The sequence below is a fragment of the Dermacentor variabilis genome, chromosome 4, assembly GCF_050947875.1.
Source record: "Dermacentor variabilis isolate Ectoservices chromosome 4, ASM5094787v1, whole genome shotgun sequence".
Taxonomy (NCBI): domain Eukaryota; kingdom Metazoa; phylum Arthropoda; class Arachnida; order Ixodida; family Ixodidae; genus Dermacentor; species Dermacentor variabilis.
The window spans coordinates 138,299,285-138,361,462 of NC_134571.1; the positions used below are offsets into that span (position 1 = coordinate 138,299,285).

At 47.1% G+C, this 62,178-nt stretch overlaps 1 protein-coding gene and 2 long non-coding RNA genes across 4 annotated transcripts; all 3 read left to right on the forward strand.

The window, feature by feature from the left end:
- Positions 1–4,778: 4,778 nt before the first annotated feature.
- LOC142577980 (uncharacterized) lies at positions 4,779–23,194 on the forward strand. The gene is made up of 3 exons (XR_012827123.1): positions 4,779–4,854; positions 14,033–14,186; positions 23,079–23,194. It is a non-coding gene; the product is annotated as an uncharacterized LOC142577980 (long non-coding RNA).
- Positions 23,195–25,131: 1,937 nt separating this feature from the next.
- On the forward strand, positions 25,132–49,301 carry LOC142577981 (uncharacterized). Its single transcript, XM_075687406.1, has 4 exons — positions 25,132–25,273; positions 45,396–45,566; positions 46,839–46,955; positions 48,797–49,301. Exons 1-4 carry the CDS (start codon positions 25,211–25,213, stop codon positions 48,944–48,946), a joined length of 501 nt encoding a protein of 166 aa, XP_075543521.1. The 5' UTR covers positions 25,132–25,210; the 3' UTR covers positions 48,947–49,301.
- On the forward strand, positions 32,438–37,801 carry LOC142579837 (uncharacterized). Of its 2 annotated transcripts, none has more exons than XR_012827474.1 (3): positions 32,438–32,837; positions 33,596–33,722; positions 36,085–37,801. It is a non-coding gene; the product is annotated as an uncharacterized LOC142579837 (long non-coding RNA). The 2 variants fall into 2 exon arrangements; XR_012827473.1 differs by having other exon boundaries at positions 32,439–32,837; positions 33,596–33,709.
- Positions 49,302–62,178: the final 12,877 nt, after the last annotated feature.

A 62,178-nucleotide genomic window follows, 5' to 3' on the forward strand; every position in this document is an offset into this window, starting at 1 on the left:
CAGTTTACCTAATGGGATCCCTTCTAACATGTAACTCTTTACCGACGATTTCGTTATTTTTCCAGACACTCCTGGTACACTGTAAACGGAAATAACTTGAAGGTGGGAGTATAATGCTTGTCCTCTAGCGAGTCCCCGGTTGGGAGTTCATTACACTCCGTATGATCGGAGTAAAATTTTTAATTCGTGCGAGCGGAATTGTCGCGTGGTACCATGGGAGCATATTTTTGTCATTTTTTTTTTACTGTGTACTGGACGGAGTTTTTTCGAGGTGCAATGGTAGCGCAAAAGAAATATCGCGTCAGTTTGCGTTAATGTCTTTTACATGCAGAGGCTACTGGTCCAATTTTGAACTGCTCATGCAAACCGCGCGAAAATCAACGAAACAAGTGAATGAAAGCACATAAATCATAAACTTAATCACAAATACAGCGACTGATAAGGTGTATTTGTTGGTTCTGCTCCGTGCCGTCGTCATTCCCCTGTCGTTACACAGTTGGAGGTGCTGGGTTTAAACGGCATCGAAATTGCATTGGTTGGACGGCGAACAGCCTCCACATAAGTAAGGCGCCGCGGCACCTTACCGCAGTCTAGCGATGAAAAAGCTTGCCGGACTTCTACTCGGACAACATCAGCTACAATAGATGACGCTGGTACCCGTTCCGTAGGCGCAATAACGAATCCGAGCTGTCGAAGCTCTTCTCACACAACTTCTCGGATAACTTCACGCAGAGGCCTGTCCTTACTCGCAGCCAGTACGGGAGTGTTCGCTGCCGAGTTGCTCACGTCATGCTGGCGGTATTATAGTTGCTGTAGGGCCCGTTCAATGGCTGTAGCCTCTTTTGTGAACTCCACCGTTATTGTCGGTGAATTTCTCACAAAGCCGGCAAACAGTTGCTCTTTCACTGCCGGCAAGAGATACCGCAGCTTTCTTTCCTCTGGCATATCGGCACAACTATATTTTCACGGGTATGTGCTAGTGGTCACGAGGTCTAAGTAGCACGAGTTTTTAGGTTAAGGGCAGAGACGAAGACGTTGTTGGTTTGCATTGAAGACTGATAAGGTGTATTTGACGGGGCTGCTCCGCATCCTCGTCGATCCCACGTTGTTGCAATATGTGCACTTGATTATGCCAATCGCCAAAATGTTGTGTTTCAGGAAGGCAGGAGCTAGTCAAATTCTTCGTACCGCCTTCTCTTCCAGCCCCCCTTATCTTTGTGATGAAAAATAAAAGAACTATTTTGAATATTATATATTGTGTTGCACGGAATTTTATTTTTAAAAAGGTGAATTTTGTAAGGATATTTCCCAATATCCTATGAAGTTATGTGTTTTTGTGATTACTAGGAACAAGGTAGCGTGAAAAATATGGTACAAAAGTAATAACTATATCCTAAATATTCTCTTAATTAGAACTTACAAAGGAAGCACTTCCATTCAAGAATTGAGGACTCAAAGTCATATTATTAACTCAACAAAAACTTCCTAAACAAAATCGTTTTGGGTGCTACAGCCTATAGTACTTTGGCACTGCGGGCGGCGCCCAGTATGGCAGCAGCGAAAGAAACATGAAATAGTGGACCAGTGACGTTGATCCCTCAATCCTCTCCATAGCGAGGGCAGTCCAACAGTAGTGCAAGCATTCGCTGGCACGGGCTTCATCGTGGCCTCCTTTTTTTTATGGTGACGCCAAGAATAGACGCGAAGCGTGCTCTATTCTGTTATGTATACAGCATGCTCTATTCTGTACTACAGCTCGGATAATCATGTTTGTCCGCATAGCAGCAAATAAAAACAAGGCTTTATTGATCAGAATGAAGAGAACCTAGCTACGCCACTGGGTTACCCTCAGTATACAGTAAACGATGAAAGCGAGTTCACGTTATATATATAACGAATGCAGCTGCGCATAGGCCTCTTGGCAGTCCGTCGTTCCGATCGGCACTTCGGAGAGCGGTTCGTTGCCTCTCAAGTCTCAGACCACACTGCACGCTCAGCGGCGCAAATTCCCACCCCCAGCCTCGGGACCAAGGGCCCGGGCTCCATGAGTCGCATCGGCAGTGGGCGCCACTCGAACCACCCGAGCCGCCTCGCTCCCGACCCAAACACTCTCCAAACTGTCCCTTTTCCAGATGCCACTAGCAGCGTGCTGCACGAAAGAGGATGCCCCAACGTGCATCCCTAATGTATCGCCAGTATAAGTTTAGGAAGGAAGGACTGCGCATTCCGCCACCGAGCGCAAGGGGAACTGATGATCGGGGCTGAATCTCGCGCGCCATGTATGAAGAAAGGCGGGGAGGCAGAGCGGGAGGGAGGGCGGCTTCGACTCCGCCAAGAAGCGCATGCTTTGCACGGCCGCGCGCTGTAGCATGCGCCGTTTCTTGAAAGGGATCTGCGGACGGCTCATACCTTTGTGCGCGCTGTGTTCTCCCCGCTCTGGCCTCGAAGCGGTAGCCCGCGCGGTCACTTCGCTCGCTGCTGCTGCCGCGCTTGCTCACACCGACGTTTTGAGAGCGAGTGTCCGCGCTCATCGAGTGTAATCTGTTCATGTTTGCTTGCGCGTGCTGACACAATGCTTGTTAATCCAGTTAGTAAGCGAATGTTTCCAAGTTTATACGGCCGATAAAACTTTTTTGCAAGTTATTGATGCGAAAGCGTCAAATGGCTCTTTGAGCGAAAAAGCCGGCATCTGTCGTGTGTACATTCTTCAGGCTCAGGGTCGAGGAAGAGAGGCGAACTCTTGGAGCAGACCAAAAGGGGGCAGAAATCTTTATACATTATGTAGAGATAGAGCAGGTAATAGCGTACAGGTAGCGGTGCCGAAGAGCGCACCAGACCGACAGCGCGGCTGATGGTGACTCTCTCTAACGATGCGCCGGTTCTGTTTTAAATCCCTTTAACGCCTTCCTCTTTCGTTGCGGTAGAGGTCAAAGCTGCATACCACCGGACTCAACGGCAAGGGGTCAGCAGTTCTGTGGAATTTTGAAGGCTGTCAGTGGATTCGTCGTGGTGCTCTGGGCTTCCGTAATCCTCAGCTTGACCCACGGAAAGGATTCGGCAGTTTCGTGGAACTTTTTAGGTCGTCAGTGGATGTTTGAAGCACAAGCACTTTATAGGAACGAGGGGGGAGGCGGGAGCACCCGTTGCCTCTATGATAAGCATGCAGCGAAAAACGGCACCTAAATTTTCACTGGCTGCGACGCCAGGTTACCAGCGCGCTTCGACGGAGCAGATCGGGTGAAAAGGCAGACCTTGTGTTGCGCTAGCGCGCCAGCTGTTGCGTGAGGGCAGATAGCATCACAGCGGCCACATGTCACCCTTGCTCTCATAAGTCTGTATTATTCACCCGTTCCTTGTCAGCGCAAGCTCTCGCCTGCGTTGTGCGCCTCATTTAGGCCAAATCAAAATGCAACAACGCGGTCAAGCGTCTCAACGCGTTCGCTTGCCGTTTGAACTTTACACTGAGTTTACACTTACCTTGCTGTTTGCGGAAGACAACGATGGTCACAATTTAATGGACGCGCATGGTTGGCAAGAGGGCCACGACCATATTTGAAGTGGTGAGTGCGCAGTTCTTAATGCTCTCTCCAGCAACAGGATCTCCAGAGCGCACACCGCAAGAACCAGCAAGGTCCTCATGCAAGGAACAGATGCGTGCGTGTGCACGTAGCAGCAGACTTTGCGGTTACGTTGCACGCGTTTGCAGTGCTGCTATGTCGAGTGCCTTGCGGACGCAGGCCTGATGCGTGCGTCAAACCAAAACAGTCTGAACTATGCCACTACCAAATCATTTCTGCTCCGAACCACTCGGGGAAACTTGCATATTTATTTTGTTTAATTACTGGTGCAGTTCACCCTGTCTGACTAGTAAATCTCATACAACATTCCTTTCAATTTGGGATGCTTGTGCACCGCTATCAGGACGACGACAAAGGGAGCATAAGAACACGGACACTGTGCTTCACCTACATTTGTTGTTGTTCTTGCTGTTGTCGTTGTTGTTCCTCGGTGTCCTGACGCAACCCACTGTGGTGGATCGGCCGCGAATCGTGCAGTGCAAGGGTACGAAATGATACTAACTTTGTGTCTGCGTTTATGTTCTCATCTGTGTCCTCGTTTTACTTGGGCTACACTAGTATCCCAAATTGGCATACTAAGAAGATCGCATTTTGGCACTACATAGTTCTAAGTATTGAAATTGTAGTGTTTGTTTTTCATTTATGCTCTTTTGTAGTTATGTGGATATTAAGGTTATTTATGTCGTCCACTCTTGGCACATTCTACGTAGTGGGTACGCAACACATTTCTTCTCCCCGTACCGCCCCCCCCCCGCCCCATATATACAGGAACAACGCTTGTTATTTATTCAAGGCTAACTACACCGTAACATAGGTCACTTTGTTTCATTTATCATCGGTCTATTTCATATTTTTACTTATATTTTTTTCTTGTCATAATACCACCCTGTTCTTGGCCTATCTCCCGCAGTGGGTTCGTTCCGTTCTTGAATGAGTCATTATCCTCATCAACGCGACCCGCGGTTACAGATCGAGCAGCTCGTGCACTTGAGTCTTGCTGTGGCGAGCAGCAAGCCCGAGCTTAGTCCCGAGGCCGTGCTTCGAGCCCCTCCCTTTCGCTGCCGGTCTTGTGTGACTCGTCCGTGCAGGTAGGGGGCTAGTGAACCTTCGTTGTCGTTCTCGTGAGAAATCTGCTGCTGTTCCGGTTCATAACTGCGCATTTCGGGCTCCGTCCGACTCCTTTTTTTTTTTTATGTACTTCCAGGACGTCCCTTCTCCACGGTCGAGCACCGAGACTGCGCTTGACTTCGATTCACGTCGGCGATTTCGGCACCAGGTACGCACAACTTCAAACGCTACGCACTTCATGTATGCTCCAGCGATGTGCACGCGGAGACGCGTGGAAGTTCCCCAAACGAGTGAAACGTCATTGTTTTCTGCGGTCTAACATTGCGACGCTCTTCCGTCACCGTTATGGCCTATTCCGTCACCGTTATGGCCGTTCACGTTAGGGCCTATTCACGTTATATAGTGTTGCCTTTGGCAATGGTCTAAATACGCGACTTCAGTTGCGAGACGCGTGTGGTTAAGGGGGGGGGGGCGCGGACAGCGGCACCGCCCTGGCTCTAATATGCGCACCACAAAGACGCTCATAGCATTCTTGCGGTATACACACCTCAATAACACATCGTAAGGAACTTTCGTGCTGGTTTTTGGGGCGCGTATGCTTTAGTGCTTGTCTGCATGCAGTTCTCAGTCCATTAATTTCATCTTTCGTTCCGTAGCCTATAAGGTAACATGGAAGCCTGTCGCGAGGATAACTTCTCTGGGTGCCATTGAACGATATGTCTAGGCCTACTCTGCGGCTCTCCGTCCAAGTTGGGAGTAGAAAGGTCACGCCGCTGCCTTGTGGACACGTTTGGGAAGTAGCAGTATGGCGACGTGCAAACACTTTGTTGAAGTTTCTTGAGAATCTAGGCTGCTCTATGCGCGGCTTCGGTCCCGAATTAACGTTATCAGTATTCTGCGAATTGTACAGCTATCATTAGCGCGTGCTACTATGGCGTCAGCAAGCTCATTCAATTTGGCACACGTACAAAAGTTCACTTTCGTTACTCTTGTCTCGTCGTATGCGCGGTCGCTCGCATTTTATATTCGCGCCTTTCGCCATCGGTCGCTTCGTTTGCTGCCATCGGAACACTGAGTTGAGTTTTGTTTTTCGCATGGTGCGGTGCACTCAATGGCGGCGTTCTTTCCTAGCTTCACCGATGAAATCCTAAGGTTTGACAGCCATCCTTCTATAACCACTCCCATCGATTTTCCATGATAGCTAGAGGCTCTACGCTTAGCACGAGAGTGACCAAAAGCGATCGTAGCATCTTTCTTTGGGCATGAAATCCTGCCAGCTAACGTGGCATTATTGATATCCGCATTACGCATGTTGTAAGGAATGTGTTCTACATTGCGTGTATATTATATGCTCGTTACAGTTGGGCACTCGTATTTTCATATGCTTTAATTGTACGTCAGTACCTTTTTTCTTCGTGTCCTGTGCCTCAAGAATGTAATGCCTAGCTAGGCCTTTGTGAAAAAAAAAATGAAATGAAATGATATAACGTGTAAGTGGTATTCAGGCTGGAATATTCTTGCCCCGTACATTCTATTCTCGCCCTAGATGGTTGTTCGCTTACCTACCAATCGTCAAGCCTAATCCAACATTCTCCACATTGGCCGTTCATGGGCTGCTTCTTAAATCCCGATGTCTGCTCGCGATATCGAAAGCTAAGCTAATTGTTTAAGAAAGCATGGCGCGACCTCTCAGAAAGTACCGAGGAAAGAACACTGCGACATAGGATTGTCACGTTCCTCTTTGTCCAGTGTCTCCTTCGCCGTCGCATCGTGCTTTTCATTTGCCTTTTTTTGGCTCCGAAAGGGGTTGAAATTTATCCAAGAACATGCAAGCATTGAACGTAGCCACGTCAATTGAAAGCAGGTCACGTTGCGGTCGCGTTGCGTGGTCCAAGTGCGGTGGATTGACGGAGTTCGAGGTGTCAATACAATGATGGGCCATGAGAGGCCCTGTAGTTGGGGGGAGCTCCGGATTAGTTTGGATCCGCTGGAGTTCTTTAACGTCCACCTGCGTCTAAGTAAGCGGGCGCTTCTCTTTTTTGCCAGAACCGGGACGCGGCTTCCGTGCCCCCATAGAAGAACGTAGTCATTGTCGCGGCGACACCGCTGTGATTGATGTGGCATGCGTAAATAGTCACCAGTCACATCAATTATCTGGCGGTGACCCTCTGTCGCGCTTACTACTTCTGCAGACACGTGCAAATCGCGCGCCACCTGACAAAACAAATAATAATAATAATAATAATAATAATAATAATAATAATAATAATAATAATAATAATAATAATAATAATCGGCTGCCACGCTGTAGCTCCTCGCAGCGAGTTGATCTGCACGGTGGGCACCTTCTCGCTCTTCGACAACGTGTACGCGCCGGACGACCTCTGCCAGTACGTGTTCTACACCGACGTCGTGGTGCTCAACTACTCGCTGTACGGCATCGAGGTGGACGCCAGCTGGAAGCAGTTCAAGAAGCACATGAAGTACTACACCGTGACGCAAGGCGGGATTAGCTTCGACGCCCGGTCAGTGAACATTGTACGGCGTGTTCCGTGCTGTACTTCCGGTTCATCTAGGCTTATCGGTGATTGAGTCTCCATGTACAAAGGGGGCACGCGCCGACGTCATAGCGGCTGCCATATATACTTGCAATACAGCGAGAACGTTGAAAAGTTGCCCTATACTTACCTATGTGTTACCTATACTTGCGGACAACTTTCTGTGGCTATGAAGGGAAAGCTACGGAGGCAAAGCGCGCACAAGTGAGAACTCTTCTGGAAAGAGTCCCGCGCTTTACTCAACGTTAGTTTAGTGTGGGAAAGGTAAAACATAAGCACCTTATTATCATCAGTTGAATAACGGGAACACACCAGCGATTGTGAAGGTTTGCTTATTTTGCGGCTTTTCCCTTCGGCGTCTGAGGAAACGCGAAACCGTGGCATGTGGAAGCTGCGTCGATTCAGCGTCTGCTTCGAGCAATCAAAAGCACTGTCAAACTCTGGAGGACTACTCCCTCTTACCTGCAACGTTCCGCATTCACTGTTGTAGTTAGCCCTGCTTTGGTCCTTTAGAAAAGTTTTACAGATGAAAGCGCGGAACACACCTCACCTGACTCAACGTCACTGATCCGCGCGTAGCCAAGGTGACGTAGGTCACGCACAAACTGCACTTATATATATTAAAAAAACTGGATAGCACATATCCATTCGTGAATGAAATGATTAGGGCATTCAATATTCGATTCGTATTGTTTGGAAAGCACATAACGTCAAAGCATAATGTGTTGATTGCAATTTGTACAGTGGGAGGAGCATCGAGTGAAACTATTTGTTGCGCACCACTTGCGGTTCACCTTCTGAGACGACCGGGCAGGAAATGCAAAATAAATCAGAAATATAATCGAAAATAGATAGTGCAGTACAACACTCATGGGTTTGATTATAGATATGATATCGGAGCATAAGTTTCCTTACAAGTTGAGTTACTGAATGTACGCAATAACTAGAATTAATTGGAAATCGCTGACTACCGCACACCAAAGCACAGAATCGTAGACTTCAGAGACTCAGCACGTGAGCGCACAACTGGCCAAATTCCTGGAAACCCGGAAGTAGAAAGCGGTAGTAATGGCGTCACTAGTGACGTCACGCACAAGAAGGTGGCATCATAATTAACCGGCTAAATAATGGAAGGCAGTTGCCTGGCATAGACTGAACATCATCCCAGCAGAGCCGATGTGGAGCCACTTGCTCCCCTCTCGCTTCTCCTTTTACGGCACGCACTTGCGCGCTCGTTACATGCTCTGACGTCAGAGGTGCGGAGAGGGTAAGGTGCGCTTTGTGCGCCGCTCGCTAGGGGGCTACGCCCCGCCAGGTGGCACGCGCTGCACTTCTTCCTCCCGCTTTCCCGCTTTCCGCATTCCCGCCTTTTAGATTTTGTGGCGAATGAACGTGCTTTTCGGGGCTTCGTAGCGTTGACGAAATCATAAGTTTCATGCATGCTTTGAGCTTGCTTCTGTTTTTGATTTGCTGATATATTGCCTTTATATAGTAAGTGTGCGGGTTTTCTTTTTTCTTTCTTTTTTGTCTCTCGTATTTCGGGTGCGCGGGTGTGTTTCGTGCACATTTGGTTTTGCAGGACTGTTAGAGCGTCCTTTCGCGCAACGTGCTTCAACACGTGCAGCCGGTTTGGACGTTGAGTGTTTGTAGTCTTTAAATGGTAGCCTGGAGGTGGGAATATTAATAGCTATTAGGTGTTTTACTGTGCGTGTTTTTGGTAAGGAAGTGAGAGCGTGGCCGCGTGGTAGGGCGCGTGCGAGAGCGTGTCCTACCTTCGGTCCCCGCGGCACTGATTGCTTTTGAAACAGTGATGAGAGTTGCTTTGCGACATTTTGAGGATTTGGATCATGTGCGTATCGGTTTTTGCTAAAATGCACGTGCTCAGCATTGATATAGTGCTATAGTATTCTATTATTTGCATCAGTAGTAGCATTATTATAGTATTTGCAAAAAGACGTGCAATACATGGCGAGAAAGCCGGGAAAGCAGGCAATGCGCGGGAGGACCCTTAAGGCAGATGAGGATAAGGATGAGAATGAAGAGGGCATCGAACCAACCGGCACACAATGTGATGTCGATACTAGGCTGCAGAAAATGGACGCTTTCCTGGAAGAGCTTGTCAAACAGGTGCAAGAGCTCAAAAATGAGCTAAACAGGGAGCGTGATGCACGGAAGGTAGTTGAAAAGAAATTTGAAGCAGCCGAAGAAAAGCTGAACAGGGTCGCCATTGTGAACGAGAATGTGCGTGACAATGGAACGCAGACCTCCGACGCGACAGTCGAGGGAGTGTCACCAGGATACGTGGAATTCGTGCAGCGTGATGAAGGGTTAGTTGGAAAGAGCGGCAGCTACCTCGAGGCCGCCGCGCGGAAAAAGCAGGAGCCCAGGGGACAAGGCCCCTTGTCGAGTTTGAATCACGCGGAAAAGGACAAAGGGAAGCAGGGAGAGGTAGGAGAGAGTAAAAGGGCGATTATCGCCGGCGACTCAAACATGCCTAGTTGCTCAAAAGCAATTGTGGAGAGGGTGAAAGGCGATAAAAGAGTGGCGGTAAGCACATTTCCAGGGCGGACACTGGGTTCTGTCATGGAGCGAGCAAAAGAAAAGCTCGCGGAAAATTTCCACGTGCACAACCTTGTCATTGTAGCAGGTGGGCTAGATGACGTCCTGAACAGAAAAGGGACAGAACTAGCCCAGCGCTTGGCGAAGGGGGTGGACGACTTGCGCGAGCTATCCCCTCAGGTGCAGATCGTGGTGTACACGGTGCCGGAGGTGCCTGTATGTGACAATCACGTACAAAGAGTCGTAATGGCTTCTAATGAGGCAATATGGAAAATGAGCCAAGGGAAAGGCTTCGAGGTGGTCTAAGTAAACAGGGAAGTGAGTAGGTGTGGTGGTTTAAAACGAGACGGGATCCACTTCAATTACAGGCCGGCACAAGGAGTGGGCTGGCGAATTGGTGGTCGCGCTGTTGCTTTTTTAGGGGGCCCGCGGGCGCTCAGGAGGCCAGAGTAGATAGTGATGAAGAAGGTCCCCTAGGGGAACTTCAGAAGAGCATCGCCGTCGATAGCAAGAAAAGGAGGAAAGCAAGAAAGAGAGCTCGCCATGCAATAGGCTACATAAACATGCAGGGTGGCAAAAGAAAGGAAAAGTGGGCAGAGATTGAGGAGCAGTTAAATAGAGAACAAATAGGGGTGTGTGCGGTTACGGAAACGCACCTTAGAGACTCAGAAGAGCCGCCAGTTATTGAGAATTATGTTTGGGAAGGGTGCAACAGAACTAAGTCGGAAAGAAAGGGAGGGGGAGTCGGAATGCTCATCCATCAGGGAGCCAAATGGAAAAGAGTACATTCAAAATGTCAAGAGCATCTTTGGTTATCAGGTACAATGAGGGAGAAAAAAACTTGGCTGGGCGTTACGTATTTGTGGACAGGAAATAATTGCACAGAGAAGAATAAAGAGGTAGTGGAATACATAGGCGCTGATATTAAGGGTTTCGGGAATGGTGCTGAAATTGTCCTATTAGGTGACATGAATGCCCACATACAGGATTTAGATGGCTCTACTGACAACAACGGGAAGTCAATGCTAGACCTTAGTGAGCAACATAACCTTGTTACCGAGAATACAGGGCCTAAGTGTGAAGGGGACACCCGGTGGGAAGTGCGAAACGGCCAATCGACTACTCATTACTGTCTGATGACAGAAGGAATTCATGATAAGTTGAGAGAAATGGTCATTGATGAGGAAAGCTATAGCAGCACAGGGAGTGACCATAAACGCATCATATTAAAAATGGAATATGTAGTTGGGAAAGAGAGCAAGGAGCGCAAAATGGCCAGTTCAAATTTGAAGGCTGAACAAATAGCAAATATACTCACTAGAGTCGAGGAAGAAATTGGCAAGTGGCCAAGTAAAGAGTGGGAATATGGTGAGCTTCTGAGTGCAATAACGACCGAAATACGGAATGAGAAACAACATGTTCGCTGGAAAGGAACAGAGAAACCGAAAAGCTGGTGGAACAGAGAGATACGAGAAGCGATCGCAGAACGACAGAAAGCATCTCGAGAGCACAGGCAGGCAAAGAAGGCGCAGTTGCCGCAGGATGAAGTAACCAGTAAATGAGAAATATACTGGGAGAAAAAGTCTACGGTTCAAATACTGGTGCAAGCAAAATTAAAAGGTGAAATTGAAAGTTGGTTGTCAGAAATACGTGAGAAAAAGAAGGCCACACCTAGAATATTTTGGAACCACAGAAATTTATTAGGCAGGAAGTCAACAACAATACAACATCATATCCTAGACGAAGATGAAAACAGACTGGAAGGAGAAGCGGCAATAAATTGCATCCGAAAAATAACAGCCGAATCTTTCCAAGGCAATGACGAGGTTGTATTTGAAGAAAAAGAAAGCGTGGGAGAGACCCAAGGGGAAAAGAAGCTCGTGCTGAAAATTTTCAACTGGAAGAAAGCGGAATAGAAAATTCCTAAGCGCACAGCCACAGGGCTAGACGAGGTTCCCGTTAGGTTGTAATGAACTAGGACCAAAAAGTAAGGAAGCTCTGGTGAAAGCAGTGGAACAAACTTTAAAAGATAGACGAATACTAGACAGCTGGCGACAAAGTAGAATGAATTTAATTTATAAAGGCAAGGGGGGCAAGGGGGAGAGAGATAGAATTCACTCGTATAGACCGTTAAACATTGCATCGGTAATATACAGGCTAGCAATGCAGACAATCAAATTAAAGCTTCAAGCTTGTGCAGAGAATAATGGCATTTTGGGAGAACTTCAGAATGGCTTCAGAATAGGTAGGCGTTTAGATGATAACTTATGTGTTCTTACTCAGTGTATCGAAATATAAAAAGCAGAAAGCAGACCGTTATGTGTGGCTTTTTTAGACATTACTGGAGCCTATGACAATGTAGACCGCAACGTTTTGTGGGATATTCTGAAAGAGGAAGGCTTAGGTGACGATTGTCTACAGGTTTTGAGAGAGATTTACCTAGAAAATACCGTTTGCGTTCAATGGGAAGGCATGAGAAGCGAGGAGAACGTTCATATCAACAAGGGTCTGAGACAGGGGTGCCCTTTATCCCCGCTGCTGGTTATTATGTACATGGGGAGGATGGAGAGGGCGCTAGAAGGAAGTAATATCGGGTTTAATCTCTCATACAAACAGGCGGATACAGTAGTAGAGCAGCAGCTCCCAGGTTGATTTTATGCGAATGACATTGTGTTGGTAGCTAACAAGCAAAGTGATTTGCAACGTCTGGCTAATATCTGTGGACAGGAAGGCAACAATTTAGGTTTTAAATTTAGTGTTAGAAAATCAGGTGTTATGTTATTCAATGAAAACATCGAACAGACAGTGCAGATACAGGGCCACGAAATACCTCGGGTAGCCGAATATAAATACCTTGACATATCGATAAACGAGGGCAATATATATATGGAAACACAGGAAAAAACAATAACAGTGAAGGGGAAGAGAAATGCAGCCATAATGAAGCACAGATACAGTGAAGGGGATACAATAGGTACGAGGTCCTCTGAGGTATGTGGAAAGGTGTAATGGTTCCAGGACTTACTTTTGGAAATGCGGCTGTTTGGTTTAACTCAGGGGTACAATCTGAACTCGATGGGAACCAAAGGTCAGTGGGTCGCCTCGCATTGGGCGCTCACGGGAAGACTACAAATGAAGCTGTGCAGGGTGGTATGGGCTGGACTAGTTTTGAAGTGAGGGAAGTTCGCAGTAAAATTGAGTATGAAGAACGCCTGAGGAATATGGAAGAAAGTAAATGGGCTGGGAGAGTGTTCAGGTATCCGTACAGGAAAAACATTGATTCACAGTGGAGGAAAAGAACTAGAAAGCTTACCAGCAAGTATGTGACCTGTAGGGTGGCAACACAACAACAAAGACGGTCAAGCTGAAAGGCAGAGAGGCTGAAATAATCTTATGGGTGGCGGCAATGGAAAGGAAACCTGCCATGAGTAATTACTGAAGAAGAAAAAACGAAATCAGGAAAGAAACAATTTGTGGTAACTCAAAGGGAACCTCATTACTTTTCGAAGCGAGATCGGGATGCCTTAGAACACGCACCTATAAAGCGAGATTTAGGAAGGAACACAAAGCATGTGCTTGCTGCGGTAAAGCTAGGGAAACTATGGAGCATGTTTTATTAGAATGTGAATACGTCTACCCAGCGGTCGACTTAGGCACCACTGGCCTCCTTGAAGCTTTTGAAGCAGTGGAAAAGTAAACATATCCGCAACAGGCATTAGTAAGAGGCCATCGGAGGATTGGTGGACGAAAAGTAGGGAAATGACAAAAAACGGAGACGTACAAAAGCACAGTTAGGAATAGGGGATCAGAAAATTTGGGTGTGGGAGTTCATAGCGTTTATTTTTTTTATTGTTTAACTTAGGAAGGACATTAGGCAGTATAATAGCAAGAGCTTGGTGGCGCAACCCACCGCCCCGTTCCTAAGGGGACGCTCATAACATCCATCCATCCTCGCCCTCCCTCACTCCTCGCACGCATGTCCTGTCAGGGGAAATACGTTCGCTCGCTTAACCTGACGAACACCAACGCCGAGGTGCGAGTGCCACTGAGACACGCCTAAGTCAAATATTAGGGTCGCCTACCATTTTTATTATCTACATCGTGATATGACTTTCACTCTTACAAAATGAAAGATCTTTCGAAACTCCTTTTTTTCCCCGCGTATGATGAAAGTATAATGAGCGTATACTGATCTCTCTACCGAAATTGACACTGATTTGTTTGGGAGAAAACGGTGGGTGAAGTGCACACTTTTTTGTTTCTATCCAGCTATTTGGACCCGCAGAAGTTGAGAGACCAGGATGTGCAACGGGAACTCACCAATCTGGCAGCGGCCAACATATTGCACTACGGCATACTCAAACTATTAGGACGACTTACCAAGCTGGATATATACATGAGTAACGCCATAGGTGTGCTTGAAGTGAGTACGCTCCTTCCATATGCCCTGCTAAATAATTCACTTAAGGGTCTAAATCGGTCAATAACTCACACCCTTACGCCCATTTGGGGCATAGGGGCGTGAGTTATAGACCTATTTACACGCCTTTTCGCTTGTAAGGCTGCAAGTTATTCTACAGTGTACCAGTCATGTTCAGGTCACGTTGGTCTCCAACTGTGCATTTGTGTTCCGCAGAGCTGTGCGAAGAGAATAGTTGGCGTGGAAATAAATTCGGCTTCAGATCTTAACTAGCCTGCTAACAGAAAGCTCCACCAGCCGATCACGCGTGAGCCAGATTTAGAGACAGGTCGACCAGGTGCTGCTGCGTCGGAAAACTGACGCACCGAGAAAAGAGAGTTGCTTATCTTACACGTGTGCGTTTCATTGTCGCTGCGACCTGTTATCCGTGTCGTTATTGTTTTATCGCACACCTTTTCCCTTAACATATTACATGTTATCAGAATGACACCCGCCTAATGCCGGTACGTGAGCTACATGTTACAAGCGCGTATTTTATGCAACTCTTCTGTGTATTCAATATGTCAGTAGGGTATGCAGAATTGACAGCGGGAAGAAGCAGTACAGAAGCATAACAACGCATTGCGCTCGCGGCACAACTAAGGTCGCTACGCGTACAGCATTCATGATGAAACTGTTTCTTTAGTGTCAACCCTTTCCCGCACTAGTGCTTCCATATTTCCGATTTAGTTCAGTACCTTCATTTCTTCTTATACTTAATATATTTTTGGAAAATATTTCTTCTAATGATGTCTCTATTTAGGAGCCATGTGAGCAGTCGTGCTATGGAGTCTTAAAAGTGACTGCACCGTTACGCGAGTAAAAAAAAAATCCGCAAATTGCTTCTAAAAGCCCTTCAGCGCTTTCCGTGAATTTTTGTACCTGAAGTTGACGGCGAAGTACAGTTTATTTACTTTTTTTATTTATTTCATTTTTATTTATTGTTACCTCAACGGGGTGAGGGGGGGGGGGCAGGGCAACGTGGGACATTATATGAAGGGTGAGCGTATTGACGGTCAGTTATGATTCTGATGATTTCTGCGGGTCGTCAGAAAGGGATTTGAAGAAAGCAAATGTACTTATAGTGGCAATAGAACTGGGAAGAGCATTCCAGTTTCACTAAGTGTGCCGAAGCAAAAAAGAAAAATTGCTCGTATACGTAGTCGTACGGGCCATGGTGGGTAGGCCGTGTTCATGTTGCTGGTTGTGGCGATGCGGTGGGCTGGTGTGATGAACGTGTTATCAGGAGGAAATGCGATTGGTAAGAAAGCCCGTGATAAAAGTATGTGCGGGTTCTTTCGCGGCGAGAGGCAAGCGGGGGTAAACCAAACTAGGATTTTAAAGCCGAAACGCTGGTGGCGAAAAAAGTAACCACAGACTACAAATCGCGCGGCCTGGCTTTGGACTGACTTCTAGGGCGTGCGTTAAACGATACTGGGGAAAGTGGAACGCAAAAACATGCGTATTTCAACTTAGGTTGCACCAGGGTTTCGCAGACGAAAAATCTTGGATCGCGCGGTGCTAAGGCTGTGTAGCTCGTCAGAAAAGAACAAGAACACGATTAGCGGAAATAATGACGTAGATAATTTGAACAGTTACACCTGGAGAAATGTGCAGACCTAAACAATTAACCACACGAGTCGTGGAAACTGCCGTATCGCTAGGAACGTGAGTATTTGGTGTATAGTTACGTCGACGGTTAAACGATATTAGCATTGTTTTTTATGTTAGGTGACATTAGCCATTTACTGCACCATTCTTGGATTACCTTAAGGTCATGCTTAAGGATAGAGGCATCGTTTGACGTGGTGATGGGCCAGTAAATTACACAGCCATCAGCAAAAAAAGCGTGTTTGAAAAGAGAGATTGCGGGGCAGGTCATTAATGTATATTAGAAAGAGGAAGGGACCTTGGACGTTATCTTGAAGTGCACCAGAACGAACGTCAGAAAAACCGTAAGAGTAAGAGGTATGATAAACCGATTGTTGCTGATTTGCTGGGAAGCCATGAATGCAGTGTGGGACCGTCCGATGGAGATTAAGACGTGAAAGCTTAAGTATTAGACGAAAGTGGGGCACTTGGTCAAAATCTCTTTCAAAGCGAATAAAGACAGCATCAGTGGAGAATTAGAATCAAGGGATAAGCCACGAAGGATACGAGCAAGCTGAGTTTCACGAGAGATGTCTTTCCTGAATCTATGTTCGTTGGGATTCAGAAAAGTATAGAAAGGTGATAACATGAGAGTATACAATGTGCTCGATAATATTACTGCAAGTGCTTGTAATCCATAGTGGCCTGTAATTGAGGAAAGAGGACCAGTCACATGTTTTTTTTTTTAGCTTGTAATCATATTGCCCACTCGCCAATCAGCTGGGACTAATGTGGTAGTAACATTTCGACGTTTATCATTTGAAGAGCGCTAACCTACACGCATCGATATTTTTTTTTTGCACTGTCTGAAAAAGCTGTAAAATAATTATGTAGACGGAAACCTTTCTTTTACACTCTCTATCAATGTTTCGTTTCGACACAACGTATTCCATAGAAACGTTTCCTTCTTTCTCACCGAGTTTCTCTCTCTAAATAATCCTACTTGTACTGCCAGAAAAGGGTTCCGGCATAATTTCTTCAAACTGAAGGTAATCTTTTTCTATTATTTTGACGCTCACCTAACGTACGGCAATAAACCTTTTTTGCCGTGGATACTGTGAAGATCCGCGATATACGGACGCCGTCACTGCAGCGTGACAATGCTGTCGAACTCGCTATCTCGTCAACGCTGATTGGCCAGCGTGGCTGCCCCGACCTCTGTGATTGGCCCAAAACGCCACCAACGCAGATCTTGACAATGGGGCAAAATTTGAAGGCTACCTCCCCTCGGGCCACCAAAGCTACGCACTTGCGTGTCACGAGCTACGCGCCATAGCCACCAGACTGAGTGACGGCAGCAGATTCAGCTGACAAGGCGAATGCTTTAAACCTGCAAGGAACCCATGGTTTGTACGGTCGCGCAGTATGCACTCATGGCACATATTATTCTGACGTCAGCAAAGACATATTGCAGAAACATCATGGAGTGCACTTCTTAAATGTTTACCAATAATTTGCTATAAAGAGCGCGCAATAAACTAACAAGTAGCAACTTTTTGATCTTTCCCTTCTCAACTCGACGTTAGGCCAATTAGCAAATTAGGCTTTCGTGTAACCTAAATTTTCTCCGTTGTTGGTTTGAATTGTCCTGCGCATAGCTACTTTTTTCACAGAATACATTATGTAGTTAGTATCCTCTTTCCGAATACTGTTACATGCAAATCGACGATTCCCGCAAAAAAATGACGATGACTTAGTATCAGAGAGAGAGAACACCTAACGGAACCTTCAACGTCAGGAAAGAGCTTCGTGTGGTGGCAAAGACCCAAACGTTTGAATAAATATTGCTACGGAACAGTCGTCACAGTGTGGCTGCACTGAGGAGGAAGAAGACGACGTGTGCCTGCTTGATATAGCGTCGCCATTTTGGCATCCGTTAGCTTCCCTGTAAATAAATTGTAAATAGCATTGGGCATCAGCTACACGTAACATTAATTTGGTGGAGGTGGACGTTCCCCGTACCCGTCATGGAGTTTCGCAGCGGTCGCAACGGCGACAGTGCAACTTTGGCTCCTGCTGGCGGCACTTCATCTACGCAAGCGTCTCCACCGGCAGCCCCGACCTACGTCACCGTTTCGCCCCCTCGGGAATCTGGTGTTTTCAACGGAGTCTGCAGTCCTGATATTGACGACTGGCTCCGCTTATGAACGTGTCAGCACCAGTCACAGGTGGGATCCGACTATTATGCTTGCCAACGTTCTTTTCTATATCGACGGAGCTCCACTGGCATGGTTCCAGACTCAAGAAGAGATCTCGAGCTGGGATCTCTTCAAAGAGAAGATCCGCGACCTTTTTGGCAATCCGTTCAGTCGCCAAGTCAATGCCAAGAAAGCCCTTGTCACATGTGTACAGACGCCGACCGAGTCCTACGTGTTGTACATTCTCGATGTCTTGGCCCTTTGTGCCAAGGCTGACACGAACATGTCTGAGGACGATAAGGTTAATGACGTTCTCAAGGGCATTGCTGACGACGCCTTCAATTTACTGGTGTTTACGAACGTCACCAGCATCGACACGATCCTGAAGGAGTACGCCCGTCTCGAGCATGCTAAAAGCCGCCAGGTATGCCAGCACATCACACGACTTCCCAACACAGCTGCTACGTCATCCTGTGACGACCTCTTCCACCAGCCTTTGCGATGTGACAACTTGACCCGCATCATTCGCCGTGAGGTCGAAGCAGCACAACCAGCGGCCGCTTTATTCCCGTCACCTGATCATTCTCCGGTGACAATGTCCTTGATCCAGGCCGTCGTCCGTCAAGAGCTGTCCAACGTCGGCCTGCAATCCATTCGTTCCGCACGCTCGGAACCTCTTTCTCCGCGCACATCCCCACCCAGCTCTTTTTACACCATTTATGGACAGCGCAACCCCTCCGAATGGCGAACCGTGGACGACAAGCCGATCTGTTTTAACTGCCGACGCATTGGACATGTCGCTTGCTACTGCCACAGCCACTGGACTTCTCCGACACGCTATTCTCCTGATTACCACCCTCTCTCCTGTAGCGCGTCCTTTTCCTTTGCTCCTTCTATGCCCGCCCCATCATCTGACCCTGTGACACCTTGGACACGACCCCGCTACTCCCGCTCGCCTTCTCCCTCCCGCCGTCAATCTCGCTCACCTCCTTCACGCGTGCTCCTTCTCCGACCTACCTGCTGCACCCCCGACCAGAAAACTAGACAGTGCAGCTTCTGGAGGTGAAGCTGCAATGATGACATTGGCATGAAATCCTCGCTTCACCTTACCCACGAACAAGAATCTTTTGGACGTTCTCGTCGACAATGTTCCTGTGTGCGCGTTGATTGACGTGACACCGGGGCGCATGTGTCCATTATGAGTGCTGCTATTCGCCGTCGCCTCAAGAAAGTTCTGACACCTGCCCCGAACCGGGTTGTACAAGTCGCCGATGGAGGGACTGTCGCTATTGTTGGCATGTGCTCTGCCCGACTCACCATTGCTGAGAGACACACCGTCGTTCTCTTCACCGTCATCGAGCATTGCCCTCACGAACTCATTCTCGGTCTGGATTTCTTTGCCAATCATTCTGCCCCAATTAACTGTACGGCCGGCTCACCTCGCCTGGACTTGCCTCTTCTTGCCGACCCTGCGGACTCGCCTCCAAGCCATTTGAGCTGCATGGATTGTATTCGCCTACCGCCTCACTCTGTGACGCACGTCGACTTGTTGTCCTCACCAGCTCTACCTGACGGCAATTACGTGGTCGCACCAATTCCGGCCGTTATACTTACACGTGGTGTTACCGTGCCGCACACTGTGCTGACAATTACTGGCAACCGCGCCTGCCTTCCCCTTGTCAATTTCGAGCTAACCGCGCAAGTTCTGCCTCGGGGGATCTCACTGGCTATAATTACCGCTTTGCAGGATGATGAGGTCGAGCCATTCACAGTGGAAGATCGTTACAGCTCAGCCCATGCCGTGACGTCACCGCACAGTACTGACGTCGACATCGAGAGGATGGTTTCCTCTGACCTGACACCTGCCCAAGCTGAAGCTCTTTGCTGCGTTCTTGAAGGCTATCGCGACATTTTTGACTTTGACAATCGACCCTTAGGTCAATCGTCTGTCGTGACCCATAGCATAAATACTGCCGAATAGAGCGAGCCCTCTTCACCGACGCCCATATCATGTTTCTGCGTCGAAACGAGCTATTTATTATCCAACAGGAAGTCAAAAAGATGCTTTCAAAGGACATTATCGAGCCTTTCTGTAGTCCCTGTGCTTCTCCAGTCGTACTTGTCAAGAAGAAGGATGGAACTTGGCGCTTTTGTGTATATTATCGCCGCCTGAACAAAATCACAAAGGACATGTACCCTGTGCCACGTATTGATGACGCTCTAGACTGCCTGTACGGTGCCACCTATTTTTCTTCTATCGACTTACGGTCCGGCTACTGGCAGATATCCGTCGACGACATGAACCGAGAGAAGGCTGCATTTGTTACCCCTGACGGCCTTTATCAGTTCAAGGTGATGCCTTTCGGTCTCTGTAACGCGCCCACCACATCCGAACGAATCATGGACTCTTTGCTTCAGGGGTTCAAGTGGTCCACCTGTTTGTGCTATCTGGACGACGTCATCGTTTATTCGCCCACATTCTACACGCATCTACACCGTCTTTCAGCGATTTTTGACGTGTTCCGCCGCGCCGGTCTCCAGTTGAACTCGTGAAAATGTCACTTCGCTCGCCGCCAAATCGCCGTCCTTGGACACCTCGTGGACGCCAGAGGCGGGCCAACTGATCCGGACAAAATTCGCGCCGTTACGAACTTTCCTGTTCCGAAGTATACCAAGGCCGTTCGTAGTTTCCTAGGGTTGTGCTCTTATTTCCGGCGCTTTGTGAAGGATTTTGCGACCATCGCACGTCCCCTTACCGACCTCTGGAACAAAGACGCCCTTTTTCTTGGGGTCCTGACCATGCCGCATCTTTTTCGCAGCTCACTACTCTCCTTATCAGGCCTCCAATGCTGGCCCACTTTCACCCGTCTGCCTCAACGGAAGTTCGAACTGATGCCAGTGGTCACGGCATAGGAGCAGTGTTAGCACAACGCCAGCGTGGATGTGATCGCGTTATAGCCTATGCCAGCCGACTTCTGTCACTCGCTGAGCGCAATTATTGAATCACAGAGCGCGACTGCCTCGCTCTTGTGTGGGCTGTTGCGAAGTTTCGTCCATACTTGTACGGATGCCCATTCTGTGTCATCACTGATCACCACGCTCTCTGCTGGCTATCCTCTCTCAAGGACCCCACGGGACGACTCGCTCGCTGGGCGTTACGCCTGCACGAATGTACCTTCTCCGTGGTATATAAAGCGGGACGCTTGCGCCAGGATGCCGATTGTTTGTCCCGCTACCCCGACGACGAACCGGCTGCGAACCATCGCTTGCGTTTTCTCTGTTTCCCAGTTGCTTCAAATTGACAACGAGCAACGCCGCGATCCTTCATTACGAGCCCTCATCGACCGTCTGGAGTCTACGCCTGGCGACGCCACTCTCTGGATCTTTCTCCTTAAGGAGGGGACATTATACCGCCGCAATTTCGATCCACACGGCCTTGACCTTCTGCTCGTCATTCCATCGCAGCTGCGTTCGACTGTCCTCCACCAACTTCCCTACGCTCCCTTGGTTGGACATTTGGGCGTCTCGTGCACATACGACCGTGTACGCCGTCGATTCTTTTGGCCGGGTCTCGCCCACTCCGTGCGGCGCTACGTTGCCGCTTGTGAGCCCTGTCAGCGCCGGAAGAAGCCCTCCACACCTCCAGCTGGATGTATCCAGCCGATCGACATCCCAACCGAACCCTTTTTCCGTGTTGGTCTAGACCTTCTTGGACCATTTACTCTCTCGGGCTCCGGAAATAAATGGGCCGCAGTCGCTACCGATTATGCTACGCGGTACGCAATCACCAGAGCCCTCCCGACAAGTTGTGCTACTGACGTCGCTGACTTTTTTCTCTATGACATCATTTTATTGCACGGTGCTCCGCGCCAATTACTCACTGACCGTGGCCGCAGCTTTCTTTCGGCAGTCGTCGAGGACATCCTCCGCTTCTGCTCGACAAAGCACAAGTTCAGCACGTCCTCTCACCCACAGACCAACGGCCTCACGGAGCACCTCAACCGGACCATCACCGACATGCTGTCGAAGTACGTTGTGACCGACCACCACGACTGGGATTCTCACCATATGTGACGTTCGCGTATAATTCATCGTGTCACGCGCCGCCGGCTATTCACCATTCTATATTCTATATGGCCGAGAACCCGCGTTGCCCTTGGACACTTTGCTACCCTCGGCCACGCGTTCAGCCACTGAATACGCACGCGACGCGATCGCACACGCCGACCACGTGCGTCAGCTCGCCCGCACCCGTCTCGAGGCCTCACAGGAGCATCAGAGACGCCTCCATGATTGCCACCATCGCGACGTGCACTTTTTTTAGGGTTCTCTGGTGCTTCTCTGGTCACCCATTCGACGTGTGGGCCTTTCCGAAAAGCTGCTGTAGCGCTACACTGGCCCATACCGTGTGGTGCGACAAGTGACCGATGTCACGTATGAAATCCTCCCCGCCGACCTCTCAGCGTCATCGTCAGCTGCAAGTGACATCGTTCACGTGGCGAGACAGCCATACCACACACATTTCACCGCGGATGTGTAGATTAAGCACCGGGACGGCGCTTCTACCGCCGGAGCTGATGCTACAGAACAGCCACCACAGTGTCGCAGCACTCAGGAGGAAGAAGACGACGCGTGTCTGCTTTATAAAGCGTCGCCATTTTGGGCTCCGTTAGCTTCCCTGTAAATAAATTGTAAATAGCATTGGGCGTTAGCTACACGTAACAATATTAACACAACTCGGCTATCTTGCTGCGTTCTCGAGTCATTGGTCGTCTTTCCTGCCATTTGTCATGATTACGCTTACGCAGTGCCAGTTTTATTAACTCTTATTGTCTCGAAATTTGTTTGCCTCGCCATTGCTCCTTTGCACCCACTAATATAGCAGCAACCGCATGAAGCAAATATTGAACCCAGGAAAACAGTATGGAACTGAACGGTTGTGGTTTATTGAAAGGCAGAAGTATAGAAGCGCAAGAAAAAAAAACATGTTCCCTTTGATTGCCCTTATTTCCCCGCCCACAATTTTTGAGATTTATTGTTTTGCTTTTCTTTCACCTCGTGCTTACAGAAATTAAAGGCGACTCAAGGCACCGACGCCAGGAGAAGGCTCGTAATGGCAGTCGGCTTGTACGATTACGCCGAGCCGAACGCCTGGGATCACTACGGCACCGTGATTAACAGAGCCGTCGAGTAAGTATCCCGCGTCGCTGACGCCGCAGCCAGTATTTCCCTCGTGGCTCACGCTCGTTCGATGCCGCAAGGGAGTTATGCAAATCGAGTGCACGTGTTGGTATCCATGGGGGAGCAGAGCCTCCGCGAAGCGGTTACACAAATGCTATAAGTTTTGCCCATTTCATTCGTGTGCCTTTGGCGCAAAGGAAGCCGGCGCGTCACGCCCCGGCTCTTGTGCTGCGGCGCTACGCAGTATTACACACGTGATCATCATCTCGGAGCTAGGTGCCTTGATATGACAGTGTAGTATACGTGTTATTGTGGTCCAATGCACGGTTAGAGCATCGGTTGCCGGGTACCGAGATTCCATCTCACCGTCCGGCAGGTCGCTCGATCGATCCTCTTAAAGGGCCTCTCGCCAGGTCTGGCCATGTTGAACTGGCAAACGCAATGCACCCAATGCGCGCTAACGACGGTGCCTGCACCGCTACGCGCCACGAGAACAGATGAAATTGCAAATCGAACGCCACGCGCCGTTCTCCTCGCGGGCGCCGCGCTTTCAACTGGAGAGCCGACGTCAGTCGCCCAAACTGCGCTTGCGTAGTTCGCAGTGCTGCGACATCACTCACATTGACACGCGACTGAGAATTAGTTGAGGCAACGCCAACAGTTATTTGTTGCTTCAATAGACGAAACAAACCTTAGGGAAACAACAAAATCTACAAACCGAATGGCTGTGCGTCTTTGTTTTATTTCGTAAGTGTAGCAAGAGAGATGTGCTTCCGTTTCGTCTGCTTGTTCCCGTGGCATGCCGTCGCGCACGCATAGAACAAAAGTGTCTTTTTGTGCAGTGTTTGGCTCGCGATCACGCTCTGTGATCCGCTTGCGTCTGCCTCAGTGTTCGTGTAGCACTGATTTATACAGCTAGTCAGGTGTTCCCGTGCACAGCGCGCCAAATTGTGCGCTGCGTGAAACGAGACAAACGCAACTGCTCGCGCGCGAGACGGTATTCGAAAGTGCGCCGCGCAGCAAAAAGTAAAAAAAAAACGAGGAAAAAAGAAAGAAGCCGGGGCCTGTGACGTACGCGTGACGCGTTCCTCCAGTTCCGGGGATTGTAAAACGAATTTCGCTTACAGAGACTAGACGGGGGCAAGTGAAAAGAGTGTCTGTGTTGGCGGTGACACTCGCGTCCGGGAATCATGAGTTCACGGCACTTGAAATACTTATATCTCGGCTAGCACGGATTGACTCACGGGCTTGTTGGTTCATTATAAGAGAAAAAAAAAACAGCCCTGTCATTAAATTGGCTATTATTGAACCAATCTGACATATCCTTGCCGTAGAACGTACCCTAGAGGGCACATAACTTCCAGCGTATACCCAAAATTTGCTATGTGGCCTGCTTAGGGGCCTTTAAAAGCCAGGCTTTCTTTCTCTCTTCCTTGGACTTTTCCACTGCTGCTGCTGCTGCTGCTGTCGCTGTCTTGAGCGTTGCGTCGGGAGGTTGTTCACATCGTGTACATACTTGGCAGGGGCGTGGCAGAAAGGAAAGAAGACGATAGAAGCTCGCCTGGATCTTTCCATCGCGTCGCTAAACACGTGGCATGTGGACAATGCCATCTGGAGCTCCCCAAGTGTCGCCACAATACTCTCCGGCCAGCTGTAATTATCCGTGACCCCTTACCTTCAAAAGCATTGAAGAAACGGCAGCGCTTACCTTTCTACTCTGAGGGGAGCTTTCCAACTTGGAAGTCGGAAGTTGGAAGTAGCGCCAGTCCTGTCGTATGTGTTCCCTTCGTCTTTAGCGCATTTTTATGAAAACTCTCAAGATGAACGAACTCGCCCAAACAAAGGTATTGTTGCAGATTTTCTATTGGCGTTGTTTGCTCTTTGTCAAATAAAACTGAAATCAATTGAATCACTTTGCGCTTAACTGGACGCAGAGATACGGTGGCTGACACGGTCATAGCGATCAGTTCCACGGGCTGGATAGCGAGCGAACAGAAGTGTGTCTCCGCTCCGACTTCGATGTTCTACTACCAGAGACTCGCCGATCCACAGAGAACAACTGCAAAGTCCTACCCCGACCTCGTGAGTATCGCCGTGGTGTAGCGGAGCGCTACAATAGCCTCTGGTTTGCTTCAGTGTTTGTAGTACCCAAGAAGTGTGCTGAACGACCTCAAGCCAACGGTAACTCAAGCTTCAGCTGTGAGAGGTCATAAATGCGAAAATAGCAGTCGAGGCGATCGACTCCGTGTGAAATCCGTATGCGGATTCAGCACGCGTACTGACTGACTGACTGACTGACTGACTGGCTGGCTGGCTGGCTGGCTGATTGATTGATTGATTGATTGATTGATTGATTGATTGATTGATTGATTGATTGATTGATTGATTGATTGATTGATTGATTGATTGATTGATTGATTGATTGATTGCTACGGCTTGGAAAGACGCTGAGCTGCAAAATGGCTCTGTGTGAAACGGCCATAAGGAGATAACACGACACTCTGTTTAGTACTGCAGCACGACGATGCACAGGCGCTGTTGCGCAATGCCGGGGAGATAGCGCGGAGCGTGCGCTGGCCGATTAATGGAGCACTGACATTGTATTTCTGACTGTACAGTTTTTTTTTTCGTCAAGTGAGAGTATTAGACTTCTCAAGATTTGCAGCAATACTGGTAAGCTTCGGAGCGCCTCAACTAACGTGGTCACCTGGAAGCAGATCACTGCGAGGTTTTGATCCCGCTCGCTCGGTCGACTCCTATGCTGCTGCTTGTCGCGAGAGCCGATGTAGTAGCATAGCGAACAACCGAGCATGCTGGAGTGAGTGTCAAAACGACGCAATGATTTCCTCCCACGTGACGATCTCCTGAGTCATTACGTCCCGCCACAGTAGAAACGACAGCGAAGATAACTGTAGAAAACCCAATATAAGAAGTCGCAGTGTCGCCCGAAAGGTGAGGCATCCATTGCCATAGCAAATTAGTAGACACCTACACAAAGTAAGGATTGTAGCTTTACCGTCCGTATAAATTGGTAAAACATTCGACTACTAATTAAATTAACACGTATAGTGTCACGCGCGCACGGGCAGACATAAACATATCTCACTCGATGAGCGCGGACATTCACTGTCAAAACACTGGCGTGAGGAAGAACGGCAGCACCAGCAAGCTAATTGACCTTGGTGCGCGTCTCGCTTCAACGCAAACTAAGCGACGAGAACACAGCACACACGAAGATATATGAGCGCCCGGCGAACCTAGACTATGTACTCATCACACATCTCCATATCAAATTGGCCCGCCCATGTCGCCGTTTTGTGTCCTTTTCCCCCCATCTTCGTCTTTCTTAGCGGTCAATATGATACGCGTTAAAGCCCAAATAGGCCAAACTCAAGTTCTTCATCGCAGATCGCTTTCACGATGAAGCCCACGTGACCGCACGCGACCGCACCGTACGCAGCAGCCGCCAGAGTAGAACACCCCTCCCTCCTCTCCCCCCGGCGCCTTGCGCGCGACTGAAGACGGCGCGCTTCCTCCCCGCTTTACTCCCTTGCGCGCGCGAGTTTTAGCCGCCATCGCCGGCTCACCCTCACATGCTTGCACTCGCACATACAGCTTACGGCGCGCGGTGACGATGTTATCGCCCTTGGACGGTGGTGCCGACGGCAGAAATGCACCTGGAGTGTCCGCATAGTTACAGCAACAATCATTTAGGGTCAGTTTCACTAACCCGATCACACCATGGCGACTTCTGGACCGTTTGTAGAGAAGGATTGAAACGATATAGTGAGTCTTCCTCTTCAGCGCTTTTGCTCGTGAATGCCGCTCGTGCTGAGAGCCCTTGCCCCGCTCTAACGGTCGGTCCCAAACGCCGGTGACTAATAAAGGCCTTTCGCAAGATATACACATGCTGTCTCGAACGGCTACCCGCTTCTTTGGTAACTGGCCTCGTCATAGATATTGTAGAGGATCGTCGATGCAACGCAATGCTTCCTTACAGCCGAGGAGCGGCCGTCAGGAGCGCGCCAAGCGAACAAGTATATATAGAATGCCCTCAGTTAACAGTTGTGAGTGTTTCATTGAGCGTGCAAGATGTGTAAACTCGGCCGCTTTATAGGCTGCCAAAGTCACTGTAAACAGTCCCTTGCTTGTCTTTTGCTCCAAGTACGTCAAAAACACCACCGGAAAAAAAAATTTAGCCTGTTATCGTGCGTTTTTGCCACATACGTAGTGGCTCTTGCTTCCTGTATTAATCCAATAAAATAACATAAAAAGCTCGCCTAACGCTATGGGTTGAACAAAACGCCAAAAGTTGTCGCTACCCTCGCTGCTGCTTTCATTTGTGTCAGGTGTTTCCGTGTTCCGTAAACAGTAATATGTGTACCGAACTGCCAATATACCCTGTCGTCCGTATGCGCAACTGCGGATAACAAAATTTTGGCAAGCAAATTTACTTCAAATAAGTTTTAAAGGTCACGTGGCCAGTCGCCCACTAAGAGGCATCGTGTTCTCTTTTCTTTATTTTCACCCACCTTTACTCAGCTGGGCCATTATTTCTTTCTTCAGCTTGCTTCTTACACCAGATTTGGCCCATAAACTGTTCGGCGTTTGTGCGATCGTTCCAGTCGGAACTCACCCCAGACATTCATCGTCATGACCTTGGGTAATATGGCACGAAGCAAAACCTCTGGCTAAAGAATTCGGGCACAAATCATCATGATTATCCAAGTATGCTAGTTACGGAAACGCGTCATGTGTGAGGCATGCCGGGGCTGTTCTCTCACGCTTCTTTCTCGGCACACCGCGCCTTATGACGGCAACCGCATGAAAACCGCGCATATACGCAGTGGAACAAACACAGCGACCAAAGTTGGAGTCGACGAATGCAATTGAAAAGCGGCACCTACTTTTGCGACCCGGTTCTCGAATTTGTCTTTCGGACTCGGGCGTCACACAGAGGGCCGCTTGCCTACGCCACCGCGGAGCGCCTAACATGATAACTGACCTTCTCTGTACATGGACGTTGCACCAAGCTTAGTGGACCCCACGCCATCATCCGTTTCTATAGCCGGGAGTTGCGTGGTGAGGAAATGAGGTCGGGAGGTTGAAGGAGACGCACTGGTTTAGTTACATTTTTACAACTCACAACTGGTCCAATGTATACAGGAGCACACTCCATCTCGGCGCACTTTACATGTCGATAACTCTATATGCCAGGACACCACATGCCAGCGCACATGTCTGAGCACAATATGCGTTACAGGAAATATCCGATTTTAGTGCGTTTGCATTCTTAGGGTACTTAACGCACTTTCCGAGGCTGTGAATCTATCTGTGTTTTTATCTATGTGTCTATTTCTGTATGTTTATCTCTAACCGTATTCCCGCCTACCTGTGTCATTAGGTAGTCAGCAGTCTATCAGGTAGCGCATAAGGCTTCTGTACTTGTAACATAGCAGCGGCAGCGTAGCTCCCGTCATGTAAGAAGGGAGACTTTGACGACCCAGTGGTTAGCCGAGAACAACGCACAAGTGTTTAATTTAATGCACGTATATATAAAGTAAAAGTGGAAAGGGAAAAGGAGGAGTCAACACAGAAAAAGAACTTGGCGCCTGCGCATTGACAGCGCGCACATGACGCGGCAGTTTGATACCTCATTTTACAACATGCCTTTCCTCTTAAAAACGCTGCACTGGCTTGCGAAATCTTGTGGAGCGTCGAAGAGGTTGCATGCCCTTATGAAAATGGATTTAGAGTTCCTTTAGAACTCCTAATGAGTTCCTATGGAGTCAAAAGGGACTCTATAGGAACTCGCGATCTATAGAGTCGTCTGCATAGAATCTCTATAAGAAGTCTATAGAAACCTTTCTATAGAAACAAGTCATTTCACACACAATAGATGTGCAATAGAGGGTGTATTGACGTCCTATGTACTGAATTCTATAAAGTCATTTTTATAGAATGTCTTTAAAACTTCTAACGCGACCTGTCTATAGAATGGCTCTCCATTCGTTCTCTATAAATGTTCTATAGAGAGTGTATTGATATCATATGTACTAAATTCTATAAAATAATGTCTATAGAAAGTTTTTAACACTTCTAATGCGGCTTGTCTATAGACCGACTCTCCATTCACCCTCCATAAATGTTCTATAGAGGTCGTATTGACATTTTATGTACCAAATTCTATAGAAAAATTTTTATTGAACGTTTTCAGAAACGTTCTATAGAGGTCGTATTAACATCTTATGTGCCAATTCTAGAGAAAAAATGTTTATAGAACCTTTTCAGAACTTCTAATGCGGCCTGTCTATAGAATGGCTCTACATCCACCATAATAATTCTATAGAGGTCGTGCTGACATCTTATGCACCAAATTCTATAGAAAAATTTATAGAACGTTTTCGGAACTTCTAATGCGGCCTGTCTCTAGACTGGCTCTCCATTCCCGTTCTAAAAATGTGCCATCATATGGCATATGTACGGAGTTCTATAAAGGAACGTTTATAGGACATTAAAGAAGCTAAAGTGCGGCCTGTCTAAGAACGGCTCTATATTTTCACTCTATAAACAGTACCCAGTATCCAGTGCATCGCCGGATTATGGGTCCAGTGCCGCGCGCTGGATGCATGGGGCGCTGGGCAAGCGCGGCGTACTGGGAGGCGCTGGTTACTGGTGCGAAAAACAGCTCTAGCGCGTTAAATACGCGGTGCCTAGACACCGTATGTATTTTTTGAATAGAGAAAGCAACAGAGAGCGTTTTAGTGCAATGAAAAACGAAAAAAAGAACATGTAAAAACAGAAGTGCTTTGATCAGGATTCGATCGTCGCACCTGCAGATCCCCAGCCCGGATCACTACCGCTACGCCACGCCAGCATACGAACACAGGCGCATAATTTAGCATACCAAAATCGAGAAGCACTTTTAGTTTCACAGAGAGAAGTCTTGCACAGACGTGGTAGATGCGCTATCGCCCAGCAACTAAAACTCACGCCTGTACCACAAAGAAAAATTTGCTTTCCGTATTCAATAGTGTGCTCGGAAGTGCCATAACATCGACTTTCACTTGCGATTGGTATTTTAACTTCGAAAAAAGTCCTAAATGAACCACCGACCAGGGACGCTGCATGAATGGGCTGTTACTGCCGATTTCGATAGCCGTTTCTTGTTCTTCACGCGAGGGGTATGCTATGTTTTCTTAGTTCAGTGATGTCTTTCAGTCTACACGTCTGTCTAGTCATATATATTCTTCAGAGAAGCGCAGGCTAGTGCTGGGAGCCTTCGGCGACAGCACATATACCTGCGTTTATGACGCGTCACATCGGCGCTCCTCACTTCTTGTGCTGGCACTGTAGACATGAAAACATTGTTTATTTAAAAGCACCGATGCTAAATCTTAAATATAAAGTAATTTAACCTTGTTAGACTCCTTGATTCTTGAGGTTAGACGCGCCGATAGCGTGCAGACGGACTCGGCGGATACGCTATGCCTAAGCTTCGGTGGGGACTGATCTCGGCGCGGGTAGCTGGCGAAAGCTAAAATGTGTGTATTTGAGCCTCAGAACTATTTTTAGCACAATAGGGAAAATGGAAGCGCACGAATCGCCTCAGCCTTGTTATCGGTGCGATAATATCAAGCAGCGGTAGGCTTCGAACTCGGGGTCTGTTCGAGCGCGTCTGAACGACTTCTGGATTTCATGTCCACTCCACAACACTGCGACAATGGCGATAACTCCCAATCATATGTTACGTGCGAACTACTAAAAAGGCGGCGTCCTCTGCGTTTGCATGGTTTCGTTCAAGAATTTAGCTATCCGTCTTGTCAAAAGGCAAAATGCAAAAAACGAAAGTGATTTTCATTGTCACATGTGCAGGAATAAACAAGGCAGCTCACGCACCTTTATTCCATGCTGCAACACGAAATAGTTCTATGACCCTAAGATATAGCGTTATTTAGGACAAGAGACTAGTATGAAGTGATGAAATTGTATAAAGCATTTAATATTCAGCAGCGCTCGTCCTTGCGTACTGGAGCCAGCGCGGCACAAACACAACCAGCGCAGTTTCCAATGCGACCGTCTCTTCCAGTGTGACCCAGCATTGCCCAGCTCTTATCCAGCATTCTCACTGGTCTCGAGTGAGTCCCAGCGAGCGCCAGCGTACCCAGTGCGATCCAGTGCTTAAAAAAAAATAACAACGCGCTGATTTCACACTGGAAGGCACTGGAAGACGCTGGTTCTTGCAATCGGCATTTCCGAGGTTTTTTACTATGAAGTAAGAGCATCGTTAAAAAGACACTCATTGACGAAGGCAAACATCACACTAATCGAAATTAGGAAAACCAAAGAAATATAACGGAAGCGCGCATTGTGGTTTATATCGCATATGCAGGTAAATCACAAAGATGTATACCAAGAAACACTAAGCAAAACTGCGCCTTAGCAATCGCGTCATATCTATTTGCTGGCATGCAGTGACTGCAGCACTTGGGGCGGAAACACATCGAACGCCGCCGCACATTTCTGGCACACACCACTCAAATGCGACAAATGCACGCTGCAGAAACGATTTTTTTTTTTTTTCAAGGAATCTTGAAAAGTCACGGACTACATGAGCGCGATCCGCGCATGATAAGCACATCGCCACGAAAGCAAGATAGGGAACACATAAGCGTAACCTGTACCTCACGGGTAAAATTAAAAATCATCGTATATAAATTATGTTGCTGTGCGACGGACACAAGCGCACGGAAACATCACACACCTCCGAGGTTGTGTGGACAATTTCTGGGCTACATTTAAACGACAGCAGGAAATTACTTCAATGAGAAACGAAGTGAGGGCGCATATAGTACAGGTAACGGTTGCGCATAAATTCAGTTAGGGTTTTAAGGCCAGTGACCGAGGTTGAAATCGTTAAAATCACACTCCAGCAATAGCTTACGCAGGGTAAATTGTCCGGATCTTGAAGGCCATGCTTTTTGCTGACTACATGTGGCATAAGCGATTCAAAAGCAAGGATACTGCATGTAATTTATTTCTGCCCTAAACTATAGCACACAATATGAGCATGTCAATGTTTCTTCTTGTCTAGCAACATATGTATGTAGTTCGGCCCAAAACGGCACAAAACCTGCTGTAGTGGGTATTATTGTAGGAATCACGGAGGCCACAACAGCCGCACTATTATACAGACGGCGCTGGCAGCGCCGGTATTTTCGTATTCAACGCGACAGGTAGAATACGAAGGTACGGCGTGTTGTAATTGCTCCGTCTTCAACGGTTGTTGTGCGAGCTGCATCGATGTGTTTGTTTGATCGTGTGTTATTAGGTTTGCTGTAATGAAATGAGACGTAGTTCGCGAGCACGAAAGTGCCAGAAGATGGCTTGAGTCTCGCTGTAAGCACGCCGTATGCGTGGCGCGCCAGCTAAATGTGGACCAACGATTTTCATGCCGTGGAGTGCGTTCCCTTTGTCTCCGCTGGTTGTCGTGGAAAGCTTGGTGGACGGCGCAAAGAAGTAATGCGTATTATTAGCGTGCCTCAGCTCGTCCACTACCCAGCGGCTTGTTTGCTGCAAGTAACATCGCAGACGCATCACTGGAAACTTGGAGAGCGCCTTTCGACCTCGCCGTACTGTTGAAACGGTAAGCAATCGTGCTCGCCAACTACACGTGCGTTCATCCGTGTTGTGTGTGCTTCCCGTGTGTGTATAGAGTGCCTTGCGAACGTAGCAAGTGGAACACCCACGTCAACAGTGAACCCTGTGCTGGTACTTGCTACGCGCTGGTTGTAAAAATTGTGTACGCAACTCTATTGCCACAGTGCGGAATTGATAATCCTGATAAGCGTTTGCTTCCGCTGAGAAAAGTTTCGGAAATCGTGTTCACCTTGTGCAGCTGTGCGTGAGCTCCCGCCTGTCTGCTAAAGTTGCATAGTAACGACCCGTCTACCTCTTCATCGATTCTTTCTTCAATGACGTTTCCTCACTTATAAATGCTTCGACGTTGTGCACAATCTCTGCTTACGAGGTTTTTGGCTAACGAACAGTTCTAGGGAAAAAATGTAAGCCAATCACAGCTTGCTACTAGTACAGCTTTATTTCCAAGACAAGATGTGTTGACATAACTGACTTAACTAAACATGACAGGGGAACGTTGCCTATACTAAGTAATGGAAAAAACATTAAGATTAGATTCCAATCTGCTGCTGCCGCGCGTCCAAAACTTTATTTGATGTAGAGGTCCCTATTGTCATGACATTCGATAATTTCAAGCATTTGCTCTCTTTCCACATTAGTGCAGACATTGTTTTCATGACCCTTTTAGGTGCTGATTGCATGTTTTCACGATACCACAGCTTTATTGTGCCACTGCTATAAGCTAACATAGACCTCATTTTGTAGTGGCGAGGCCGTGACCCACAACATAAACTACAAGATCGAGGAGCCCCCAGAAATGCTGACCCTGTGGATATATGGCTGCAGCAGCATGGCGTGTGATCTGGATGGTCATGTCAGGTGTGTATGAAATGTATGTGTTCCAAAAAGGGGGCTTGGTGTCATTCATGGTGAATTTTGTCAACACATTCCATACTGCAGCTTACTAAAGAGACTAAATATTTATGCAACCTTATTGAACTTGCTACCTATTTGTGTGCATAGCCATTATGCCCACATTATTGTGTTTGTATAAAACTATACCTAACCTTTCCTGATGTTTAGTATTTCTTTTGCGTAAGTTGCTTACCTGCAAGTTAAATATAATTTTTGCTTTGTACGTAGTGTATTTATGACTTTTTATTGTGGTTTTATTCTTTGAAAACTATTTCCTATGCTGTACCCCTTATTTGCATAATTTTTTTCCTGTTTGTGCTACAATCTCGTGCAGTTTTCTGTGCATGTAGGAATTCGAAGTGTAGTGGACTAAATATGTCACAGGTCTAAGCACGTAGTGTGCACACCTTTGTTTATCATTGATATCTTTACAGTTACTTCTCTGTTCCCTTAGTAACAGCCACTGCGAAATACACATTTGGTGAGCTTTAATTTCTTGAAAATTAATATGATGGTCAGTATTTACTATGCTGCATTTACTTCAGTAGTACATAGGCACAGACTGATATGGATACCTTGTGACCTACACAGAATGCCTTTTTTGTTTGTTGCATTAAAAATGGCGGCTCACCCACATGTCTTACTATATATGTGGTATGCCTTATCGATTTCACTTGTCAATTTTTACAGTGGATGAAAACAGATGAACGATTGTAATCCAACATGAAGCCCCGTTTTGGAAATGTACGGCCAAGTTGGATGACCATACTGGTCTTTTGAATGAAATATGGTGGTCTCTTATACACATACGATACCAGCCAGTTTGCCCTATGTACACTTGACCACATGTGAAAGGGATACAGTACACTGCCTGTGCCACACACGCCAATTTTGGTGGTATCTTTCACCGAGCAAGCCTCCCTTGCCTGCTTGCCTTTCTCAATTCTCTTGCACACTGCTGTGCATATAGGCACCCCGACAAGAAAGGCTTGCTTAGATACCACTAAATTTGTCTTGTGTCTGTCAGAGGTAGTGTAGTCTATTCTTGTGATCATGTGTATATTTGGTCAAATGTACATGCGGCAGATTGGCCGGTGCCTCAACACGTGCCTAAGACAGCACCATAATTCACTCCCCGGATCAGTATGTTCGTCCCACTTGACCATGCACCGATGGGACTGGGGCTGCATGCCAGATTTAGACTGTTCATCTGTTTTGTTCAGCTGCGGCAACCAATTGACCAACAAATTCGCTGAGGAATGCCACATAAAAAGACTGGGTCACAATCTGTTTACTGAATTGTCTGCAACCTTCGTAGGAACAAATTTGTTTGTTGCAACTAGTTTTAGGCACGTTATTTCTTGTTAAATTTTCTGCTTGACCTACAGAGCAGTTATGCAATCAATTTTCAAAGAGACATGATTAGTATAATTTTTGTTTTCTGTTTTTCACATGCCATGTTGCAAGAAGGACCCTTTTTAATTAAAACTGAATTAACTTTTTAATTGCAATTGGGAAGTCTTATCATTGTGTTTAGGATACATATCAGTGTACATACCTGTACTAGATTAAAAACTAATTGTTTCAATAACTCAAAAAGCATGAATATACTGTGTCCATTGTATCTGACAGTGACACTGCGACTGTGTTCCAAATACCACTAATTGGCAGTTACCCATCATAATTTGCGAAAACAACTTAAAACATTATTGTTCCCCATACAATGGATACTTACATGCATCATCATGATTGCTCAAGCTCCATGTGAGAAATTTATTATTGGCATATTAAGCATAGTACATACCAACTATGGCTAACAGCGGATGGAATATTAATTTTGTCTACCGCTCAGCAATAGAAGCCAGTAGGTCATTCCCTTCTTTTCAAAAAATTTGTTTCCTATGCACAGTGTGACGTCTGTATAGGACTCTTAGCTCATGGGTGTTCCTGCTTGCTTATCTTATAAATGGGGAATGTGTTGTCATTGCAAGATGAGATTAATGTGTGACTAGGCTGTTGTCGTTTGGAGATGCTTTTTGTCATCAGCAATGATATTCTACTGCCAGGCACATTGGCCCAGTGCTGATGTCACAGTATCTTGGGAAAGTAAAGATATTGTCAAAAATGATTCTCAAAAGAACTGCCACTGTTTGGCAGAGTGGTGGGGAGGTGGGGTGTTCTGCCACTTTTCTGTTATAATTTTTTTCTGTAATACTGAAATGAAACTTAGCATAATGCTACAACTATATAGATATTTGTGGCATGTTTGTGCCTGCTAATACATTATGGCTGAATGTTCATTACACCTTTTGAAAATTAATTTCAATTGTATTTTCCAGGCTCCAGCGTCGCCGTTACTAGACGGACCAAATGAGGCCAAAAACTAGCCTTTCCTCGCTCCTTTCCTGGGAAGTGAAATAGCAGGTGATCATGTAAGAATGAACTTGCAACATGTGAGCAGTAGCCAAAGCTCCATACAGATCATGCTGGTGGTGGAATGATAAGACAAACCTCAATATTTATTTGTTTACTTATTCACTTAATATTTATTTATTCATATCTCGTGAATACTGTGCAGTTTTTCAGCAAGGAATCAGATAAAATAAAGAAATATCATTGCATCAAAGTAAACATGTTATTTGAAAAAGCATAATTCACGTAGCACAGTACCATGATAAAACATTTTCAGACAACTAGTCTGCTTTTGATACGCATTCATGAAAACTGCAAATTTTGAAGAAACAGAGCAGTAAGGTTAACAAATCTTACTCATAACTAAAAAATGAGATCACATTTCTGTGGACCTAATACCATAATTTAATCTGGCAAATTAGAGATACCATATGCTGCTCTAATATACAATCACTAATTTATGAGTAGATGTGCGAAACTCTCAAACATTGCAACAATTTCATGTAAGCTGTAAATTCATATATAAAGTTTGTTGACTTTAGACATAGCAGATGGAGTCTGCAGAACTGTGATATCTCTTCCTGGCACATAGACGGGGATTAGTAAGCTTCGTGGTGTTATTTTTCTTAAACCTGCCAAATAGTTCTTCCTGCAACAACTTGAATTCTCAAATGCCACAAACTTCAAATTAGTGCTGTGGTTGTCTCAAAAATATTTCTGTATTTTGGATGTATTTGAGTAGGAAAATTTACAGAATTAACGAACTTGTGCTAGTTCTTTATTTTTTTACAGTTGCAAACTAAGTCCTTTTCCTTCAAGTTCTGCTATTTTCAGCAAATTTTAATAAATATTGATGGTTTTAATGTAAAACTATGATTTAAACATTTTTAAATGTATCAAACCTCATCAAATTTGATTCCATAGTTGCCGAGAAAAACTATTTTACTGTTTATGTGCATTACATAGGAGCTCCTGAGCTAAATCTCTTCTTTAGTCATTGCGTGTGTCGGTCTGGTTTGTATTTCTCACCCTAATTAGAATATTGGCTCTGATCTCAAAATTGTTTCCCTTACAACGAAATACAAGCTTTTAAACTTTGTACGATATATGCTGTACTGCTCTATGAAAACCACTGTTTGCCACATTTTTGCAGGGTCTGCCAGTGCTAATTTTACACATAAACATAGACTAATATGCTGTGTGGTTTCGGTATATGGTGTACTTATCTGTGAAAGCCATTATTTGCCACATTTCGCAGCGACTGCCAGTGTTATTTTTGCACTTAAACAAACTAAAATGCTGTGTCGTTTCGTCAGGCTGACACAACATTGCAGTGCACATTCATATCAGTCTATTTTCAGGCTTTAGTATCCAACCGTGCAATGTGCACTGCTGGAACAGGCACTCCTTTTGCAGTTTTAATGGTATGGTTTCTTGTCCTAGTCAAGCCTGTTATTGCCAGGTGTCAACTGTAATCAAGTCTGCCACTGATTCTTTTACCTCATGTTTCACGTGTTTGCACCACCAGCTTGACCTGAGAAGCATGTTGGCAGCTACAGTTTGTGTGTTGCAAGTTCTAGTCTGAAGCGTGTATGTCACATATATGAAGTATGTATCTAGTCTGAAGCGCAATAAACATTTCAAACTGAATACATTGTGGTTGTAGCACCAATTATTTTGCCACTGCATTTACTGTAGTCCTTATTGCCTACAGTAGAACTTTGGTAAATTGCAAGTTCTTTACACATATCGGCCTAGCTTTTATAGGCATTTGCTTGTAGGTACTCGAAAGCAACTGCATAGAAATATTCTATAGAATTTTGTCTTTAGCGTCTCTAAAGCAACTCGATAGAAATATTCTATAGAAATTTGCCTTTAGCATCTCTAAAGCAACTCGATAGAAATATTCTATAGAAATTTGCCTTTAGCATCTAAAAGAAAACTCGATAGAAATATTCTATAGAAATTTGTCTTTAGCATCTCTAAAGAAACCCGATAGAAATATTCTATAGAAATTTGTCTTTAGCATCTCTAAAGAAACTCGATAGAAATATTCTATAGAAATTTGTCTTTAGCATCTTTAAAGCAACTCGATAGAAATGTTCTATAGAAATGCATCTTTAGAGTTCCTATAAGAATGCGGTGGCCAAATAACTTTTGAAACTCTATAGGAAAATTCTATAGGCAATCAAAATAAACACAATAGAGTTCTATAGAGAACATTCAAAAGACTTTCTAAAAAAACATTAAAAATCCGGGGCAGACCAAGTAACCATGGTTACTTGGTCTGCCCCGGATGCCACGAGTGTTGGAACAGGTACCTGGTGGTCCAGGTCTCGAAACGCTTCTTGGGGTGAAGATTCTCCCTCGTCGTCGGGGCTCGCGGATGGCTCTTGGCAGAGTGGCGGTGCGCTCGGAGTAATGTCTCTGCTGATCGAGCCTGGGTCGGTTCCTGGTGCTTCATCTGGAAAAGATTCAGTATGGGTGCGCACTTGGTCGATGTGACGCCGCACGATTGCTTGAGGAGTCTCCACTGTGGCCAGCCGTCCTCCCGATGTCGCTGTTACCCGTCCTGGTATCCATTTACCATTTGACCCGTAGTTGCGGACATGTACACTACAGTCCGTTGGAGGCAATCACTCGACGTCTTTTTATAAGTAGACATAGTCGCCGCAGGGAAGCAGGTGTCCAGGCGCGATCCTATCTGGTACCCCAGCAGCATTTCCGATGGCGACTTTCCGGTTTTCTGGGGAGTCCTTCCGTAATAATACAAAAAAACGCATAAGGTTATGCTCCAGCTTTGCGCGTCTCATCTTCCGGAGACCCTCCTTGATTGTCCTTACTGCCCTCTCCGCCGCTCCGTTTGATTGCGGTTGATAGGGGGCGGTTCTTAGGTGTGTAATGTTGTTCCTGTCAGCAAACGTTGCAAATTCCTGGCTGGTGAACTGTGTTCCATTGTCGGATACGAGGGTTCTTGGTACCCCTGAATGGCTGAATATATCCCGTAGGCAGTCAATGGTGGTTGCCGAAGTAGCCTGGTTCAGTGGTACGGCTTCTATCCACTTAGTGTGGGAATCTACTACCACGAGAACCATATTACCTTCTATTGGCCCTGCAAAGTCGACGTGAACCCGCGACCATCTCTCCTGCGTTTGAGGCCAATTTAACGGCGGGGCCGCTGGCGGCATAGGCAAATTGGCAATGCAATTCTCGCATTGCGCTGCCGGGAGCTCTACTTCGCGGTGTATTCCTGCCCACCAAAACAAGGACCGTGCAATTGGTTTCATTGCCTAGGACCCCTGATGCGTTCCATACAATAATTGTAGCAAGCGCTTACGTGCTGCGACAGGTATGACGACACGGTGTCCCCAATAGACGAGGTCGTGTGCCAGAGATAGCTCCAACTTGCGATCAGCAAAGGGGACCAAGGACGGGTCAAGTCGTTCTGCGCCTTTCGGCCACCCGTGCAACACGTTTTGCTTTACGCGAGCTAAGGTTGAGTCATTGGCGGTCAGCTCCTTCAGCTCACGTGTTGTGGCTATCCCTTCATCCAGGCTTCTCAAACAAAATACGTACTCTTCAGGGTCAGGTTCCGTAACGAGATCGGAGCCCCGCAGCGGCAGTCTGCTCAGTGCATCCGCATTCAGTAGCAGCCTTCCCGGAGCATATTCAAGCTTGTAACGATAGCCTCCCAGGTAGAGGGCCCAGCGTTAGATACGAGCTGCAGCCATGGCAGGCGTCTGGCGGTCGGGCCTCAGCAGTCCTAGGAGTGGCTGGTGGTCCCTAACCAGGATGAACTCTCAACCTAAACGATAATCCCGGAATTTGTCACCCCGATAACAAGTACCAGTGCTTTACGTTCTAATTGAGAATAATTTCTTTCGGCTTTTGTCAGGGTTCTTGAATGGAACCCGACTGGTCTGTTGGTGCTTCCAATTGTGTGAAAGAGAACAGCGCCTATACCACGAGCGGATGCGTCACATTCCAACTTGAGTTACCTCGATGGATCAAAATGCACAAGGACCTCGGCGTTCTTAAGATGCTGCTTCGCCTTCTGAAATGCAGCTTCCTGTGAGGACTTCCACTGCCAGCGCGTGTTTTTTTCTAGCAACTGGTGCAATGGAAACAATGTATCTGACATATTCAGCAATAACTTTGAATATAACTATATCATCCCAAGGAACGAACGCAGCTCACTTAGGTTTCCGGGAATAGGGGCACTCATGATAGCATCTACATTCTTCTCAGTTGGATGAAGGCCGGTACGATCAATACAATGCCCAAGATAAGCGACAGATGGCTGGCTAAATTTACACTTATCGTATCTGAGCTTCACGCCGTGTTCTCTGAACCGTTCTAACACAATTTGCAATCGAGCTCCACAGTCTTCAACCCTTTCCGCGACTAGAACATCATCCAAGTAAGCCTGAACGCCAGGTAACCCAGAAAGTATGGTATCAAGTTTTCTTTGGAAAATTGCGGGAGCCGAGGAAATGCCGAACGGAAGCCTATTGTAACAAAACAGGCCTTTGTGAGTGTTAATAGCGCAAAGCTTCCGAGAGTCCTCGTCCAAAAGCACCTGGTTATAAGCATCCCGCAAGTAGAGCGTACTGAACAACTGGCCTCCTCCTAATGACGCAAAGATATCTTGAATTACTGGACGTGGGTGCTGCTCCGTGGCGCAAGCAGGATTGAGAGTAGCTTTAAAATCACCACAAACTCTGACCGAGCCATCCTTCTTCAGAACGGGTACAATGGGCGTCGCCCAATTCGAATGCTTGACTGGGGATATTACACCCAGCGACACGAACCGGTCAAGTTCCTGCGATATCATGTCCCGTAGAGCATATGGAATAGGTCTCGCCTTACAGTATTTGGGAACAGCGTCGCCCTTCAGCAGGACACTGGCTGGTGGTCCCTTGATCAACCCCAAGGTTTCCGAGAAAACGTCCTGGTATGTGTCGCGAATGGCATGGATCCTGTGACAGTCCCCTTGATTCGCCGTGGCCTCGCCTTCACCCGTCACTTGTAGTACTGGAACGCCCGCTTGTTCCAGGAGCATTAGCAGGTCTCGGCCGCACAAGCTTGGTCCCGGGTAGTCTAGCACTACAAGGGCACAGTTAACAGAAATATCGCGGTATTTCACACAAAGTTGAAGCTCGCCCACCACCGGCAATCTTCCATTGTAGCAGGGTAGCTTCACATGTGAAAGTTTCAAGCTTGGCCAGCATTTGCGATGTTTATCAAAAAGCTGTCGCGATATTACGCACACCGGGGAACCTGTATCTACTTCCATGGATAAATCCACGCCTGCCCAACTAAACGCTCATCTAATTGGTGGCTCAAGAGAATTCTTTCGTGGTCACGCCAACGTCCAGATTTGCGCACTATCGCTGTTGTCCTCTTCTGAAGCGGCGTCTTCCACCGCCAAGGCTTTCGCGTGATGGACTCGCCGATTGCTGGGAACACTGTTACCACTGCTGCTGCGACACATTTTTGGCAAGTGACCCCTCTGACTACAAGAATAATACAGGGCTTTAGCCCATCTGCAGCTGTTGCTGTCGTGTCTAAAACTGCCCCACCTTCCGCACTCCAATCGCCCTGCGCTTTCCGTGCTTGATCTCGATGGTAGCTTGCGACGTGCTTCCACTTTAAACAAAGGCGGTACGTGTACGGACATTGTCCTGGCGTCTTTTTCGGCAGTTTCATCGGCTATTGCTTTAGACTCCGCTTCCTCCAGCGTTAATTCCTTCTTTGACAGAAGTTGCTCTTGCACAGCCCTTGAACGCATGGCATAGACAATTCTGTCTCGAAGTAGCCTGCTCAGCGAGTCACCAAAATCGCAATTGTCTGCTATGCGCCGAATTGCAACGAAAAAAATCATGAGTGGATTCATTCTCATGCTGACAGCATTTCAACAACTAGAAACTTTCAGCGATTTCGTTGCGCTTTAGGTCATAGTGGTCATTTAACACCCTGACTGCTTCGTTATAGCTTGGGGCATCGGGCTTTGCAGGTGCTACCGATCATTCCCATTAGGATTTGGACCGTCGATGTGCTAAGCGCAGCCACTAGAAGTGCCTTCTTAGCAGAATCCGAAATGGCATTAGCTTCAAAATACGCTTCCACTTTGTTGAGGTAAGGCTTCCGCTTATCTGCGACGTCGTCGAAGTTCGGAAGCATGTAGGAGGCCATCGTGGTGAGCGGTACGGCTGTCTCTGAATGCTTAGCGTTGGGTTCTACCTTGACTGCGTGGGTGCCTTCCTGGCTCGTCGCCACTGCAACATAGCAGCGGCAGCGTAGCTGCCGTCAGCTGGTTGGTTTCGAACAATGTTCGAAACCAACCATCGGGCCAACTTGGATCCCTGAGTAGGTGGTAACGTGTGCATACATGTCGATCTTCAACGAACCTCCTTCACCGATAAGGGTCACTGTAGACGAGAGACTGAGTAGGTACCGTTGTTCGAAGAAACTCTTTGACGCTGACTTGGAGTACCGGGCACGGGCAAGTCGGTCTGTGCTTGTCTCCATTCAAGACATATGATGCCAACATGGGTCGCTGGGTATGTGCTACTATGAATGTGCCCGACACCACTGACGACAAAGATCCCTTAAGTTCCTCCAGTGCTGAGCAGAATCGTACCAACGTCACAAGTGTTATCAAGGACAGTGACCCGATCATTAGCAGGCTTCCGCAGAAATGCACTGGGTAGGTGCCGTTTTTCAATGAACACCTTTCACGCCAACGATTTAGCAAGCTGCGCCACAAACGCGCTGGGTATGTATACATACCCAGTGCGTGGTATACCACTCTTCAACGTACCTCTTGCCAGCTTTGCTCTCCGAGAACTTTGCTCTGCGAACCGGCGCGCCATGCATTTCGGAGGTCACGCGTAAGCTTTGCGGCGGCGGCGCAAGATGGCGCCGAGTGTTCCTAAGAGGAACCTCTAGCTCGGGCTTAACTCCGACGCGGCCTATTCAAATACATGTAAAACGCAAAAAAAGTTTTTCTGATATAACCCGTGGACCGATTTTCATGAAATTTGTTGCATTTGAAAGAAAAAGTTAAATTCTAGCGACTGTTTGTAGCGGAATTTCGATTTAGGTCCTGAATTTTGTTAGGAAGATTTTCAAAAATTCGGAAGTTTGAAAGAAATAGAAGCACGATGTTTACAGATATATAGCTCTGCATAAAAACCAGTATCGTGGTTCTGTAAACGAAATCCATTAGATCATTGAAAGCGGACAAATTCAATACGTCATTTTATATCTTACATGAATTTGTTACGTTGTTTACAAGGGTTCTGCAAAAGCTATATTTCCATATTACAAAATTTTTGAGATTCATGTGTAACATATCAATTTTGTCCGCTTTAGATGTACTATTAATGCAAGTCACGGAATTGTATTCTCGATTTTAGTTGGTGAGTTAAAGAGTTGTAAACTTGATAGTTTCGATTTCTGAAAATGTTTGATTTTTGAGTATTTTTGATAAAGAATTCACGACCTAAATCAAAAATCTGAAACCAGCAGTCACTAGATTTTAAGTTGTTCTTTAAATGCAACAAACCTTGTCAGATTTGGTGCAGTGGTTGCTGAGAAAAACGAATTCTCCTACATGTATTTAGATGAATGAATGTGCCCGACACCACTGACGACAAAGATCCCTTAAGTTCCTCCAGTGCTGAGCAGAATCGTACCAACGTCACAAGTGTTATCAAGGACAGTGACCCGATCATTAGCAGGCTTCCGCAGAAATGCACTGGGTAGGTGCCGTTTTTCAAACCCGAGTTAAAGCTTCCTCTTAAGGAAGTGCGAAAGAGGAGTCCCACTGTAGCACACGCCTCATACATAACTTGTTTCGACGGTGGAAATAGGACTCGCTTTATTGATTCCATGCTAACGCACTACCGTCTGCAGTCATTGTAAGATGAGCTCGGCCGCAATTTTCGTCTAAACATATAAAATCCGCATATGCCCATGTATCGCTTTTTAATGAATGCCTTTCACGCCAACAATTTAGCGAGCTGCGCTTTGAAAGCCCTGGGTTTGTGCCGCTCTTCAAGGAACCTCTACCCATCTTGGGTCACTGTGTATGTGTCACTAAGCCTGCGGCAAGCGAGGGAACCATTCTCAGCATTCGCAGGCACCCGCGCGCCGGGCTTCTCTTTACGGAGGCCACGTGCGAATTTCTCGGCAGGGCCGCTAGATGGCGCAGCATGTTCACAAAACGTGCACGCGTGACGAGCCCAGTTACCACATGGCATGTTTCCCAGAGTTCGCAATGTACCGGCGAGCCATGCATTTCGGAGGCCACGCCCAAGCTCCGCAGTGGCGGCGCTAGGTGGTGCCAAGTGTTCTTAGGGAAACGCGAAAGAAGAGTCCCGCTGCAGTAGACACCTCATGCGTAATTCGTGTCGACAGTGGCAGCACGTTATGTCGCTATATTGATTCAGTGCTAACGCAATACCACCGACAGTAATCGTAAATTGGGCTCTGCCGCATTTTTTAAGAAATCGCTTCTCCCGGGTCATTAGACGAGATAATTCGCTTACTCTGTCCAGGCCAACCAGAAGGGTGAAGTGAAGTGAAGTTTATTCTTCTTTTCAAGGAAAAGAGGGGACCGGGACAAAAGGCGGTAAGGCCTGACGAGGCCCCGGCACCCATACAGTTGGCAGTGTTCGCAGTTGGCAGGGTCGAAGTGTTCGCAGCTCTCCGCCCTTGATGTAGCACCAATTTTCTGGCCTCCCCCTCTGGTGGTTTGCAATCGCTCCCGCATACGGCGCAACCACGACGCGAGTGCACAAGTCGACGCTGCTCCCACGGAAGTCATCGACGTTGGATCCTTGCATCAATTTGTGCACGCTCCATGACGGTGAGCTTGTAGCGATTTGAGAAGCCTGGCCTTGTCGATTGTTTAAGCTTCCACAGAATGCGTTGGTGGCTGTCACTTCAAAGAGAGTTTGCTGATTTGCCCATCAGTAATCAGTGCCGGCCTGTGTCGTCAACTAGAGGAGGGCTGATGACGGAGTCGCTTCATGGGGAGTAACGAAAAAATACCCGCTGCCGTTTTGAGACGTAACAATACTTAGTGGCACATACCCACGCAAATGGTCTGCATTTTTAGGCTGCACTGCCTCCGGATCTGGCAGCATTTTTGGTGCAATAGCCAGATAGCCGGAAATGAAACTGGTGTGACAATACCAAAAAATGATATCCGCATTAAAAATACTTACAGAACACCCAAGGGCACCTGGTCACCTTCAAGTACACCAAGAATACCACCAGGGTGGGTCTCTCTCTGGAGATGGGCACGCTGCTGTACGTGCTGAACGGAACCACAACAGATATCGATAAAAGGGCGTACCACCCGTGCAAGACCTTCTACCTCACACAATCAGACAGCGTGGTGAGTACTTACCTTTCTTTTTAGTTGCATTCAATGTTTTTCCGCCCAAGTTCCGCCAAAGTAATACTCACAACAACGGAAATTATATACGAAATGATTGCGCCTGTCTGTGTGCATGCATGCGTGCGTGCGTGTGTGCGCGTGTACGTGTGCGTAATCTATTGCAAGCAGGAGTTGTGGTCTTGGAACGGGGGGATCAGTGCAAATACAAACATGCTTTCAATTAGAAAATCGCGGGGACGACACTGTTCGTTCATACGGGACACGTTTGGCGACATGCTTGGAGCGAGTAGCTAGTAGACACGTCTAGTGTACTTTCAGGGCAGGTCGTACATTGTATGGCCGGCTCGCTCCTGTTTAACGCACGATCCTGATACGCTGCAACAGCCAGTTGCAATGTCATTCGATTGCACGTACCATAATTTGGGGATGCGCTCAACGGACGGACCGCCGTACATCGCATTTTTTTCACTAAGGCAAGCATGACCTTTTCATCACCATTGCCTGCCCTTCTTCAGGTATGACGGGACCATAGGGTACGTTTTGATGAGCCCTACAATAAATCGGAGCCGGTTGGCTTCTCAGGCTCGTCGGGTTAGTGTAGACGACATGGCGTGAGGCTATTTGGCAATCTTCAGAAGCAACCAAATGGTGTGCGGAATCGACAGCACAAAGTTGTTGTCCGTCTTCTCCTTTGTGGTGTCCATTCCACGCAGAACATGTTTACTGCTCTGTGAACCCAAGTGGATCAGCCAGAAGGAGCGTCGGCATGGTTTGGGGCAGCCTGACAAAATGTTCGGCTCGTTCTCTCGACCCAATTAACCTTAAAACGCGGCCGGATTTGTGAAGATCCACCCGCGTCGAGTAGATGTCAACGACGGTGATAACTTCCTTCGAACAAGCGGTAGGACACCACTTGGAAAATTTGCATTCTGGGCGAAGCCGCCGTGTTCCATTAATAAAACTAAGTTATTCTTGCGGAAATTAGGTGCGCACCTTTGAGCGGATTCATCGACTACCGGGTCTTTGTCAGCGTGTGCTCCGCCAATTTAAGATCACCGAGGGCTTCTATGTTGGAATGATTGTGTTCCTCCAATCCCGATTAATTCTGATCATCCGCCCCACCTAGAGGCGGGAAGCCGCGCCATGCAGGCAAATTAACAGAGCCAGAAGAAATAGAAAAAGGTGAAAAGAATTGTTCGAAAATGTGCTCGTTCTTAAAGCCGTGAGTGGCAATGCAACGATGAATCTTTTCCATCTGCTTCACCGCAGGACTGTCAAGGTCATACAATCAGCACCTTGCTGCCGGGTGGCATGAAAATAGGCTCCCCGCTATCTCATACCGACATACTGCTCAGTTCGGAGGACGAAGACTCTTTAACAGATAAGGTAAGCCCTGTTACATCTAGGACTTTCACTTGCATAATCCCGTGCCACAGACTGCCCACCCGAGCCTTAACCCCCCGCATTCTCAAACCATCGTTGACTCCGAAGTTCTTCCTCCAATATACCGAATTGAGTACAGCGCCATCCCTCAACTGAAGAAGATTCTGCGCTTGTGAAGAACTGACGCGGAGAGTCACTGAAGCCCAGTGACACTTAATGTCGAGGTGCGGCGTTGCCATCAACTTTCTTGAGTCTAGCGGAGCAGTGTGGAGGGACGTTCTAGGATGCGGTGGTTAGAATACTGTTGATAATGTTTCGGGAAACGTAGGGAGCGGGCTTGCCATTGGGCAGCCACCAACTCTGAACTGCTCTGCCGTGTCTGTGTAGCCGTGAGAAAGCACTCAGTACTGCTCTAGCAAAGCATTTTTAGCGAGAAAACATACACACCTAGAACTGCTCGTAAACTGCTGTTACAGGCGCTGGCCACGGTCACGTGGCTTTCTGTGCTGCTCGTGTTCATTCACTGCACGAACACCGCAGGAATGTTCGCTCGCTGCACAACTCGGATGCATTCCCCAATCCTCCACAAACCCCGAAGAGAGCAGCGTTGGAGCAGTTCCAGGCGCTCCTTATTGGCCACTGCAAAAGCGCATAAAAATATGCATGCCCTGTTAACTTTATCACGTCGCCGACAACGGTGCCAAAGTGCGTTGTAGTAAACGAAGCTCTTCAGTTGCAATACAATACGGTTTTGCTCTTTTTTTTTTTTTATACGAGCGGTCTGGTTCTGTCGGAGGTACAACGAGACGCGGTATCTGAAAAAACGCGGACCTTTTCAGCACTTTGTCGCCGCACAGTTGATGAAAGCGTAGAAAGTTAGGCGGTATTCGCATACACTTTTGCAGACTGGAAGTCCAAATACTACGCTGTGCCTACTGTGTATACCTGCGTTTGCACATATGCGCACTTTGGACATATGTGACTGAACGAGGCATGCGCGCACGCTCCCGAAAATAGGGTACTCGTCTGTTAGTTGTTTATTTTTTCTCTATAAAACTACAGATGCGACGGAACACCATCAAAAGTTCTATGATAGCTCATAGGTTCGTTAATACTTTAAGGTTATTGTTTCTTCAAGTATGTTAACGCTCAGGTCGAGGTTGGAAAATTAGTATCACTCATTGCTGAAGGCATGCGCATTTTTATGAATCCAGACACTGGAAATATACTCGCAGACTTGCGGGAAAGCGCACCTGTATTCGACGTGCCAATTTCCCACAAAGCCTTTCTCTTACGGCGTGGGGTGACACTATGTGGAACACTACTGGTATCATCATGTACCAGTAGTGTTCTAACCCTGTAATTTCCGGTGGGAATGTCTCAACTGTAGTTGGTAGTCTCGGGGTTCCTAAGAGGTCATGTCTTGAGCACTGACGTCATTCGATTACCACAAAAAAGTGAATTCGGCTGTTTTAGTGCCTAAACTACGATATGATTATTATTCGCGCTGTAGTGCGAGAATCCGGCTTCATCCGGCTGGGTTTCTTTAACTTGCTCCTAAGTCAAAGTACACGAGCGTTTCTCTTTCTTTTGCACTTCAACACCCCCAGGGATCGAACCTGTGACCTCGACACAACAGCAGCGCGAAGCCATGGCCTCTAAATTACCACGACGGATGTTACATTGCAGAATCGCAATAATTGTGCTAAACACATTGACCGACTGTCGCGGTATTTTAGGCACACCAATGCTTCGAATATTCGTAAGAGAAAAGAAAAAAAAACGCGTGGACCCATCAACTTGTCGTTAACAAAGACCGCGCACTGCGGTCACCTTCTGTGCAGCTGGACGCCCTCAAGAAGTCCGGCAAATTTCGGGAAGGCTGGTCGTGGCTTCTTTACAACGTTCACCTCGGGGACATCTCCGGGGGATGCTCGGTGGACACTTTCGAGCGGGTCCACTTCCTCAAGGATCGCCTGATTACGTCTGACTGAGTCTTCGGAGCGTGGTGGTTGGAGTTGTTTTTGGAGTAGACGGTTTCCATCTGTTCGCTTGTGAAACAATACCGATTGTGCCAGCGAAAGAAGCTTTGAGTCGTCTGTGATGTGCTAGATACATGTTGTTACTGAAACGAAGCACTTTCTTTTTACTTTATTTGTAAGCGAAAATAGCCACCCGCTCACCCGGGAGAGGATAGCAAAATGTTGTCGAATTCGTGACGCTATTAGCCTCGGCGCTCATGGTGGCAGCGATGTATCAGACCTATACAGGAAGCAAGCGAACACCTGTTAGATTGCTTCCTCTATTCCGCACGTTCTGTAGTCGTCCAAGTGTTCAGAACGAGACGTAGTCGCATCTGCTGCTGTCCGACTTCATCAGACAGCTAACGGTTCAAACCTCATACTTGCCTGTCTAACATGGCCGACAAATGGGGTCAAGCATTTGACTTTTGCCAACAGCTGCGGGCGCGAGTCCCTATGCAGTCCTGATATGACGAGGCCGGCGAACGCTCCTTCCGTCGTCGACCGGAAAGACACCCAAGCCGAGAAATCATGAACGTTCTTGGTCGCGGACGCGTGGATGGAAGAAGGTTGGTAATGCAAACTTCTTTACCATATTGACGCCACTTAGCTATTCCGGTCAAATATACTATGACAAGTTCCAGACGGTTTTCTCTCCTGAAACAGTAAAAAATGGAAGTCGCAGTCTCGGCCGAAAGGCGGAGCATTGATTGCGATAGCAAATTAGTAGACAACTATACGAAGTAAGGATAGTAGTTTTATCGGGCGTGCAAACTCGCAAACATTCGCTTACTAATTAGCAAGCATGGTGTCAGCACGCACAGGCAAACATGTAGACGTCAGACTCCATGGCCACGCACAGTCGCTCTCAAAACGATGGCGTGAGGAAGCGTGGCAGCAGCAGCGAGCGAAGTAACCTTCGTTCTCTAAAAAAAGTTCACTACTACTACTGCTACTACTACTGCTACTACTACTGCTACTACTACTACTACTACTACTACTACTACTACTACTACTACTACTACTACTACTACTACTACTACTTCGTGCTGCCTATAGCTTCAACTCAAACTAAGCGGCTAAAACCCAGCACGCACAAAGCCGTGGGCACACCTAGACTGCTTGGACTCTGCCCCCACCACACATCACTTTCAAAATAGGGCCCGCGCGGCCACACAACACGCAATTTGTCGGTGTAAAACGCCACCCCTCCCCGTGGTGGCTTGCGCGAAACGGAAGAGCGCGCGCTTCTTCCCCGCTTTGCTCCCTTGCGCGCGCGATATTTAGCCCGATCGTCGGCTCCCCTCGCACGCTTTCATTTCCAGCCATATTCCAGTCGGTGATGTATCAAGTAATAAAAGGCGTGAAGGGTGTTGCTTGCTATCTCGACGGTGTCCTCACCACGTCCGAAAGGGAATGTTTCGAACGTGTTGAAGCCTTTCTTACTCGGTTTGGGAGCACGGCGTTCACCTCAAGCAAAACAAATGTAAGTTCTTCAAAGACTCTGTCACATATGTGGGTCGTATTAGCGCCAGTGTAATTAAGCCATGCACGGAAAAGGTTGAAGTTGTTCGGAATGCACCGGCAATTGAATTGAATTAGGAAGTTTTGACGTGCAAAAATCCCGATCTGATTATGAGGCACGTCGTAGTGGGGGACTCGGGATTAATTTTGACCACCTGGGGTTCTTTCACGTGCGCCTAAATCCAAGTACCACGAGTGTTTTTGCATTTCGCCCCCATGGAAATTCGGACGGCGAGGCCGTGATTTGATCCCGCCACCTCGTGCATAGCAGCGCAACGCCAAGTCGCTAAGCAGCTACACCGGGTATGAATCGGAACTAAGAGCGTACCTCGACATGCAATATTTTATTTTAACGCTTTCCTCTTTGTCATCTTTCTAACCCCTATCTCCCATCCCCAATGTAGGGTAGCAAACCGGAGACCGATATCTGGTAAACCTACCTGCCTTTCCTCTTCATCTCTCTCTCTTTACAGGGAAGCTGTCTATTGCTAGGATCCCGAAATTTCTTCATTGCGTAACGTCGACAGAAACCTATCATCATCACTTGTTTGTAACAGCAAATGCAAAGGCTCATACCCCCGTAAGGCAGAGGCTACAAGCACTTAGCAAAGTGAAGCGAACAGTGCGTACACTTATTTCCAATCCCGCATACAGGGACCCTATAACGTAAGCCTATTCCAATATCTTTTTATTCCAATTTCCTGACGTGTAATTTACGTAACCGCTGACGCAAGCATCGGGCCGCAGCGAATAACATTGCCTACATTGAGCGGCATTTCTTATCTAATTGGCTGACAAGAGGTAACGAGCACGCCCAAGTAGACAGGGTTTCGATGGGGCCGAGCCAGCCCGCTGAAGATAGATAAACAGATGAAGACGGAGGAGCCGGCGTCTGCGATAGATCCGCTTTCCCTTACTTAGCTTGCGGTGGCTTGTCTAAAATCGCTGCGGCATGTAACGGACAGTTAAAAATGCCGCTAAAACGGATCCTCAGCAAAGAAGAGCTGGCAGAGCAACGTCGTATACATGCCGAAAGGGCTCGACAACATTATACGGCCACGCAAGAAGTTTTTTTTTTTTTTTTTGCACGCAAATAAGAACACGCTCTCCGGCAGGTGCGAGTAGCCAGTGCCTGAGTGATCAGCGGCAGTCATCTTTTATTCCCTTCGGAACGGGACAGTCTCCGGCTAAAAAAAAAAAATCCACTTTTGTTCTAAATATAATGCATTTTTAACGCGTAAACGTCACTTTTGCGCAATGAGTTTTAGCGGTCTCGTGACGTCAAGTGACCGACAGGTGAAGTGGGTGCAGCCTGAAACATTTTGACCAATAGCCGATGGTTAATGGTGAAAAGGCGTCGAATCAGAAATAATTATTTCCCTTCTGTCTGAGAGAATCAGGCATAATCAGGGTGTACAAATCATGTAAGATTGGTAACTGTCGCGGTTTTTGTAACCGTTTTCTGACGATTTTTGTGATGTTTTTGTGACCAAAAAGTTTTTGACCAATCGCGGAGCGCTTATTGCAGAATTGGAATAGAAAAGTTTGGAATAGCTTTATGTTACAGCGTCCCAGCATACAAAACCACATAAGTGATAAGCTCTTCCCGAATATGTTTCGTGGTAAAGATGACTGGGGCCGTATAACGTAAAGTTATTCCAATACATTTTATTCCAATCTCCCGACGTCAAATTTGCGTAACCGCCGACGCAAGCATCGGGCAGTCACCCGCAGTGTTGTCTGTACAAACCAATCAAATGCTCCCCTTTTTCATAGGAGGTAATTTTTGTTTGCTTGAAAAACGAATAAGAATGCCTGCACTGAGCGGCTTGTCTTATCTAATTGGCTCACAAGAGGCGAGGTGCGTGCTCAAGTGGACAGGGATTCGATGGGGGCCGAGCCACTGCATTGAATATCGATAACCGAATGAAGAAGGTGGTGCCGGCGTCTGCGATTGGTCCGCTTCCTTTTACTTACCTTGCGGTGGCTCGTGGACAATCGCGGTGGCATGCAACGGAAGCTAAAAAAATGACGCTAAAATGGATCCTCAGCAAAGAAGAGTTGGCAGAACGAGGTCGTAAACCTGCCGAAAGTTCTCTGAAACTGTACACGGCCACGCAAAAAGTTTTATTACACTCAAATAAACTTATGCTCTCCAGCAGGGGCGAGTAGCCAGGGCCGCAGCGATCGGCGGCAGCCATCTTTTATTCCTTTCGGAACGGGGCAGCCTGCGGCTATTCAAAAGAAAATTCACTTTTGTTCGGCATATTAGTGCCTCTTTAACGCGTACACGTCACTTTGACGCGATAAGTTTTTGCGGTTTTGCGACGTCGCGGGAAAGGCAGGTGAAGTGGGTGCAGCACGAAAACGTTTGACCAATAGCCGAGGGCTAATGGCGAAAAGGCGCCAAATCAGAAACAACCGTTTTTATTTTGTTCGGTCAAATCATACATAGTCAGCGTGTACATGTCATATCGGATGGGGAGCTATCGCGGTTTTCAGGACATCGCCTGACAGACAGACGAAGTGGGGGTGGTCCAAAAAAGCTTTGGACCAATCGCGGAGGGCTGATTGCAGAATTGGAATAAAAAAGTTTGGAATAGCTATACGTTATAGCGCCCCAGACGAGCATTTTGAAATATATGTAAAGGGAAGCTTTCGTGAAGCGGGCAATGAATTGCTATACCCACTTCATTGCTCCGTCTTTTGCGTGATGAAAACTTGCGCATGCGCTCTCGTGCGCTCCTGCTGCGCCACGTGACAACTCCTAAATTGACCTGTATGTCTTCATTTCTTCTTAATTCTTTTAAATGTAACGGCCACTTCTAGGCCGATCTCTCGTCGAGGGTATGTGCCATCCTTTGAAAATGGTGATCGTAATCAGCACGTGGCGATCATTGGCAGGGTAGAAGTATAGGTGCGATCGTAGCCTAACCAATAAAGAAATATAAAAAAAACGACTGTGTCTTAATGACTAGAGCCTCGGGCTCCTGTGATTGGGGAGCCGAGGTACAATGCCTGCTTCGTTTTGTTGTTATTTTGTAAAAAGTGAGGCGGAATCTACACGGCGAGAAGCCTACTAGGGACAGACCGACCGACCAACCAAGGCGAAAAAGCGGGGATGGTAGCAAAAAGGAAAATCCTCAAATCGGAAGACCAGTGTTATGAACGGCCGGCAAGGGTACCGACCTACAAAATTTTCCGAGCCAACTGCTGCTGCGGGGATGACGCGCTTCCCAGAAGCGACCATGGAAACCTTCCCCACCTGCTGCGGCGACTCGCTTTGTAGGGGCGACGATGTGCCGCATCAACACCCCCTCGGCGGCTCTATGACTAAACGCGGTCGGCGGACCAAGTATTGTTAGTGGAGTCGCTGTCGCCGTCACGGCTTGTTAGAAGTGGTGGAAATCCTGGGAGAAGTCTTGCGGCCGTCTCACGGGGCTTAGAAGTCCTGGAAAGACGCGGCGGCCATTAACACTGTGATGAAGAGGTGCATGCTCCGGTCAAGCACCGTGTCTGCGAGAGCCCTCTCACCTTGGTGTGGTCAGTTCAACCTGTGCAGAAGTGAGTGCGTAAACCCTCCCCCTCAAAGGCGGATCGGCAACGATGACTTTGGACGCACCGAATCGGTCGGCGGTGAACTGCTGCTTTCCCTCACCTAGGGATCTAGGGAGGACAAAGTGTATTTAAGGAGCCGTTGGCGGCTCCTCAGTGAGCATTCCTCTTTCAGTCATGTTAGACTGATGAACTGTAATGTTCTCATGTAAATTCTGTAAATAAATCCCATATTCCTAGTTCTCGATGAGAACAAGTCTCTCCCTTCAGCAACGTCCTCGGCGTGGATAAGTTGGACGACGGCATGGGCCAGCTACCATCTATTTGATCATCATCATCATCATCATCATCATAATCAGTGGCGTAACCAGTGCCTGGTTACGCCCACTGCAGGGCAAAGGCCTCTCCCATACTTCTCCAACAACCCCGGTCATGTACTGATTGTGGCCATGCCGTCCCTACAAACTTCTTAATCTCATCCGCCCACCTAACTTTATGCCGCCCCCTGCTACGCTTCCCTTCCCTTGGGATCCAGTCCGTAACCCTTAATGACCATCGGTTATCTTCCCTCCTCATTACATGTCCTGCCCATGCCCATTTCTTTTTCTTGATTTCAACTAAGATGTCATTAACTCGCGTTTGTTCCCTCACCCAATCTGCTCTTTTCTTATCCCTTAACGTTACACCTATCATTCTTCTTTCCATAGCTCGTTGTGTCGTCCTCAATTTGAGTAGAACCCTTTTCGTAAGCCTCCAGGTATCTGCCCCGTAGGTGAGTACTGGTAAGACACAGCTATTATATACTTTTCTCTTGAGGGATAACGGCAACCTGCTGTTCATGATTTGGGAATGCCTGCCAAACGCACTCCAGCCCATTCTTATTCTTCTGATTATTTCCGTCTCATGATCCGGATCCGCCGTCACTACCTGCCCTAAGTAGATGTATTCCCTTACGACTTCCAGTGCCTCGCTACCTATTGTAAATTGCTGTTCTCTCCCGAGACTGTTAAGCATTACTTTAGTTTTCTGCATATTAATTTTTAGACCCACTCTTCTGCTTTGCCTCTCCAGGTCAGTGAGCATGCACTGCAATTGGTCCCCTGAGTTACTAAGCAAATCGAGGTCTATTTTCGGGGCCTTTAGGACTAACGGGATATTACCGGGACTTTGTTCCGAACTACGCTGAGCTTGCCCATCCACTCACCGACCTTACGAAGAAAGGCTCTCCGAACCGGCTGAATTGGCAGACACCACACGAAGAGGCATTTCTGCGATTAAAGGAGCTGTTGTCACAGCAGCCTATACTAAAGGCTCCACACTTGAGCAGCCACTTTGTGCTACGCACGGACGCCTCTTCGAGAAGTCTCGGAGCAGTTCTTTTGCACGAACACGACGGGCGTTTGCATCCCGTGTCCTACGCTTGCCGGAAGCTTTTGCCACGTGAAGCTGCCTACTCCACGATTGAGAGGGAGTGCCTCGCCATAGTGTGGGCTGTACAAAAATTTCATGTGTACCTTTACGGTAAATCGTTCATCCTTCAGTCCGACCACCAACCACTGCGATACCTCAATTCGGCGAAGCACGTCAACAGTCGCGTACTACGTTGGAGTTTACTCCTTATGGATTATGACTTTCATGTGGAGTATATTCGTGGATGTGATAACGTTGGTGCAGACTAAGTAGAATAGCTACGGACCCGGACTAATGTCATGAGAGTAATAGATTGAACTGTGGGACTTATGATACTCCGTAGCGCTACTCTCCTCGACTTCTTGAACTTGTGGGGAAATGTGATAGGAGTTTGGACTATTTGAATGTCGCGGCCGAATGCGCTTGACTGCTGTGCGGCGGCGGCGGACGAAGAGGAAGAGAAGGGCCGGTGTCTGGGCGGGGTCTATTTGATGCCCGACCCCAACCATCACACCAGTGGGAGGCTTTGCTGGTGACGCAAGATCCAAAAGACCAGCTACAGTTGATGAAGAGAGCTCGGGTAGCGGAAGAGAACCATGGCTACATGCACTGAGTAGGCCACCCACCTTCGGGCTCAAGTCAAAGAAGCCTGGTCAAATAGTAAAGTTTATTTTCACTCTCTCGCTTTGGAACGCTTTAGAGCCTAGGCATGGTTTAGGCAACTTCATATATATTTTTTTCATTCCGGGCTTTTTTTTTTCCGAGAGCCTCCGCTCTTGGACACAGTCCCAGGAATGCTTGCGCAGCCGCGGATTAATTTTCCGTTTCTTCAAGTCGATTTTCTTAATAAATCCTCACCCGCCGCCGTTGCTTAGTGGCTTTGGTAATGGGCTGCTGAGCACGAGGTCGTGGGATTGAATCCCGGCCACGGCGGCCGCATTTCGATGGGGGCGAAATGCGAAAACACCCGTGTGCTTAGATTTAGGTGCACGTTAAAGAACCCCAGGTGGTCGAAGTTTCCGGAGTCCTCCGCTACGGCGTGCCTCATAATCAGAAAGTGGTTTTGCCACGTAAAACCCCATAATTTTTTTAAACTTCATGTGCGTGTTTTCACTGTGTCGTGAGGGGACGAAATTCAGAGCTAATACTGCGAAGAAATGGCGTTCATGTACAGGAGTGGGATGAGGTACAGAAATAAATGAACTGTGTGGCATGATTATGGGCTAAATAAGAATTGGTAAACCGTCGTTCTCTGCCTTTCTCAAGGTGATAGGGGGGGGGGGGCGAGCTCCGGAACAGCTGGCGCCACCGTCGGAATGACGTGGCATGAGGGATCACGTGGACACAGCGGCCGCGTCGGCGTCTTCGGAAGCGCCGAAGCGAGCTGAAAACGAAAGTTTAAAGTCCCACCTGCGTTGCGGTTCTGATTAAGTGGTGAGGCTTTACCTCCTTGGGTGTCTGCTTGACAAAATTTGAAAGTATCATAGTTGGTTGGTGGCTGCTTTTGGAGGCGTGCAGCATGGTGTGCTACTGCTCGGTGCCGCAGTGCCGGACGTAAACGCAACGGAGCCCGCTGCCAGCCTTATTCCCACGTAGCCGCAGGACAAGGGGCTGCGTGAAGCTCCGTTCGCGTAACTTAGAACCGGCAGACAGCCATCGGCTACAACTGCGGTATGCAGCAAGCACAGAGGCGAGGAAGATTTCTGCTAGGCGCCGGGACTGCGATGCTCGGTAAGTAGCAAAAAACGCGCACTGAGACGCTCGCCCGCGCCCGCTGCCCGGCTAATGTCATGACGGTTTGGTCTATGAACTTGTTGATGCTAGATACTGGCAAGTTCACTGGAACGGAAAGGGAGCGGTAAGACGCACATTAAAGAAAGGTATGGCATATGGTGATGTTTGTATTATGAATTAATGCACTGGATTACGAAAAAGAAGCAGAGGGAAATCGCACGCTGAGAATACCGATAAACATACAGTGCGACGCAACTTGAGAAATAATATTGAAATGCCCAAGAATTTAGAAGACAAAAAAAGATTGAATCGTCGCGACGGCACATCACAGACGCCGTATAGGCGTCGAAGTCTCTATAACGAAATTATTTTTAAACAGTTCTGATAGCGTCCACGCAACAATGGTTGCTAGTGTGCTGTCTGATGCTCATATGCTGCTGTATAAAGCTCACGGCACGGTGCGAAAACGCGCTCACGGCGAAAGCAAAACCTTGTGCGCGGACATGCATGCAGACGCGCAGTCAGTCGCTGCGAACCCGTGCGATCGCTGCATTGAGGCTCAGGAATCATGTTATAGGTTGTCTGTGTCTTCGAGCTCGCGCAAGTTTCCATTGTCACATGCATCCAATGTCAGTGACGGTTCAACTGATAGCGGGGCCTTCTCTTTGATGACCGGCCTTAATCACTTGCATGTGAGGCAGTTCTCTTTTGCGTGGGCTGCTCGTAGAGATAACTCCAGAAGATACGGCAAAAGATTGTGGGTACCGCGTCAAGCCTGTTTCACATGCTGCGACTGCAACGACGAAAATCGGTGCTGTCGCACGCGTCGCAATGCGATTTTTAGAGGGCTCATTTCACATGATTGCGATTTCAACAATGCAACTGGTGCGACGCCCAGGGTTGCTTACTGCCAGGTTTCGTGGCACACGCTGCATAATTACTTTATTGTAGTGAATAAAATGTTTACACTCTAATATTATTGACTTATCTTGATTAGAAGCAAATAATATGTACGTTTACTAATTTAAAACCGTTAGTTAAGATTTGTCTTGGGAGTGCGCGACGGCGGTTTCTGTAGTTCAGTGCGACATCGCGCACGTAAACAGCTGTTTGCAGGTGGTTCAGCGATTCTTTATTCTATGGTTCAGCGCTGTGTGTTGTCTTATCTACCTTCTATGACCGTTTCGTTTTGCCTGCGCTACAACAATCTACAAGATGGCCGGCCTATCGACAAGTTCATATAGCTGCCCTCACCGTATATGCAGTATTCGGAATTCGGCTGCCACGAAGTTGTGTCAGCCCGACAAGATCCTCGCGCTACCCGTGCTAGGCGTCAGCTTCTGGAGAAATGATGCGTGTGTATTGCCCGTCATTGCGCATATGTGGTGCCTGCTCCTAGCCATATTCTTACGCCAAACGCATCAAGAAGCACCAACCCGAACGCCCGCGTGTGCCCCTGAACGAAGCCTCAAACGATCTGTGTGATTACGACGTGGAATGAAAATTGTGTTGTGAAATTCAACCTTAGCGCTAGCCTGGTTCGTCCATCGCCGTGCTTGCGCTGCGAATATGGGAGCCCTCTATATATGGGAGCCCTCTATAAATATTTCTAAAGGCGCAAAAGCCAACGCATCAAATGTTTCGAGCAGTTACCGTCACTTTTGTAGAAACCTGTACGTTGTAACATAGCATTCTAAAAGACACGCTTCTCGTCCACTTGTCCCGTGTCTCGCGCTGGTAGTATACTCGGAACTTCTAACAAGAAGACCATATCAGTACGCGTTATTCATAATGCAGGATCGTAGGCCCACGACAGGCGCACTTGCCGTAGAATTTTTCAGCTTTCTGCTCAGCCTCGCACGCCTCTCACGGTTAGCCTGTTCTGTGGAAATAAATATTATTATTATATTATTAATGTTATTAGATATTATAGTTTCTTCACTGTAATTTATAGCAATCTTCCAGATTTCTTAAGCTAGAAAGAGCGTAGGTAAGGGCGTGTTAGCTAGTCATGCATTTAACCTGTATTAGATCAACATTGTTACGACATGCTTATGGGAGTCATTTCAAACTACATTGCTCAGCCAGAGGAAGTACAAATGCAAGCCTCAATGTTTGTTCCAATTTGGTATTCCTAAACAGATTATATTGGCAGAATTTTGTGTCTGCTTGCATTTCCTGCAATTCAATGTTCAGAGCTGGAAAAACTGATTCCTTTTCTTGCTGTCGAAAGGCTGCTTCAATGTCGATAGCAAGCTATAATTATTCATTTCGAAAGTGTTAAGCAATGACTATATGTCTAAGCTTATCAATGCGTTCTTATTCCACGAACACAATCAAGTTTTCTCTCTCCGTCTCATTGACAGCCATGGAATGAAACCGTTCACTTTCATAAGTACCAGGATGCAAACATTCTGGAGTTTGTCCTGAGCATTTGTCTGCATCCTATAGTGTGCATGTTTGTATCAAGTTCTGGTGTTACAATCTATAGTAATTAACTATAGTGCAACAGAAATACGATGGACAGGAACGAAGTGAACACACAGAGCGCTTCGTTCTTGTCTGTTGTCAATCTGTTGCACTTTAGTTAATAATGAATACACAGAAACTCATCTAGTTTTCAGTTATTATGTCGGGCTTATAAGCCCGCTTGTGTCCTGGAATATCTGCACGGCTATGTATCCTGTAATTTAATTTCTGGCCATGTGCTTGCAAGTCACGTGTCAATCTCCTGATTTTCCTGACAATCTTGTGTGATGTGCAGGCCCAAATAGTTTCTGGTGAATCCATGCAGGGTGTTGTGCAAGGTGTAATCTGCACTACAAGTGCTGCTTTGATATCTTTCAGTTCAGCTTTTCTAGGTGTAGGATGACCTGGAATGGTACTCACTTATATGGGGTTTAGCTTTATGTAGTGTCATACTACTGTTACACTGCTATTGCCATGCCATATGTGCCTTATGTTTGCTTGCAGCTTCATGATTAGCAACCTCCTCTGTGTGTTTGGCAGTTGCATATAGTCTCCTGGCCTAATTGTTTGCCCCCATATTCCACGGTATGGGCCTGTTGTGTTTCAAGTTCAGGCACTCCCGAGGTTGTGTTTCTGAAGGGAGGGGTAGTCGTCTTTGCATCTCATATGCTAGCTGGCATAGTATCTTGGGACGAGGTTCTGAGCTCTTGAGACAAAGAATTTGTGCTGCAGGCTGCAACTCTACTGTCTAGGTGCTTGTTCGTTAGCTCTTTCTCATAGAGGTCTTCAAGCATGGTAAAGTTGGAAAGACCTGTTATTACTACCCGATGCCTGTATTCGATGAGTTGTCTTTTTTGTGTGCTGCTGGTAATTCATACCGTACCATACCTTGGACACAAGCACAGCATCTGCGATTTTCTATAGTATCCACTTGTCCACCCCCATTATTTCGAGATTATTCTTTTCACCAGGTGTGGAAGTTGCGTCCAGGCATTGCATAATTCTTTCATCCACGTGCTGGCTCTGCCGTCATGGGCTTACACTAGCTGAGGATTTGTGGATGTTGACTTGTGGGCATATTTGTCCAGCTATGTGGATCACAATGTGCAATCTGGGGTAGTTCTTGATTCCAGTTTTTCTTTTTTTCCGACGTTGATATGAGCTGACTTATCAGAAAGCGAGAGGCCAGACTGGCCAAGAAAGTTTGCAGTGTTGTCGAGGGCTTGTTGCATCATTCTTGATTTCTGTATAAGATAGCTTTCCCATAGACTGTAATACACCATAGGCTGTAGTGTTTCTTGTAGTATGCCCGTGTTGTTGGTGTGTGTGGGCCAAATGTACCTCCAACTCTCACCTGGAATTTTCTGCCTTTCAGAAAGTTACCGTTTAAGTGCTCTACCAGAAATGTTTTTGCTCATCATTCCTCTTATTAGAGCAGCATGAGGTACTGCTGTTAAAAGCCTCTTTTCACTCTCAATTCTTTCATAAGCGGTATTACACAATGTCCTGCAATAAAGTTTCTGCTGCTTATGGCCCACTCATATCTGCCAGAAGGGACAACTCTTGAAAAAGGTTTTCTTTGTGCTATGTGTGCGACATATATGTAGTATGAGCATTCATGCCTTGACATTATACATCTGTAGAACCAGCTTCCTGACAGAGTACTTGCTATACCTGATCATGCTTATTTGTGCAGTGCTGTTGAACAATACATATTGATGCAATGAATATTTACACACTTGAATTATCACGAAACATGGTTGTTTTACAATTCTGCCCTTTGCTTTCTATTGGTGTTAGATTTTGCATAAGCATGCCCCCTATGCAATAGTATTTTGAAGTGTAAGGGTTCAATAAAAGGTGATGAACTAAGTCTAAGTGCAAGAGCTTTTTTTATCACCTATGACTCCCATCGAAATGCGACTTCCATGGCTGGCAAAACAACCCCTCGCCTTGTGTTAGCAGCAGAATGCTATAGCCACAGTGGCAGGTGAACAAATTGAAGAACAATATTTCCGTCGATAATTTTTTTTCTTGCCTGTATGTAAGTAAAGTTTGCAATAAGTTTGTCATTGCAAAAAAGCCCAGTTTGTGTTCTTTTATTGAATAAACCACATATTGTGCATAATTGAAATGCAGAAATTTGTTCTAAAATCCTCGGGTTATATATGTTCTTGCAAGTAGCATGGTATTTAATTACTTATAAAGATAGTAATCGCAGCCGATATCATTATATGGTTTTACACACTAATATATGTGATCACAAACTTATTAGAAACTTACTAGAAACATGTAAGGCATGAATGTTTCTGCACACTTAATCAGCCGTGAACGTGCAAGAACTGCTTGTACTGGCTGACTTCACTGCACAGTTTTGATTTACTTTTCTTCAGCGTGTCGTTTTATACTGTTTTATCCCCACAAGAACAGGCCGTTTGCCTACTTTTCGCATTGTTGCACGAGTTCTATATGATTGTGCAGGAGGGTACGTTGTCGCTGTGCCACTATAGCAA

Coding starts and splice junctions, on each gene's coding strand:
- LOC142577981 (XM_075687406.1), top strand. CDS start 25,211: ATGTTCTACTACCAGAGACTCGCCGATCCACAGAGAACAACTGCAAAG. Junction 45,567..46,838: donor TCACACAATCAGACAGCGTG/GTGAGTACTTAC, acceptor GCTTCACCGCAG/GACTGTCAAGGTCATACAAT. Junction 46,956..48,796: donor AAGACTCTTTAACAGATAAG/GTAAGCCCTGTT, acceptor CCTTCTGTGCAG/CTGGACGCCCTCAAGAAGTC.